The 72,089-nt window shown below is 39.8% G+C and overlaps 2 protein-coding genes and 1 non-coding gene across 4 annotated transcripts; 1 reads left to right on the top strand and 2 right to left on the bottom strand.

Moving 5' to 3' along the window:
• Positions 1-14,433: 14,433 nt before the first annotated feature.
• BTG3 (BTG anti-proliferation factor 3) lies at positions 14,434-34,544 on the bottom strand. Of its 2 annotated transcripts, none has more exons than XM_052642461.1 (5): positions 34,409-34,544; positions 30,787-30,965; positions 26,068-26,205; positions 20,667-20,874; positions 14,434-15,219 (listed from the first exon to the last, which is right to left on the bottom strand). In XM_052642461.1, the coding sequence occupies exons 2-5, from the start codon at positions 30,957-30,959 to the stop codon at positions 14,980-14,982; spliced, it is 759 nt and encodes a 252-aa protein (XP_052498421.1). In that variant the 5' UTR covers positions 30,960-30,965; positions 34,409-34,544; the 3' UTR covers positions 14,434-14,979. The 2 variants fall into 2 exon arrangements, with proteins under 2 accessions (XP_052498421.1, XP_052498413.1); XM_052642453.1 differs by having other exon boundaries at positions 34,338-34,423.
• Positions 26,886-26,958, bottom strand: TRNAK-UUU (transfer RNA lysine (anticodon UUU)). Its single transcript has one exon. It is a non-coding gene; the product is annotated as a tRNA-Lys (tRNA).
• Positions 31,808-34,053, top strand: LOC128052179 (basic salivary proline-rich protein 2-like). The gene is made up of 4 exons (XM_052644648.1): positions 31,808-31,813; positions 33,175-33,289; positions 33,415-33,742; positions 33,834-34,053. The coding sequence occupies exons 1-4, from the start codon at positions 31,808-31,810 to the stop codon at positions 34,051-34,053; spliced, it is 669 nt and encodes a 222-aa protein (XP_052500608.1).
• Positions 34,545-72,089: the final 37,545 nt, after the last annotated feature.

Here is a 72,089-nt window from a genome sequence, read left to right as displayed (position 1 = left end):
TCATTTATGATTAATTCTGTGTATAGTTGTATTAGTTTGCTGGGGCTGCCATAACAAAGTACCACAAATTGGGTGACTTAAAAAACATAAAGTTACTGTCTCACAGTTCTGGAGGCTAAAGATCTGAGAGCAAGGTTATGGTAGGATTGGTTCCTTTGCCAAAAAAATTTGAAGTCTAGTTAGTGGATTTACAATATTGATTTCAGGCGTACAGCACTGTGCTTCAATATTTTTTTAATAGATTATACTCCATTCAAAGTTATTATAAAACAATGGCTATATATACATGTGCTGGATGATAAGTACTTGTAAGCTTATTTTATACATAATAGTTGGTATCTCTCAATCCCATACTCCTCTCCTCCCCCTCTCTGCTGATAACCACAAGTTCTATATTTGTGAGTCTTTTTGTTTTGCATATATATATTCACTTGTATTAGTTTTTTATTCCATGTGCAAGTGATATCATACAGTATTGATCTTTCTCTGACTTAATTCACCAAGTATAATATTCTCCAGGTCCACCCACATTGCTGCAAATGGCAGAATTTCATTCTTGTTAATGGATGAGCAGTATTCCATTATATATATATATATGTGAGATTATATATATATAAAAATTATGAAATTGTATATATATGGATATAGATATATATGGTGGTGGTTTAGTTATGTCCCACTCTTTGCGACCGCATAGACTGTAGCCCACCAGGCTCCTCTCTCCGTGGGATTTCCCAGACAAGAATACTGGAGCAGGTTGCCATTTCCTTCTCCACATCTTAATCAATCATCTGTTGATGGGCACTTGGGTTGCTTCCATGTCTTGGCTATTGTAATAGTGCTGTTATGAACATTAGAGTACACTTATCTTTTCAAATTTGTGTTTTCATTTTGTTTGACTGTATACTCAGGGATGGAATTGTTGGATCACACGGCAATTCTATTTTTAGTTTTTGAAGAACTTCCATACTATTTTTCATAGTCAGTCAGTTCAGTCACTCTGTCGTGTATGATTCTTTGCAACCCCGTGGACTGCAGCATGCCAGGCTTCCCTGTCCATCACAAAGTCCCAGAGCTTGCTTAAACTCATGTCCATCAAGTCGGTGATGCCATCCAATCATCTCATCCTCTTTCATCCCCTTCTCCTCCTGCCTTCAGTTTCCCAGCATCAGGGTCTTTTCCAATGGGTTGATTCTTTGCATAAGGTGGCCAAAGTATTGGAGCTGCAGCTTCAGCATCAGTCCTTGCAATGAATATTCAAGGTTGATTTCCTTTAGAATTGCCTGATCTCCTTGCAGTGCAAGGGACTCTCAAGAGTCTTCTCCAACACCACAATTCAAAAGCATCAATTCTTCAGAGCTCAACTTTCTTTATAGTCCATCTCTCACTTCCATACACGACTACTGGAAAAACCATAGCTTTGCCTATACGGACCTTTGTTGGCAAAGTAAGGTCTTTGCTTTTTAATATGCTGTCTAGGTTTGCCACAGCTTTTTCTTCCAAGGAGCAAGCGTTTTTAATTTCTTGGCTGCAGTCACCATCTGCAATGATTTTGTAGCCCAGGAAAATAAAGTCTGTCAGTGTTTCCATTGTTTCTCCATCTATTTGCCACGAAATGATGGGACCGGATGCCGTGATCTTCATTTTTTGAATGTTGAGTTTTCAGCTAGCTTTTTCACTCCTCTTTCACTTTCATCAAGAGGCTCTTTAGTTCCTCTTTGCTTTCTGCCATATTGCATATCTGAGATTATTGATATTTCTCCCAGCAGTCTTAATTCCAGCTTGAGCTTCATCAAGCCTGGCATTTCATATGATGTACTCTGCATGTAAGTTAAATAAGCAAGGTGACAATATACAGCCTTTTCCATGGTAGCTAAATATTTTCATTAGTAGCTGTATCAATTTACATTCCCATCAACAGTATACAAGGGTTCCGTCTTCACATCCTCACCAACATTGATTTGTAAGACTTTTCAGTGATAGCCATTCTGACAGGTGTGAGGTAATGTTTTGATTTGCATTTTTGATCATTAGTGATGACCATCATATCATGTGTACCTTTTGGCCATTCATATGTTTTTGAAAAAGTATCTCTTCAGGTTTTCTGCCCCTTTTTAAAAAAATTATTTTTAATTGAAAAATAATTATTTTACAAAATTTTTGTTGGCTTCTGCCAAACATCAACATGAATCAACCATAAGTATATGTATGTCCCCTCCCTCTTGAACCTCCTTCCCATCTCCCTCCCCACCCCTCCCCTCTAGGTTGTTAGCCCCTGTCTGGGTTCCCTTAGTCATGCACCAAATTCCCATTGTCTGCCCATTTTTTAATCAGTTTGTTTGTCTTTGATATTGAGTTGCATGAACATTTTATATACTTTGGATATTAAACCTTTACCCATCTTATTGTTTGCACATTTCTCTCTTTTAGTAAGATGTCTTTTTGTTTTGTCGACAGTTTCCTTTGCTGTGCAAGAGCTTTTCAATTTAATTAGGTCCCGTTTGTTCATTTCTGCTTTTGTTTCCTTTGTGTTAGGAGACAGACCCAACAAAATATTACAATTTGTTTCCAAGAGTATTCTCCCTGTGCTTTCTTTTAGGAGTTTAATGGTTTCTGGTCTATATTTAGGTCTCTAATTCATTTTTCGTTTAGTTTCTGTATGGTATGAGAATATGTTCTAATTTCATTCTTTTACATGTAGCAGTCCAGTTTTCCCACTTACTGGAAGTCCACTTATTGAAGAGACTGTCTTTTCTCCATTGTGTGTTCTTGCTGCCTTTGTCATAGACTAATTGGCCATAGGTGTGTGGGCTTATTCTGGGCATTCTGTCCTGTTCCATTTATCTGTTTCTGTGCCAGTACCATATTGTTCTGATTATCATAGCTTTGTAGTATAGTCTGAAGTCAGTGAGCATGCATGATTTCTTCAGCTTTGTTCTTTACTCTCAAGGTTGCTTTGGCTATTGGGGATCTTTTGTGGTTCCAAATAAGTCATAGGATTTTTGTTCTAGTTCTGTAAAAAATGTCATGTGTGAAATTATCCTTCAATTGAAAACTATAAAATTTTTTTTAAATGTCATGGGTATTTTGATAGGAATTGCATTGCATTGATAGATTGCCTTGGGTAATATGGACATTTTAACAATATTTTTCCAATCCATGAACATGGAATTTCTTTTCATTTAGTTGTGTTTTCTGTTTCTTTCATCATTGTCTTATAGTTTCAGAGTATAGGTCTTTCATCACCTTGGTTAAGTTTATTTCCAGGTAATTTATTCTTTTTGATACAGTTGTAAATGGGATTCTTTTTCTTAAATTCTCTTTGTGATAATTCATTGTTAGAGTATAGAAAAACAACACAATTCTGTACATTAATCTTGCATCCTAAAACTTTGGTGAGTTTATTTCTTAGTTCTAATAGCTTTCTTGGTGGAGGAGGTTGGTTCCTTCTGATTGTTGCGAGGGAAGTCCTCTCTCCATGGCTTGTAGATGGCTGTCTTCTCTCTGGGTCACTTCAGGTCACCGTCCCTCTGTGTGTCTATCACTGTGTCCTAGTTTTCCCTTTTTATAAGGACACCACTCCTATTGGATGAAGACCCAACCCTAATGACCTTATTTGAACTAATCGTACCTTCAACAACCCTATTTTCAAATAAGGTAACATTCTCAGGTACTGGAGATTAGAACTGCAGCATAGGAATTTAGGGGCACACAATTCTATCCATAACTGCAATGATGATTGGAAATTGTGAAGCAGAACTAATGAAATAGTGAAAGTTGGACAGAATACATTCCCAGAAAGTTTTCCTTTTTTTCTTAGTTGTTAGTGGTATGGTAAAAGAAATATCAGCACCTAAGTAACTATGCCAATATAGTTTTTTCATAGTTTTCAGTCTCCCCAGTTCTTAACCCAGGAGTATACTATCTTTATTTCAAAGATGGAATGACCATAATACACTATTAACCTCACATCTGCTTGTCAGCTGAAAGAGTCATTGATGAAATGATTATGGTTTGTCTTCTTATGAATCTTTCTGACAAGGTGAAACTATTTTTCCAGGGAAATCGATTTTTAAAGTTCTGTATTTCAAGTTGCTAATACAGTTTTTTGTGAAGTGAACAGCTTTTTTTTTTTAATGTTTCAGATAGATAGTGCACATGAGAGAGAGTGAAATGTAAATCACCTTCTCATTCACGTTTTTCAGTTTCTGTCCTCAGTTTCCTTCAAGAAACATAACAGAATTTTTTGTTAATTTTTTAAATAAGTAGTTCACTAATGGGGTATAAAATTTATAAGGTATAAGAGCATGTAGTGAGAAGTATGATCAGTTTCTTATTTATCCTTCTAGAAATACTTTACACTTACAGAGATACATGTCTGTACTTTTAATACTTATTTTAAAAAACTAATAGTAAATGGATTGGCCATAGGGGTATGAGGGGATATTGAGTGGGAAATGAAAACATTGAATCCTGTTTCTATTAGAAATCATTGTAATCTATGCAGGATGATAGTAGGCAGGTGAATCCTGAACCTGGATCTAAATAGAAAACTCAGGGCCAGAGATAGAATTGTGGCAGTCACAAGCATGAAGACAAGAATAGAGCATGACAGAGGATAATCAAGGTGGGGATTGGAGCCCTGACTCTTTGAGTGTTTGAAAGTTAAGCTAAGGAGTTCAGTTTTGAACATGTTGAAGGTTTGAGAAGTTTGTTATGTGTAATAATGAAGTGTTGGATGGATACATGGATATGTGGATCTAGAGTGTGAGGGGTGGGCTGAAAATGGAAGTCATGTGTGTGAAAACTTTGGAGGTTACTCAGGAAGTGATGTAGGGGACGATGAGTGACCAAACCAGGCACTTCACTTATGGAACCAGTAAGAAAATGAAGGGGGGGAAAGTGTATGTGTGTGAAAGGTTTGATGTTGTGGGAGTCCAATGCTGTCAGCCAGTGGAGAGCTAGTATTCCTGGAAACTTTGGAAGAGCTGTTTCAAACCAACTTTCTGTTCCTGTTGAGAAGGTTTTTCTGGTATTTTGAAGAGTTTCTGTTCCTCAATTTTGGATTTTTATTTTTTAGGGGATTGCTGCTTTAGTTGGAGAGAAAAGTACCCAGCAGGGATCCATTTATTGAACAGATTTTATTTTGTTATTACAAGCAGTCAGTGTAGGTGTGGGGTGGGGTGGGGCCTTCAGACAGGGTAACACTATAAAATGAGTTTGGAAGACAGCTTGCCTGGTTCTATCTGGGTAACCTTAGACAAAACATTTTACCTGTATTCTCCTTTTCCTTAACACTACAATGAGGATCATAGGAGCAACTTTGTGGAATTTTTCTGAGAATGATTAGTGCATCTGAGGTACTTAGGCTAGCACATCGGTGCTCTGTAAGCATTGGTTGCTGTCATCATGATGGTTACTGTGTTGTAATAGCAGTATTTGCCTCATATCTTATGGGATTGGGTGACTGTATCCCTTTCCCCAAGACCATTCTGTCTTTGCCTGTTATCTCACTGTAAATACATACAGCAAAAGATGTTTTGCTCAAGAAAATGTCTCAGTTTGGACAGCAAGATCTACCATTACCCTGCCTTTGACATGTATGAAGTCATGGTGATGTAGTACTTGGCATAAAGAAAGGAAATGTCTGTGTTCGCTTTTTCTGACAACTGTTCAATGAAAAGCAACACCAATATATTTACATATAATTAAATTTCCTTTATTTTTAGGTTATTCCTACAAGTCTAGAACATGCACCAGTACTACTATAACGCATGGCATTGTCCCATGTGTTACATAGGAATATTTACCAGTATGGAAAGTAGTGAAGAAGTGTCAGTTCCAAAACAGGTTTAACTCATTACACCTTCTAAATTTGATTTCATCTGACTTGAATAGTGGAATATTTTGAAAAACTCTTTCCGTATTAAGATAGCATTGTAACAACAGTAAATGAGTTGAAAAATAATTTCACCTAAATGATGTCACTACCAAAGACCTTTCTGTTCTATTTCTCTTCTAGTATATTTAATATCCCTATTATTTTTAAAGTGAACGTCCTCTATTTGATTTCTTTCTCCTACTTGATATTGTATCATATTTGTATATCTTACCTGTTGTTAAAAGTATTTATATATATATATATATATATATATATCCATTTTAATAGCTGCATGATGTTTAAGATGATCCTGTATAATTCATTTTTTTCCCCACTTTTGGACCTAGAAGTTGCTTCTGATTTTTTGGTTATATGTAATTTGATTTGCATTCCTAGGGTCTCCCCCATTCTTTGAGGTATTTCAGAGCACAAGTATTAAAACAGTGCGTTGTTAGGGCAAGTTAAGTTGTGGGATTTAAGTGAAAGTACTGTTTAGTTGTTTCTTATACAACTAAACTAGATTATTTCACAAGCTTCTTTTTGTGAATGCAAAGCACAATTTGAGGAACCTGGTAAGGGGAAAAAGTGAAGTTCTGGCCTTTTTAAGCCAAAGGCGTATATATATATACATTAAATCTGAAAGAAAAAAAAAGGGAGGTGGGGTGAAATCACTCAGGGGAGAGTTGTGTGGGATGAGAAGAGGACCTGAGCCAGCCCTCTGGAGCACAACAGGCTGAAACAGAAACCATTCTGGGAATGAAGTCATTCATAATGATGGACCAGTTCTGATGGAATGGTTGTCCCAACCCTTAGTTCTGTGGGTTGAAGCATGGATGAGAGCTGAGGAGGATCTAGGAACATAGTTAACATTCAAAACACACCCTACTCAGATTAAATCCTACCAAGTCCAAACAGTTCTTGTTTGTCTTCCCATGATATCCCCACCAGCTCTTGAGATGTCTGATTCATAAGATGCAATTTGAAAGCTATATTAGACTATTCTTTCAATATTCTTGGCCATGAAGGGAAGCAGGAAGGCAGAGGAAACAGTAACTAGAGTGGGGTAAAGGTTAGTTACTTTGTGAGGCTGCGGAAAAGGAGTCTGGAAAGAGGAAGGGGTCAAAACGGAATGTGGGTAGGATTGAGTTGACGAAATCAAAGAGAACGTCTTCTGAGGTTGAGGGGAAAAGTCAGTGAGGTTGGGAGCAGGTTTAATAGGATTGTGACTGTGGATGGAATATAATTAGATAGTCTCACTTTTCTCCAGGAAGTAAAGGTGAGGTCATACTCTGGGAGGGTTGGGGGTGGGTGGCTAGGTGGTAAGAGGACTGAGGAAAAAGATGAAATTAGAAAGTTTTGGTTGAAGAATGGAAGAGGGAGGAGGCTAACACACACAGAAAAGGGACCTCAGATCTGAGGGCGCAGATGTGGTTTCGGCCATGATGTGTTATGCCTAGCCTGTTTAGCATCTGGTACTAGAGCTGACTAAAATTAAGTATTCAGTGAAAGCGTGCTTGTATGATTTGTTTCAGCTCTGTTGCTTTTATAAAAAGAAATATCCTTTTCCATTCATTTACTACTTGCTCAGAGAGAACTGGAAGCATCTAACCTCAGGAAGACCTGAAGACGTGATTGTTGCTCAGTCACTAAGTTGTGTCCGACTCTTTGCAACCCCGTGGACTGCAGCACACCAGGCTTCCCTGCCCTTCACCAACTCCTGGAGGTTGCTCAAACTCATGTCCATCAAGTCAGTGATACCATCCAACCATCTCATCCTCTGTCTTCCCCCTGCTCTTGCCCTCAATCTTTCCCAGCATCAGAGTCTTTTCTAATGAGTTGGCTCTTTGCATCAGGTGGCCAAAATATTGGAGCTTTCAGCATAAGTCCTTCCAGTGAATTTTGACTGCTTTAGATAGAAATAATCTATCCGATATTTGAAGTGAGTAGATGACTCAAGGTTAATCTTAAAACACTTCAGTGCATTCCCTTGCTCAAAAGTTTTCCTGGACAACATCTAACTTAAAGTCCACACTCTGCCTACCTTTAAACTTTCACAGCTAGCTCTCCACTGCAGCATTTACTCTATGCTTATGCTTGCATATATGTACATGTATATTGTGTGTTCAGTCGCTCAGCTGTGTCCGACTCTTTCCGACCCCATGGACTGAAGCCTGCCAGGCTCCTCTGTCCCTGAAATTCTCCAGGCAAGAATACTGGAGTGTGTTGCCATTTCCTCCTCCAGGGGATCTTTCTGACCCAGGGATCAAACCCAGGTCTCCTGCACTGCAGGCTGATCTTTACCACTGAGTCACCAAGGAAGCCCCAATGTGTGTTTTTTTAAAATAATGTTTTATGCACACTTACTAATTTAACAAATCCTCTCAGACCATCCTACGTCTATTTATCTATTATCTATCATTTATATGTCTATCTAAAATAATCTTATTTTCAAAACTCTATAATGTTACTTCAGAGTGCTACACTGTAACTTACTTAACCAGTCTCCAATTGGCCACTTAAGTTGATCCCATTTTTTTTGATACAATGAGTAAAATTATAAGTAGTATTTGTGTATATATCAGTTTTCTTATGTGCAAATATATCTTTAAACTTCTAGAAGGGAGAGGTATGAGTAAAGTCTCTTCTGATAAGCTGTTATTATAATATCTTCTTTAATTAGTATAGCAGCTTATGCTTGCAACGGATAAGAGTGCTTTACTTATCTCCTTCCAGTTCCTCAACAATACTCTTAGCCAACATTTTTTATCTTTCCTGATCTCTGAGAAGAAAATTTTGTCATGGCTTAAAATTCTATTTCTGTGTAGTTAATTGAGCATCTTTTCCTGTTTCAAAGCCATTTGTGGTTTTGAGAACTATGTTCATATGCTTTGCCCATGTTTCTTTTATATCACAATTCTGCTTATTTGGTGTGTGTATTGTGTGTGTTAGTCACTCAGTCATGTCCGACTCTTTGCGACCCCATGGATTGTAGCCCACCAGGATCTTCTGTCCATGGGATTCTCCAGGCAAGAATACCGGAGTGGGTTGCCATTCCCTTCTCCAGGGGATCTTCCCAACCCAGGGATGGAACCCAGGTCTCCCACATTGCAGGCAGTTTCTTTACCGTCTGAGCTGGAGCTCTTAAATATTATAAAAAATAGCCCTTTGTGATATGAAATGCACTATTTTCCCCTTACCAGGTTACGCTGCTTCTTCCATTCTGCATGTGGTCTTACCTTTTTCTGACCTTGTAATCCCAATCTTCCTTCCTGCTACTGCTAAGTCACTTCAGTCGTGTCTGACTCTGTGCGACCCCATAGACGGCAGCCCACCATGCTCCGCCGTCCCTGGGATTCTCCAGGCAAGAACACTGGAGTGGGTTGCCATTTCCTTCTCCAATGCATGAAAGTGAAAAGGGAAAGTGAAGCTGCTCAGTCGTGTCCGACTCTTAGCAGCCCCAAGGACTGCAGCCTACCAGGCTCCTCCGTCCACGTGACCTTCCAGGCAAGCGTACTGGAGTGGGGTGCCATTGCCTTCTAATCTTCCTTCCTAAGCTCCCCTAATTTTTTCCTTCTTGAGATTGTACCTTCTGAGGAAACTGAGGGTCCCCCTTCTTCACCTGTCTCCTCTCTGTAAGCAGATGTCAACACTTCTCAAAGACAGATCATGTTTATATCTAAATGATCAATGCATAGTAGATTCTCAGTTAAACTTTGTTGATGGAGTAGGAAATGGCAACGCACTCCAGTATTCTTGCCTGGAAAATCCCAGGGAAGGAGGAACCTAGCGGGGTACAGACCATGGTATCACAAAGAGTTGGATACCACTGAGCAATTAAGCACATGCACTCAAACTTTGTTAATAATAATCGAAGCAGTTCTATGTTCATATCAATTATTGCCACAAGTGTACCCATCATTGTGTACTTCTTCATCATTTATCCTTGGTTTCTTCAAGTTTCTGGAGTTTTTGCCCAGAGCAGTTTTATGGAATCAGCACAAACTACTAATGGTGAAAATGAGTTATCTTGCACTTGAAAAAGATGTGCTGGTCATGTGTTAGGTCAACTGTCACGTTGGCTACTGGCACTGTGTTCTTTTTATGTTGCTAAGTAGGACATTTTTCCTCATGGCGTCCCAGAACTGTCAACAGTGAGAACATTTCTGGAGAACAGTAGAGTGACCTTGCAATTCTGAGAGAAGACTCTGATGGTGAAGATCCAGTAGTCCCCCCTTACCCCTGGGGCATACAGTCGAAGACCCCCCTTGGACACCTGGATCTGCAGATAATACTGAACCCTGTGTTTACTGTGTTTTTCCTACACATACATACCTGTTACTGTTTCATTTACAAATAGGCACAGTAAGATAAATAATAATACAGAACAATTATAACAATATGCTATAATAAAATTTATGTGAATGTAATCCCTCTCAAAAATCTTATTGTACAAATTTAAAGCCTTTTCCATTTAATTAAATACCTGCCCCTCTCAGTGGCTACAACTTGGCAGTTTGAAGTGTGACAGCAAAACCACCACAGATTTTTTTTTTTTCCTTTTCACAATTTACGGATGAAACATTTATTCTTCCTGTAGATGTCAACCTCAGCAGTTTTTTCTTATTAAGTAAAGTTTTACATTTTCACTTAAAGGAAGCACTTTATGACTTTTCTTGGGCATATTACAATTACCAGCATCGCTACACTTGCTAGAGCTATCATTAAATAACAAAGGGTTACCGGGACACGAATGTTCATCTGATGACTGAGAGGGTCGCTAAGTGACTAGCAGGTGGGGTACACAGGACAAAAGGATGCTTCATGTCCCTGGCAGGACGAACAGCGTGGTGCAATATTTCGTCACACTGCCCGAACAGTGTGCAGTTTAAAACTTATGAATTGTTTATTCATAACAGTAATATTAAATGGAAGAATGTTTGGACCATGGTTGACTGCAAGTAAGTGAAACCGTGGAAAGTGACACTATGCAGAGGACTACTGTGCCAATGATTTGAAACCTTTTGGACAATCAGCCCTCCATCATTCAGTCTCCACCAGCCTTTTGACATCCCAATAAGGGGGAAGATGATTAATATGTTCACAGAAACAAGAGAACACAAAGCAAGATAATTACATGAAAGGAAATGTAATCTCTGCCTTGCCAACTTAAAGATACAGTCTGTTACATCCAAGACACTGGGTAGTAGCCAACAGAACTTGATGAACACATGTTTCTTGTAGGTTTGATTTTTTGGTGTGTGATTTTGTAGCATTTTAATTTTCACATTATGGGCAAAAGATTTGTAATATAGTTAAGTGAAGAAAATTCACATAGCAGTTAAATTTGGTAAAAGCCAAACAACCCCCAAGATATCCTTGGGCTATGTTATCTAATTCAGTATCATTTTATGAGGGCTTCCCTGGTGGCTCAGTGGTAAAGAATCCACCTGACAATGCAGGAGACTCAGGTTTGATCTCTGGGTCAGGCAGATCCCCTGGAATAGGAAATGCCAACTTGCTCCAGTATTCTTGCCTGGAAAATTCCATGGACAGAGGAGCCTGGCGGGCTACAGTCCATGGGGTCACAAGGAATTGGATATGATTTAGCAACTAAGCACAAACATCATTTTATGAAAATATCAAGATTCAGAAAGGTCTGGATTTACCAAAGCAAACAGAAATGAAATTCAGGTCTCCTGATTCTATTTTTTTGGCTGTGTGGGCTTCTCTAATTGTGCACTGGTTTAGTTGTGACATGCATATGACATCTTAGTTCCCCAACTAGGGATCAAATCCTCTTCCCCTGAATTGCAAGGCAGATTCTCAACCACTGGACCACCAGGGAAGTCCTGATATTAGATGACTGACTATATATTGATACATTTTAAATATTTAAAATGTTTATTGGATAGATCATTTGTAATGGTTTTCCACCTAAACTTTTTGATTGGTAATCCTGATCATGCTAGGGAGGGTAATTTTACAGTAAATCTGCATGCCAAATCCCTTTTAATTTTTTCTGTCCAGATTTCACAGTGACTATTGAGCATCCACAAGTGGTCTTTTCAGAATTATTTACAAAATAATTTGATCTTACCAGCTATCAATATCTGATTTTAAATATGGTCTCTATTAGCAATATTAGGAAACATGAAAAAATCATATTTCAATTTAACTCAGGTGAAAAAATTTAAGTTTACCTTTGTCATGTTCCAGTCACTTTAGACAGTTTATAAATTTTAAATACTTTTATTTTTAATCAGTAAATTTTATTTCATGTCTTTATATGTGTTTGATGAATGATCAATAAGATTCAAAAATAATTTTTCATTGAATTTAGTGAAACAGTCCTATTTTTCTGTTGAAATTTTACAGCTTATTAACTCCGACTCGATGGACGTGAGTAAGTCTGAGTGAACTCTGGGAGATGGTGATGGACAGGGAGGCCTGGTGTGCTGCGATTCATGGGGTCGCAAAGAGTCGGACACGACTGAGCGACTGAACTGAACTGAACTTGATTCTTACCAAATTTATCATCTGTAGACTTTCTGTATGTAAATTAAACTGGCAGCTCTGAAACCAATTTGCTCATTTATTTCTGGACTTCAAAGGAATACCTCCCTCCCCTCAACCATCTCCAACAAAGGAAATATATATTTAAATAATGTGGCTAAGAAAAATTTCCTAAAGAGATCGGTAGCTTAATAGCTACTGATAAAGACTGGTTAAATCAATTAAGGTATATAAATATGAATACCATGAAAATATTAAAGATCATGTTTTAGGACAAAACAATAAGAAAATGTTCCACATTTTCAAATTGTGAGACCATAAAACGAGTATATTTCATAACAACAAAACAGAAGTTTATAAAGTAAAAGCTCCCTCTTTTAAATATCTCCATCCACTAAAATAGTAACTCAGCTACTAGATACAATAGTTTGCTAGATAAAATAGTTTACTCAGATGGAAATATTATAGTCATTTTGATCATCTCTTTCTTTGTGCTTTTAGGTACTTTTATTTTCCTAAAGGAACTATATATATATTTTTTAAATTAACAAAAATGATTCCAGTAAAGCAATGTATATAACTTTGGCATACTTCACATTATCCATTACAAGTAGCAATTTCTGTATGTAGATGTCTAGGAAAAACAGTGATTTAAACTATAACCACGAATACTTTTCCTTGGAGAAGGGAGATTATTTACAATTACAACCTTTAGTTTGGAAGTTGGAAAAAGAACATCTGATGCCCTCTTGTGGCCAATAATTTTGATAAAGTGATTTTTATTTTTCACTGAAATCCAGTCTAAACTAAGAATAATGCCATAGCTCAGTCAGTAAGGGGCTTCCCGGATAGCTCAGTTGGTAAACAATCCGCCTGCAATGCAGGAGACCCTGCCTGGTTCGATTCCTGGGTTGGGAAGATCCGTTGGAGAAGGGACAGGCTACCCACTCCAGTATTCCTGGGCTTCCCTTGTGGCTCAGCTGATAAAGAAACTGCCTGGGTTAGAAAATGCCCTGGAGAAGGGAAAAGGCTACCCACTCCAGTATTCTGGCCTAGAGAATTCCAGGGACTGTTTAGTCCATGGGGTTGCAAGAGTCAGTCACAACTGAGCAACTTTCACTTCATTTCGACCTGGGTTCAGCCCCTGGATTGGGAAGATACCCTGGAGAAGGAAATGTCAACCCATTCCAGTAGTCTTGTCTGGAGTATTCCATGGACTGAGGAGCCTGGTGGGCTACAGTCCCCGGTGTCGCCAAAGTTGGACACATCTCCACAGTTAAGTAGCACTACTGAAGAGCACAGTAACACTGAAACCAGAAGTCTCTGAGGTTTAAATTTTCTGTTGAGACTGCAGACATTTTGAATTCCACATACCCTGAGAGCTATGTATCTTTATGATTTGTGCACTTTTCTGGTAGTCTATACTCAATAGAATTTATCACCAGGCAACAGGAATATCTGGAACAGCCAAGGACATCCAGTGTTTATTAGCAAGTGGTGATTTTTCTGATTAAATAATTTAGGACTAGAAATTTAAAGATGTGGATAATGAGAAAGTGTAATGATCTTAGTTTTTTAAAATATACCTCTGGGGAAAGAATCCAATTATTTTTTTAATCCAAATTTTTTTTATCTTTTTGTTTTTGTAGTTCAAGTACACTTACGAGACTGATGACACTACAGCGGTATAAATTTGAAGGACCACTGAAGAATCTGAAGTACTGTACTATTTGACTTTATTTTAGACCACTAATAAAGACTTAAACATGCTGAAGAAAAAAAGCACAAGGCAGAGTTTAGAGCATCTACAAGAACATTTCTGCTTTATGCAATGGCACTAGGCATATAAGCCAGATGTCTTATCAACATTTGTACAGGCCAAATTCTAGGCTAAGAAAATCCTATATATAGTGACTCTGATGACTGAAAGATGTTTCACTATATTTATATTTTCAATTAGCTACTAACATATTTTAGACTTTTTATATGAATCACTTGCTACTATAGCCTTTGGAAAGTTATGGTTAATAAAAAATTTTTTAAAGAAAAATAGAAATTGCTACATTGCTTTTTCTTTGCTAAATATTTAATTAAACACACTGCAGTGAGATATCCCTTTCACTCTTCTCTGTTTGTACACAGAACAGAAGCACACATTGGCATGCCTCAAACTACTTTTTATTTGCAACTACATGATTTTATGCAATTCTTCTAAACAACATAAAATAGATTTCCATGTGTATAAATAACTTACATACTTTCCATAAATGCTCAAAGGTGCTAGAACAGATCATCCACTCCTACAGTATCCTCATAAGCAACAGAGCTGATGCACAATATATAAATACTCAAGTTTAATATTAAAAACTCAGGCACTTGACTAACTTTTATAAAGTTTCTCAAACTATATCAATATATCTAAAGTGCATATATATTTTTAAGAAAAGATTATTCTTAATAACTTCTCTATAAAAATAAGTTTGATGGTTTAGCCCATCTAACTTTACTACTTTAAGTATGAACTTTTAATGCGTAGTCAGGCTTATTCTACCTTCTCTCAACATGACACCAACAGACAAAAGCAGCTAGTGAGGTGCTAACATGTGAGGATTAATCCAATGATTGCGGTCACAATGCATTCCAGGAGGAGGTACCCATGTTACTGGAATCGGGCGATATGGTTTATTCTTCCGTCCCTGATTTGGATAACCAAATGGAATGGGAGGAGGGTAGTGACTTTGATTGCCATTCCCTCGATACATTATTGGCTTTTTTCTGGGCAACGGGTGCCACACTGGAAGAGGTGGGAATATCAATTCCGAAATCTGTAGGGAAAAGAAAATGGCAAATTAATAAAAAACAAACTCACTCACCCACAACCCAAAGAGTAGCTCTAGGGGACATTCCCTACAGTCAAGTCTAAATATGTTAAAAACTTCAAATATAGTATGTGATCAGTGTTTTTCAAATGAACGAAAATTAATAAACTCAAATACACCCCTCGAAAACCAGGTATTCTCTGGCTATATCAAGCAGAAAAGATGAAAACAGAATGAGTAGAGGCCTATAAGGACATAACATGTTTAAGACCGCTGGTGTCCCAAAGCTGGCTAAAGAGTCACCTATGAAGCTTTTAAACACAAAAATGTCATGCCCCAGTCCTGTTCTACTGAACAATCTTAACAAAATTTTAGGAAGAGAGGCCAGGTATTTTGATGACACTCTGCAGGTGATTCTAATGTAGCCAGTTTAGCATTTTGGAACAACAGTCTTAGATTATCCTGTAAGTCAAGTGGGACATCAAGTTCACATTATGCAAAATGTTTTCAGCAGTTTTGGACCTCTATGCTCAGAATACTGTGCCCTGTGACTATGAGTTTCAGAGTTCTCTGATTTCTAATCTGCTCTTAGCATAGGGATTAAAAAATTTATATTCTGTATATCAGCACTACATTTAGGATAGAAAATTCAAAAGGCACGAAGTTGTATATAGTGGGAAAAAAAGTCTCTCTTTATCTGATTACCAGCTGCCCTCTCAGAGGCAGCAAACACTGATCAATTTTTTGATTATCTTTAGAGATATTCTATGAATATACTTGTGTGTACATCTATATACACATTAAATATCCACAATTCTGCATACTGCTTCTACACTCAATAAATACGTATCAGAGACATTCATATCAATATATAATGACTTTTTTCATAAATCTACAGCTAGACAGTAATGCAACGACTATGCCATAACTAAATTAAGTGGTCTCTTGTTGATAGGACATTTCGGCTGCTTTCAGTCTTTTAAAAAAAACGATGCACAAAAACAAACAAAACAATGTGGCAGTGAATAACCTTAGCATGCACAGTTAATTCTTGATTACCTACAATAATGGGGAAATGAAAAAATTTATTAAGAGTTCCAACTAATAATTGACCTATACTATACCTAAACCAATAGCCAAGTGGAATGTTTTCGTTTCTTTCTACATTGGGGTCCTGGTAAGCTTTTAAAACTCAGAAAGTAGACACAATTCTGGAATAATGATTCCCACAAGCAACCACTGTTCAAACTTCTATCACAGACTGAGTTTTCCCTGTTTGTGAACATCATATAAATGGAAGGTATATATTCTTTTGTGTCTAGCAATATTCTTTTTTGGGGGCTGTAACACATGACTTTTGGGATCTTAGTTTCCCAACCAGGAATCAAACTTGTGCCCTTGGCAGTGAAAACAAGAGTCCTTAACCACTGGACCACCAAAGAATTCCCTGGCAAAATTCTTTTGCTCAACAGAATGTTTTTTAGGTCCTTCCGTACTGTGTCTATTATGAAATGTTTTATTGCTATTATCCTACTGTATGAATGAATATATGACTATCTTCCCCCATTCACTTGTTAATGGATATTTGTTTTTTTACTGTTATATAAAAAAAGCTGTTATAAACATTCTAGTAAGAGGCTTTGTAGATATGGTTCATTTCTCTTGTTAAATACTTAGGAATGGAACTGTTGGGTTATATGGCAGATGCATATTTAAGTGCCAAGCAGTTTTCAAAGTGGTTGTACCATTTTTTACACTTCAATCAACAGTTTATGAATCCAGCTTCTTCACATCCTTGTCAGCACTTGGTACTGTCAGATGTTTTAATTTTAGCCATTCTGAAAGTAGTGTTTCACTGTGGCTCAAATTTACAATTACCTGATAACAAATAAGATTGAGCACCTTTTTCATTTGCTTACTGGCCATTTATATAACTTCTTTTGTACAAGTGTTTTTTCACATCTTATACCCACTGTTGTTATTTGGATCATTTGTCTTTTATTGTTGATTTACAGGACTGATTTTTAAAGTATATTCTGAAAACAAGTCCTTTGACAAATATACGTATTGAGAATATTTTGTTCCAGCCTATACTTCTGCCTGTTCATTTTCTTTACAGCTTCTTTTGATGGGCAAAAAGTTTTAATTTTGATGAGGTCAAATTTATTAACATTTTTGGAAGAAATCTTTGCCTATCCTAAATAATAAAGGTATCTCCCTATGTTTTCTTCCAAGTGTCAGAGATTTAGCATTTATGTTTAGGCCTGTGACGCATTTAAAATTAGTTGTTTTTTTTTAATGTATGGTATAAGGTAGCAGTTAGGGTCACTTTTTAAAAAATAAATGGATTATCCAATCGTTTCAGTACCAGTTCTTATAGATTTTTCCCCACTGAATTCCTTTGGCACTTATTAAAAAAATTTTTGTACATAAGGAGTCTACTATCTGTTCCAATAATATATTTGTGTATTTTTAAACCATTATCACAGGGATTCCCTAGTGGTTCAGTGGTAAAGAATTCGCCTGCCAGTGTAGGAAAGACGGGTTGATTCTTGGGTAGGGAAGATGCCCTGGAGAAGGAAATCATAACCCACTCCACTATTCTTGCCTGGGAAATCCCATGGACAGTGGAGCCTGGTGGACTACAGTCCATGGGGTCACAAAAGAGTCAGACACGACTTGGCGACTAAACAACAAACTATTAACACACTGTCTTAATAAACATAACGACTTGATATTAATGTGAGATCTCTGACTTGATTCTCCTTTCTTTGAATTTTATCTAGAAAAAAGCCTTTTGGGATTTTGATAGCAAGGTGAATCTGTGGACCAGTTTGGGGAGAAATTATATAATCTTCATTCTTAGTGGAGAATTATCTTTGGAGGTTCCTTTCAGAAAACACAGACCCCTATCAGAGAACAAAAACCCCCAAGCTAGAAATTATTTTGTGTATACTTTGATAACCTCTTTTTTTTAGGTTCTTCTTGGTAAAGCCAGATTCAAGATGAAAAAAATAGGTAAAAAAGATCTTAAAGTGGACCATCTGCTCCAACTTTCTACACAATGACTGTTAAGAGCTGAACTATGCTTCTTCATTATGAAATATTTTATAAGTGAATGTAATGTCAAAAAGAACTGTTATATTTTAAAAGCACATAAAAGATACTTCCATTTCTATGCTTTTCTGTTAGAATTTTATCCCAGTAGTCTTTCAACAAGGGGGAAAACAAGTACAACTTAATTTTAAAAGAAAATCTAAAAATTAACTTGTCAATTTACTTGTAAAAATTAGTAGCAATAAGTTCAATTTGGGATTCATATTCTTGCTTTACTGAGTAACAACAAATAAAATTCTGAGATAAAATTACCACACATCTCAATGAATTGCAGGTAATTTAACAATGGTAATTTGTAGCCAGGACATGGAAGCAACCTAGATGGCCATCAGCAGATGAATGGATAAGAAAGCTGTAGTACATATACACAATGGAGTATTCCTCAGACATTAAAAAGAATACATTTGAATCAGTTCTAATGAGGTGGATGAAACTGGAGCCAATTATACAGAGTGAAGCCAGCCAGAAAGAAAAACACCAATACAGTATACTAACACATATATATGGAATTTAGAAAGATGGTAATGATAACCCTGTATGCGAGACAGCAAAAGAGACACAGATGTATAGAACAGACTTTTGGATTCTGTGGGAGAGGGAGAGGGTGGGATGATTTGGGAGAATGGCATTGAAACATGTATACTATCCTGTAAGGAAACGAATCGCCAGTCTAGGTTCGATACAGGATACAGGATGCTTGGGGCTGGTGCACTGGGATGACCCACAGGGATGATATGGGGAGGGTGGTGGGAGGGGGGTTCAGGATTAGGAACTCATGTATACCCGTGGCAGATTCATGTCAATGTATGGCCAAACCAATACAGTATTGTAAAGTTAAATAAATAATAAAAATTAAAAAAACAATGGTAATTTGTAGTACATAATGCATCACATAGAGGGAAAAAAAGTCCAAAATATTTATGTCAGTGGTCTTAAAATGATCCCTGAAATACAAATATTATGTTTACTTATCTATATAGGGACTCGCTTGGAAAGGATACAAAAATAACTGGTAATGAACACCTTCATGTAAGGGCACAAGACTGGTGGTTGGGGAAGAGGAGGACATGTCACTGTTGTACTCTGGCTTTCCAGGTGACGCTAGCGGTAAAGAATCTGTCTGCCAGTGTAGGAGACGTTAAGAGATGTAGGTACAATCCCTGGGTTGGGAAGAGTCCCTGAAAAAGGGCATGGCAACCCCTCCAATATTCTTGCCTGGAGAATCCCATGGACAGAGGAGCCTGGTGGGCTAGTGTTCATAGAGTTGCAGAGTTGGACACACTGAAGTGACTCAGCATGGACGCACATACTGTTTCAAGTTAATTTTTGTAAAGGTTCAGTCTCTAATACTCATGATACTCTTGATTTCTTATTCATTAAAGACTAAATTCTCATTTTAGGCCAAATCAAACCCTACCAGAAACCTGTTATGTTTAATTATATCTAATTAAGGCCAACTTAATAAAAATAGGTATATTTAAAAATAGACTCAAAATCAGAAAAAGTACATGTACAGAAGAAGGCTCAACTCAAAAGATTTTTCTTTTTTTACTTGAAAATATTTCCTGTTGAAAAGTACTATTGTTAAGAATTTTTCAAACTATAATACATTAACTGTATGTGGGGTATAAGTAATAAATAAGTGAACAAAGTACACACATGACTGCTGTGTGTTAGTTGCTCAGTTGTGTCCCACTCTTTGTGACCACACAGACCACAGCCTGCCAGGCTCCTCTGTCCATATAATTCTCTAGGCAAGAATACTGGAGTGGGTCGCCATTCCATTTTCCAGGGGATATTCCCAACCCAGGGATCGAATCCGGGTCTCCTGAATTGCAGGCAGATTCTTTACCAACTGAACCAGCAGGGAAGCTCTCATGCTTGCTATATAATTCTTTACATGTTAAGGCAAAGAAAGATACGGTTTGGGCTTGAATGAAAAATTAACTAAAGAAAAATTTATTGAGGTTTCTCTTTAACCACAGAGAGGGAGGAACATGAAAGTTAAACCTGAAGTTACAAATTGGAAGTGTTAAAGGCTACAAAAAAAAAAAGTGGCTGTTTCTGAAAGTACTAAGGATTTTAAAACATCAGGAATGTTTTATTTCCATGATTCTTCCTATTCTTTTTGAAATATATTTATCCTACTTATTGAATAGTAAAGCAGACCTTTGACAACATGATTCAAGATGCCTATTCTACTTCCCCTTAATGTGGAAAAGCAACAACTGTGATCTAAAATCTCAACTCAGAAACCCTGGGCAATATGAGGACTACCCAGGATGACCTTGGAAGCCCTGCTCAGGACCTTCAGTATAGAGCCACTTCATGGTTACCTGGTACACAGGGCTGGGGGTCGCAGCCACAGAATTCGGTTTCACTTCCACTTCCTTACATGTTTCTTCATCTGAAGAAGAGGATCCTGAATGATAATCAGAGGTAACCTTATCAAGGGCCCTGGTAACTTTCTTGGAAATCTCATCCTTGTTCTCATCCTCATTTTCAAAGCTGGCAACAATGAATGCATTATTTTTCTCTCCATACCTAAGAATAAAAAGATCCAAAAACTTAGAAACCCTGAAATTATATCAACAAAGCAACAAAGTCCATAAAAACAACTGAACAGGTCTGGACATGCCACCAGTCCTGGGCCAAGAAGGAACCCTCCCAGAACTTGATTCTACATATATAGTATGTTAACCCAGCTCCATGCCAACAGGCAGGCCACAGTTTTCCAGTCTATTAACGTACCAAAAAAGTGACCTCATTCATTCTTTTTTCCAATTTTCTTTTCTACTGCCCCAAGAGAAATTCATGGATTACATTTTTGTATGCACCACTGAAATTGGCCATACATTAATGTATTGGCCATTTACATTAATACAGTAAAACTTTCTAATGAATTTTTAATTGACCTCTATATTAAGATCATAGTAATTCAAGTCAAAAATCAACTAGATATTTCTTATGGGATTTACTTTTACTGCAATTAAATTAAAAAAGGGGCCTGTGTTTCCTGTATCTACACTGACAAAAATGAGAACTGAGGCAACTGTTGAGGTTAAAGAGAAAAAGAAAATATAGCTACTGTTGAGGAAAATAAAAGGATTTTTCTTGAATTACACTGCTGATTTCACAGAGATTCCTATGATAAATGTTCATTTCCTTTAAATTAAGCAGTGTTTTTTATTCTTCCAAAACATTTTTAAAGCCTTGATCTAAGAAAAACTGTCAGGATATCTAACTTTGGCTATTGGTTACTAGAAAAAAAAATTCTGCGATCAGGGGAAAATAGCATAACACATAGTAAAACTAGGAGTTTTCATTGAGAGGACAGAGAAGAAACCCACAAATCTAATAAATTAGACATCATAAACACTATGAAACAATTTCTAGGAAGTGTTAGGACAAAGGAAATGAACTGTTAAGCAGTCTTACACGGCATGTAATTAAAGTTCAACAAATGATTCCAAGCTTACAAAATATAAGAATGACTTCAATAGAAAAATAAGGTTAACTATGATGTCAATTAATTTCATTTCAAGATAACTCATCTCAAATTATTTCTGAATCAGGATATTTACAGTTAAGTAAAAGGCCTAATTACAACAAAGTCTATTGAAAGTTCCAATGGCAATCAAGTAGTCTCATAGGTGAGTTCTATTCCTTTCAGCTGTGCTATCTTCTATTCTCATGGGCTGAATGGGGCCATAAATACAATCTAAATATAGTATATAATTCCTTTTTCTATTCTTTTTCAGTCTATCTCATAAACCGCTATAGGATGGTGGAAAGAGCACAAGACATATTTTTGGTTCTGCTCTGCCATATACTAGGTGTACCCAGGTTCAAGTTATTCAGTCTCTCCAGGCCTTGTTTCTTATCTGTAGGATGAGGAAGCTGGAAGTAGTTGGATAGTGGTTTTCTTCAACTGGTGATTCTTCTTAGAAAATGCCTGAACAACTGGGTGAGTTCTTTACAACACAGAATTCATGAACTACAATTTCAACTCAGGCAAAACAGAAAGGCAAGAAATCTGAGAAAAAACCCTACCTCAGTAGAAACAGAAACCTAAACCAAGGGCAGACATCTAAATGACTGAAGGATCAGCTTTATTAACTCAGATTTCTTTGATACTTGAGCTCAGTTAGGTTTTGCCTTTTTCCCTTGGTAGTATTTTGGCATGAGGGCTCTCTTCAGGGTAAGTGAAGCAGCTTACTATATTACCGTAATATTAGAACATACAATTAATTCCTCAGAATTAGTAAGGGACAAGTTTTAAACTTTACAATTTAAAATTTACACACACTGCTGAAACATTAAGACCAACTGAGTTAATTTGAAAAATATCAATAGTATCTAATGCTCTTTATCTTCCAGGAAAAGAAAGGATTATAGAAATTACAAACAAGAAGTGTAGACTACTGAGTAGATAATAACATGCCAGCTATTTGCAGGATTTCTCCTTATGGGAAAGATCTGTTTTCTATTTAGTATAATCTGAAGTATTTCATGAAGTGATAACCTTTCTAACTATACAACGCTTTTGCATTCTTCCAATATCTATCCTGATGGAATAATTCTATGAAAAATGTTCTGAGTAGATTTCAAATGTTTTTTAAAACCATAGTCTTTAGTATACAATGATTTATTATTTTTAATGACTCAGATTATTTACTCAACTATGTAACTGCTATATCAATTTTAGTTTTCAGAATATTCCCAGTTTGGATTCAAAAGCACTAATAAATATCTCAATTTCCTTTATTAATTTATAGCAATCATCTCTACCCAATTACTAACACTTTATTTCCCCTGGGATTTCTATCATCACTTAATGAACATTCTGAAGATAATTTCTAGTAACTGTGAAGAAACTCACATCATAGTCAATTTGAGGCAAAATTTTGATCATACAGAAGGCAATGCAAGGATTTTCTTATACTAGCAAGATGAGAAAGCTCAGTAATTTTTCATTATCTGGTATTATCAAATAATGAAGTATTCACTTAAGTAAAACAGAATGTCCATGTAACTAAAGCTCTCATCTTCAGGTGTCAAGATATGGTTTAGGCATTTCAAATCAATATGTCCAAAATGTTCATGTAATTCGCCAACTTCTTAAACATCCTTGGATACAGAAACTTTCCCCTAATGATTTAAGACTGTTGTATCAAATATTTCTTATTTGACAGTGTGATAATATATTTGGTTCAACTCTTGCTTTTTTGTTCCCACTTCTATGTTAGACTATTACTTTTTTTTGTAGATTTATGACAACAGTATCCTGGGGGACTGGTTGCAGGACCATTCCCTCCCCTTCCTCTCCCAATGCCAAAATATATGGCTGCCCAAGTATTGTACCTTAAATAAAATGGCAAGGTATTTGCATACAACCTGCCCACATGCTCCCATACACTTTAAATTATCTCTAGATTACTTATCATATCTGCTGCTGCTGCTAAGTCGCTTCAGTCGTGTCTGACTCTGTGTGATCCCATAGATGGCAGCCCACCAGGCTCCCCCATCCCTGGGATTCTCCAGGCAAGAATACTGGAGTGGGTTGCCATTTCCTTCTCCAATGCATGAAAGTGAAAAGTGAAAGGGAAGTCGCTCAGTCATGTCCGACTGTTAGCGACCCCATGGACTGCAGCCCACCAGGCTCCTCCGTCCATGGGATTTTCCAGGCAAGAGTACTGGAGTGGGGTGCCATTGCCTTCTCTGCTTATCATATCTAATACAATGTAAATATTATACAAATACTTTGAATATTATGTAAATAGTTGCATAGCATGGCAAATTCAAGTTTTGCTGTTTAGAACTTATCTAATTTTTTGCCCTCAAATATTTTTGAACTAAAGTTGGTTGAATGCATGGATATGGAATCGTCAGATATGGAAAGTCAACTGTATTTTGAACAATCCCCCTTCAAATGTCATGTAAGTCTTTATGGGCTTAAAAAACTACACAACTAACTTAAAGAACTGTGCATGAAGTAAGAGTAAATCAGGATCAAAGTGTAGGCCTTGAAAAGTAAGTATTTCAATATAGTCAACTTTGTGATAGCTATTTCTTGTATACTGAAAAGTCTTCTGCAGGGATTCAGTGGACCAAGTCTACAAAACAAAGTCTGACCCTGGCCGGAGGTAAGTCCTTCCTTAGTCCCAGACTCTAAAAATTGTCTGACCTTCTAAGTACAAAAATCGCTGCTATTCCTTTTTATGAGAAACAAGTACTAGAGAATCTACGTGCCCCCAGCTTCCCAAAGCAATAAGCTTACATAAGACACCAGTTTATATCAAGCAGCTCTAGGGTGGTCCAGAAAATTGTTGCAGAACAACCATGTATTTATCCAGCATGTCTTCATCACCACTTTCATTGATGAAGATCAAGTCACAGCCTATGACCACCTTTAGAACATATTAGGGTTACATCAAAAGCACCTCTACTACAATCAATGGGTGAACTGTACCTCTAAACCAAAGAGAAAACCCTAAAGAAACAGCTGTAGGAAATCACTCGCAGGGAGTTCCATGCATCTGTTCATTCTGTTCCTCCTGCCTGCAAACACCCACTTTGTCATCTAGTCAACTACAACTCCTTCCCCACTCAGCTCAAGTACCACCTACTCAATAACATCAGTCCTCTGTATCCATGGGTTCTGCATCTGTGCATTCAGCCAACCACAGACCAAAAATATTTGGGGGGAAAAAAATCAGAAAGTTCGTAAAAGAAAAACTTGAACTTTTTCAATTTAAGGCAACTATTTACATAGCATTTACATTATATTAGGTAGTATAAGTAATCTAGAGATGATTTAAAGTAAATGGGAGGGTATACATAGGTTATATGCAAATACTGCACTATTTTATATAAGGGACTTGGGCATCTGAGGATCTTAGTTCTGGCTGTGCATGTGCGTGTGTGTGCGTGTGTGTGGTGAGGAGTGTCCTGGAACTAATCCTTCACTGATATACCAAGGGGTGACTACAGTCTTCCGTGAGGCAGTAACTTTCTCTTTTGTGCCACCAACCAGTGCATCTTGTACATATTTCTATTATAGCATAAATCTCACTCTGTTATCTGCTTATTCTTTCTTCTCCCTTATTACACTTTAAACTACCTGAAAGAATAATGTCACTTTCATTTCCACAACTAAGAATGCCTGGTCCACAATGAATGCTTTTAGAGTAAATGAAGTTCAATTTCATACCTAACACACCTACCTTTTACAATTCTGCTCATTAGGAGACAAGAAATAATTTCCATTATGAAAATAAAACCATGAAAATTTCACTCAGCCACTTAAAAGCCAAAAGCGGGGAGAGAGGCAACAGTGAAAACAAACAGCAACAGAGACCAACCAAAAGTAATTATCCAGTATTATTTGGGATTAACAACTTTCCTAGTTTGAAGACGGGAAAGACAAGGGCACCATCAATGGGAGATGGTAATAATTGACCTACAGGGAATCAAGGTATCTAAATTCTACAATAAACTTGGTAAATCTCTTCAAAAAAAAACTCTGCTCTATTATTTCTTAAGTTTCTTTAGTTGTAAAACAGGAGTGTAACCAGTCTTTTACTATCACCTCCAAGAAGAATAGTTTACAAAATTCACTTCTGAGAAAGCCAACCAACCAGCTCCTGGCCATTAAGATACGTGTACAGGCGGTACCTGAGAGAATTTCATAAAAATCAGTTCCAACATGGTCATCAGTTCAGTTGCCAAACTCACCTACAGCACACCTCACATGGGTCCACCCATAGAGTGAGTTCCTTTGGCAAGCCCAGGTCACTGTACAAGATGCAGCTGTTCTCACAGGCTTTCAGGACATCAGGATCAACTCTCTGAAACTTATTGACACGAATGCATCTACAAAAAAGTGGAGTAATGTTAATAGCTTTAAATAAAATTTAAATCAGAAACCTAGTTATATCTACGAGTATTTGCCAACATGAACTTAAAAAAATAAAACCCTGGTAAAGAACTCAGGAATACCTATCCTAAATAGATAACAAATCTGAACTAAAGGCAAAGAGGCTGCAGCAGCATCTACGCAGCCTGGTAGAAAGAAAAGGGCATCTGCAGGAGCACAGGGACATCAGTAGGACTGGCTCTACCTCATTTCAGATAGTAACTACTCAACCTCACATGTACTTCAATAAGCAAGGAGTATGTAAGTGCATGAAATTACTTAGAACTTTGAATGCAAAAAATTAGCCAAATTCCTATATAACAAAATCTCCAGCTAACAAAAAGACCTCAACTAATGTTTTAAACAACATTCATACATTTTTGTCACAAGTTTTGCTCTGTCGTTACTTTGCTTAAGAAGGGTATCCTTTGCCTTACCTGTAACTGTTCTCTAAATACCAAATTAATCAAGGACACAGAACCATTTATATCATGTATTAAGAGTAAAATATAATCCAAAAGTGTTACTGGCTTATTTAAGTTGTGTTACTCGAGGGTTTTCTTATTTAGTTAGCAAAAAGGTGAAAAAATTCTAAACCAATAAAGACTGTTCTAGCACAGAGTTTATAGGATCTTAGTTCCCTGACCAGGGATCAAACCTGGGCCCACAGCAGTAAAAGCACAGAGTCCTAACCACTGGACTACCAGGGAATTCTCATCTGTCCCATTTTTTCTTTTAACCTAAGAAGTACCAACCACGGCTACCTAACAGAATGCTCAAAGATGGCTCTCAGTATGAATGCAAAAATACCTGTTAAAGTAAGTATCCTGCTTGCATAGAGAAATTTTTAGTTACAATGAAAGTATTTACTGCCTACAGCTAAGAAATGAACCAAGAGAATCCAGGTTTTTGTACTAATCCTGATTTATAGGGTGAAAGTGTGAAACTAAAAGTATTAAGTCTCTCAGTCATGTCCAACTCTTTGTGATCCCCATGGACTGTAGCCCCCAGGTTCCTCTGTTCAAGAGATTCTTCAGGCAAAAATACTGGAGTGGGTAGCCATTCCCTTCTCCAGGGGGTCTTCCCATCCCAGGGATTGAACCTGGGTCTCCTGCATTGCAGGCAGATTCTTTACCATCCGAGCCACCAGAGAAGCCCACGATTTACTAAGGTGAGTTTAGATTAAATCATTTTACTTCTTTTTCAGACCCAAAGCTTTAAAATATAGAAAATATAAGTTAATTGACAAATATTGATAATACTACTAACTATAATACTGTTAACATCAAGAGAATAATGTGTTTATATTTAGTCAATTTCCATTTTCATTTAAAACAGTGAAAAAGTTCTCATTAGATAATAGCTAATATATATTTCTAAGTAATAATAATAATAACCCTTTTTGAAGGTTTACCATGCAATGGAGAGTTTTCTAAATACTTTGTATGTATGGCCATACCTCGGACATTGTGGATTGGTTAAAGACCAGAGCAATAAAGCGAGTATCACAATAAAGCCAGTCACAAATTTTTGATTTCTCAGTGTATATAAAAGTTATATTTATACTACACTGTAGTCTATTAAGTATGCAACAGCATTACATCTAAAACACAATATACATAGCTTTATGCTAAAAAATGCTAACCATCACCTGAGCCTTCATCAAGTCTCTGTAATAGTAACATCAAAGATCCCTTATTACAGATCACCAAAACAAATATAATAACGAAAAAGTATGAAATACTGTAAAGAATTACCAAAATGTGACAGAGACGCAAAGTGAGCAAATGCAATTGCAAATATGGCGCTGATAGACTTGCTCAATGCATGCTTGCACAAACCTTCAATTTATAAAAACCACAACATCTGTGATATGAAATAAAGCAAAGTACAATAAAACAAAGTATGTCTATATTAACTCTTTTAATTTTCACATTGATCCTGTGAGTTACATACTGTTTTCTCCATTGCAAGAAAGAAAGGAGGCAGAGTTTGAGTAACTTGCCCAACATTACCTGGCAAGAAAGTGGTGAATGCAGAGTTCAGATCCAGACCAGATGCCAAAGTTCATCTTATTAAACAACCCAATTAGGCCTATATTTATCATAACATCACCATTAACAATTTAGCAAATTCAGAGTAAAAATTAAAAACTAGTTTAAAACATGTAAGAAAATCTTTGTTCCTTTCTATGAGATGGTCTTATGTTATAGATTCTAATGTTGTGTAGGTTGATTGAAAAGTCCCATGTGCTCAGGATCAAAATCAGTTAAGGGTAAGGAGATAGATCTTACATGTATATACGTATGTGTTTTTTAACATACAGTGAAGATGTAGGCTCTAAGCTTAAAAAAAATATATGTAAATAAAAAGGCTTAGAGACTCTGCTTCAACAAAATCTGCATACCATACATATTTCTATGCTATTTTTTTTCACTCTAGATACTGTGACTACTCACCCATTAGCCACTCTTCAAAAACAAGATTTTAAAAGTTGCATAAAAATAGTCTATCATTTACTTGACAGTGTAGTGCTTTCCAATTTTTTTGCAATTATAAAGTGCAAGAAATATCCATATTCATACATATTTGTCTGCATTTCTGATTATGCTTCTAGAATAGATTTTAGGAGACTCAGTTTTCAAAGACTATGAATATTTTTACAGATCTCCGTAATGTTGCCAAATTGCCCTTATTTGTATATGTTGCAGAAAAACATACTAATTTATAAAAACTTTAGAAGAAAAAGAACACCTCCAACCTACTCTATGAAGAGTCTAATAACTTAGGTTAATTCTATAGTCTACTCATTTTTATAAAAGAAACAACCCACTATTAACTCTAATAGTTTTCTACTTCAAAGATGGCTTCAAAATGACTCAATAATGATAGTTCTGATTACATGCCAATTTAATCCTGTTTGGCTAACTTTTTTCCTCAAGTTTTTGAAATTAATGGAAATGAAATTGTACACTGATCTTTAAGCATTTACTTGACAGTGTCTCCTTTTTCAGTAACAGTACAGTGGCTTGGCACTACCAAAAGCCTTAGTCCAATGTCAACTGCATCAGTGTAAAAAGCCTCATGAGCTCTAATTCACAAAAGCTGTTCACTTTATCAGAAATGAAGATGTGCAGGAAAAAATTAAGAGAATCAAGTGAGAGGATAAAAAACAATAACTTGAATTACATCCACATTTCTACTTTCACTCACCATATCTTCCAGTATACTAGGAAACCTCTTTGGATAAAAATGAGAGAGAAATATATCAATTACTTGATTCTTTTCAACAGATCACATGCTTACCTTGCTTTTCACAAATGAGAACTAAACAAGTCATATTTTCACCTCCTTTGCACACTCTGTGAATAGTCATACACTTGACAAGAGCTCAGTGACTGAAAGAAAATTCTTTTTACTGTCAAGCGCTGATTTGTGGAGGAATCTTTAGGGGCAGCAATAGGCAAAAATAAAAGAATTTGTATTCATGACAGTCACAACTGTTCCACTTTTATTTTTTCAGTCACATCCACAAATGGGACACAGTTTGACAGCTGAGTTTAGTAGAACATTCTCAACTTAGGTTCCCAAATACTCACATAAATACTAAAGACAGAACATGCCAGGACATGTTTTACAGGAGTCTGCTCTTCTTTAAACTGTATATGGAACTTATAAACTGGAGTACAAAAGACAGCTGGGAGTGAGAATTGCCTTCACTCTCAGAGACAAGGCAGTGGTCAGACTGTGGTGTAACAGAAAGCTCCTAAGAATTCAGAGTGAGTTAGACCTGAATTTGAATTCCAGAGCTAGTATTTACCATTTGTGAATCATAGGTAAGTTACCTTCATCTATAAAATGGTTACACTGGCTTCTACTACAACGAATTATGCACAGTACAAATGAAATCATTCCTGTGTCAAGAACATGAGTGAGTGAAGTCGCTCAGTTGTATCCTACTCTTTGCGACCCCATGGACTGTAGCCTACCAGGCTTCTCTGTCCATGGGATTCTCCAGGCAAGAGTACGGGAGTGGGTTGCCATTTCCTTCTCCAGTGTCAAGAACATATCAGGTGTCTAATAATCTTATTTCTCATTTGCCAGAAAACTTTTAATATGTCGCATGTAATTTACTTTTACATACAAGGAACTCATTTCTCTCAACTCTTTTCATGCCCTTTTCTAAGTGATAGTTTTAGGGGTCCTCTACAATTGTGAAAATCCTCAACTACCTGTGACACACAAAGGAAAACACTCAGGAGTCACACTATGACCACAAGACTAATTCCCAGGAGTCTACAGATTGGCCTCTCAAGTCCTGGCAGTAGAAGTCCCAACAACAAATGCTTGTATTTTAAAGTGAACAAGGAAAAAATACATGAGCCACCCCTGAGCTGGGTATGATGCAGCTAAACTGTGAAAGACATGGACAGGACACCATCACTCCTCTGGCCTGGCACTTATTTGAGGAGCTGATGATCATCCTCTTCACTCAGTTCAATTCAAATGTCCAGTTCAATTCTAATGTCCAAGCCTACCTGTAGGCTTGTCCTTTTGATGGTTTTTCTGGATACCAGTGATTTTTATATTTTTCTTGAAGTATCAGGGTCAATTTCTCAGCAAACCTCTCAACTGCTTCTTTTTTCAATTTATCATGTTTTCGAACTAGTCTTGTGAAAAAGAAGACTACAGCAGCGATTTCGTTCTTCATTTTCTCCTGCAAAGATAAAATAGTTTTTCTCAAAAAACTGAAACATCAAAATTTGAAGATAAAGCTCTGTGAAACATACCTCCTTTAGAGCCCCCTTTCCTCCTCCCAATTTTATCTCGTGTTTCATTGGCTGATATCTGGAGCAGGAACAGTCACTAATTTATGCCATAAAGACCTTATTATTAAATACTGCTTAAGAATTTTATCACCTTTGTATGGAATTCACTAAAGAGAGCACACCAAGTTGTTCCTGTCAGCTAAAATAAAAATCAGAGATATTACTCAAAGAGAAGCACTACAATGATACCACTATATAGCTTTTATTACATGCATAAATATTTAAGTACAATAACTCAACTTTAAAATTCTAAGAAATAACTTGTACTTTAAACATAAAAAAAACTCCACTTTAAAATCCAGTATTGTAGAGCCAATACAGAAAACAGTTTAGCAGTTCCTAAAAAGGTCATATATATATGGCTACCATATGACCCAGCAATTCTACTCCTAGCTCTATACCCCAGGAAAATGAAGCCATATGTTCACACAAAAACTTGTCCACAAATGTCCACAGCAACATTATTCATAATAACCAAAAAGCAGAAACAAACTAAATGTGGAGCAACTGATATATGCATAAATAAAATGTGGAATATTATTAGGCAACAGAAATGACAAACTGATAGGTGCTATAACATGTATGAACCTTGAATACATTATGCTAAGGGAAAGATGCCAAAAGACCAAATACTGTATAACACTAATTATATGAAATGTCCAGAATAAGCAAATCTATATAAACAGGAAATAGGTTAGTGGCCTAGGGGTAGGAGAATGGGGAAGGAGTGATGTCAGTGAGTTTAAGATTGCCTTTTGAAATGATGAAAATGTCCCAAAATTGACTGTGGTGATGGCTGTACAACTTAGTGAATATACTAATACCAATGAACTGTACATATTAAATGTGCGGATTATACAGTGTGTGAACTATATTTCAACAAACCTGTCATACACGAAGAAAAAGATCCACCATCGAGCTTCTATAAGCATTCTTTCAGGACCAGAGACATATTTACCTTTAGGTAAATATGACCAAAAAACCCAGCTCTATCAAAGCATATTTAAGAAAGTGGAAATCTGGGGTCATTCATGGAAAATCAAACTAAAAGGAATAATTAGAGATTCAGCTGCATTTTGGAACTGCCTCAAGAAGGATTCTTTATAAATGTCAGATCTGATTTATCATTGATTAATCCATAAAAGCAAAAACCTTGTACTGGATATCTTGTACTGGGATTGTTTCAATGTATATTCTGTCTTTACCCAATGAGCTCATTCATTTGGCTGCTGTAACTTGGAGTTATCAGATGCTGCATTTACTAAGAAACACCACCTTTTCAGAACCAATTATTAAAGACATACAGCCCCTGCTATGTTTGGTGTAAAAACTGACTAACCTACCTATAGTTCTTTCAGATTTAAAAAGTAAAGCTGATTCTGTTAGCTTCCTTTTTCTTTTACCAAACTTCCTCTTAAAGTCTGTCTTCATGATTCCTTTCCTCCTTGTGCAAATTCAAACAAGGGATGTCAGTGTGAAATAAACTCTGTATGGTATTTGAGAAGTATGCTGGCAGCCATAGCTACCCTGATCCTAGATGGGAAGACACGCAAACCTCCCTCCTGGAACCCTAGAATGAGTTTCTTCTATGGCCAGCAGCACATAACCCCAGCCCTCTCCAACTGCTGTGCAGCCTCCTGTTGAAAAAAAACGTCAGCCATTTCCACGTATAAAGCTATATTTATACTCCACCACGTTATGATAGAAAAGAAAACCCACTGAAATTTAATATATGCTTTGGGATGAAACTTGCTGATGCAACTACATCAGCCTCCACCCCACCAAAAAAAATAAGGAATCACGCTAAAGAAATACACTCCATCCTCAACTAACTCATTTTCTTCATTCAATTTGCCAACTCTGCTCTACATATCTGAGTGTGGGGTTTTGTTTTCCTGTCCCGCTCCCCTCCCCCCTCCCCCCGCCCGCTCGGCCCTCTGTTTCACATCGGAAAATAAAAGGAAGAAAGGAAGGAAAGAACCACTTAGTGGTGGCTTTGGGTTGTAACACAAGATGAGTCATATGGATTTTTTTTTTTTTTTTTCACTTTTGAAGGAATAGTGCCTGAATTGCTGACAATTTAACCCACCCTCACAGGTCAGTATTCCAGGAGGATCCAAAGGGTACCCCCCAGAGGGGAGAGTTATAAAGTCAGGAAGCAGAACGCAGCAGGGCCCAGAAGACCCGAGGTACGCTAGGGAAGTTGTCTCGAGTAAGGGGCCGCAAACCCTCCACCCACACTCGGGGCGAAAAGCTCCCATTTTAAATCTCGCACGGTGACGTCATCCGGGGACGTAGTCACCGCGGCTGCTCCTCAAGTTCTACTTTGTTCCACAGTCTCCTCGGCTCCGGCGGCGGGCCGAGAACCCCAAGGAAAACCCAGCCCTGCCTGCCAGGAGTTTATAACTTTGTACTTTTTCCTCCCTTGTAACGAGAGGCGAGTGGCGCCCGTTTCTGGAAACAAGTATTTTTCCGGACAGACTTTCCCAAGGTTGAGGGAATCCCAGCGGCGGGGGGTGGGTGAGGAGCCCCGGACGAGCCCCGCGGCGCCACAAAGCGGGCTCCGGACCCCGAGAGGCAGGATTCCCGCGGCGCTGGGAGGTGGGCTTATCAAGCCCGGCAACCCGCGGCCCGGCACTGGCACGGGGCTCTTGAGGAGCGCTAGGTGAGGGGGCACCCCACGTATCCACCCACTCCTGGAAGAACCGCCCGCGAGCGCGTCCAACTTCTGCAATCGCGGTTTTTCCCGAGTTAAGGGGGCAGGGCCCAGAGCCCCGTTCCCTTCCTCCCCCGCGAACAGTCGCGCAGGGTCCGCCGCCCCCGAGCAGGTTCCAGACTTCGGAGGCCCGGGTTCGAGAACTCGACTGCCCTCAGGCGCGACCTCCCTCCATCCCCGAGACAGCAAGCCGGGTCTCCGGCTCCAGAAAACCCACGGCCGCGCGAGGAAGGCTGTCGCCCACCCCGAGCGGAAGGTAACGCGCTGTGGAAACGTGGCAGGAGCCTCTAGGCGGCGTCTCCGCCGTCGCGATGCCCCTGAGGGTCTCGCGGAAACCCTCGAGGACCGCCCCCTTCAGTCCCCAAACCTTCCTTCGCGCCGGGCCGGAGCCGATGCAAGCCTGTTCGACCCCGCACTCCTCGCGGTCCCCCCACGCACTGCCCGCCCGCGAGCCTTCGACGTGGCCTCCAGGGCGCCCGGACCACCCTCCTGCCGCTGCCCTCAGCCCCGCCATGTCCGCCTCCTCCTGGCCCAGTCCCCTCACCGCCGCCGCCTCCACTCTGGGGCCACAGATTCGGCGACCCCGACAGTCCCCGGGCCGGGAACCGAACGTACCGCCTTAGCGGACCGGCGCTCGGTGGTAATGAGCGCAGCAAGCCTCGTCAGGCTTGTGAGGCTCCCGCGTCGTCGGGCTGCCAAGCGCGCGCGGAGAGGGCGGGCTGGCTAGCGCGCGAGAGCTAGCGAACGCGGCCCAGAAGCGACGCGCGGGGGGCTCGCGGGCCGGAAGAGGGGCGGGGCGATGACCCGGGAAAGGGATGGCGCCGCTCAGGACTGGCTCGCGCTCCTAGGGGGAGGAGCCTGAGGCGGGGCCTCGCCTAGGCCACGCCCCCGGGGTCCCTGCCTCACGGTGCGGGCGGCGAAGCACCCTCGGTCGTATCACGCGCGCGGCAGACCTCCGGTCCGAAGACGAGGGCAACAACGCCATCGGCTTCTCCCTTCCGGAAAGAATGGCACGGAGGGTCTAGCGCCAGCCCGACCCACCTGCTGCAGCCCCTTCGGGGGTCGCGTGGGCCACTTCCCCTCTGCTGCTGGGGCCTCTGCTTCTCCCTCTCGTGTCCTTGTCGCTCTGCGCCCTGACACCCCGTGGCAGGGAGGGCGAGTTTTAGACCCTGCTCTGTAGAGGCCCAGCTCTCTAGTCCCCGGCCTTGGGGGGCGGTGGTGGGGGGTGCGAGTAGGGGGCGTTTACACAGATCAGACGAAAGGCAGACGTTGCTTTGATGGACAGAACCTCTTCATTGGTTTGATAATTAGGGGCACGTCAGCTGTGCAGCCTCCTGGTGACATTTCAGTTTGTTTCAAAGTCCTAGTTGGGCCCCTCCCTGAGCGGCGGGTAGCTCCCTGAGAGCAGGGACTGCCGCCTGCTGACCTTTATGTCCCAACCGGACACAAAAGAGGGTCTCCAGGGATATTAGCTGAATGAAACCTTGAGAGTCCAAGCTTTCTATTTCCCAGACACGTCCAGTCAAGGACTTCCACATGCCAAGTTTAATCTTTGAGCAAATACACATGTGAAAAATGTATATTAACTTTCTGGGGAAAAAAAAAAGAAACATCTTTCTAACGTTTCTTGTTGGCGTCATGGTATTCGTTTTTTGAAAGCACTTTAATACCTTAAACAGGACAGAAAAATACAAGATATTTCTACTTTTTTTCTTTTAACTGAAAGCTAGCTTTCACTGTTTCTAGACAAAGCACAATGCAAATTACTCAAGAACTTATTGTTTAAGTTATATGTTGACCAGATATTTGACTGCCTGCTAGGCCTGGGATCATGTTCTCAGCCCAGTTCCTATGACTATTTTAAGTTTGCATTACTGATGGTGAGTGTAGCCTATTTGCAATTCAAAATGCTAATTTTTAGCAGTAAAAAAAATATGCAATTCCCAAACCAGTACAATAAAACTGTGTGTGTGTGTGTGTTTGTATAAAGTATACTGTTCTAACTGAAGCTACTCACTGGTCAATTTAAAGAGGATACTTAAATTCACACCCTAGTCTATTCTAGGAGATATGAAGGTGTTTTCATTCTAATCTCTCAACTATCTGATTGAGGTTATTTTACTGTTGAATACTTTTCTCTCTACAATTTAATAAAATAGCTAGGCAGTGACAAACACTACTCAGAACTTGTCCAGAAATTTATATAGCTCAAGATTAGTATGTTGATGTTTTTTAATAAATCTGTGACTCATATGGTCCAGTCTTAGAGCACTGCTGCTGCTGCTGCTGCTGCTGCTGCTAAGTCACTTCAGTTGTGTCCGACTCTATATTCAAAACACACAGGAATACCTGAAACCCAATTTCAAAATCCAAAAAATTCTCATAGCCTTGAAACTGGGAAGCAGGTAATTAACAAACTATCTGAAACACTTCTCTCTCATCAACTGTTCTCACACAAAGTAACTGATTGTGTGCCTCTTTTTTAAAACACCCTACTCTTCTTCAGTCCTGGCTGTGTGCTTTAGATCTTTCTCCCTCAGCTCTTTCCTCTTAATTCAGAGTCACACAAGCCCAAAAGAATTGGTCTCAATGCAGGTCCCTACTCTAGGAGGCTGGAACAGGGGAGCAGAGCTGATACAAACAATTAGCCATTCATATGGGTTTTTTCCTTTCACAGTTGATTTCTTTTCTCAGTTCACTCTAAATGTTCACTAAATCATGTATTCATAGATGTAGTTTTCTTTTAGCACAAGCTGTTTCCTTTGAGAATGAGCCACCTAAATGAGCCTAGGGCAAGGGCTCTATAATCATACATATAAAGTCACAGAGATCATGACTCAACAATCACCAGAATTTCAAATCTGTTATTCCTTTGAGCTCAGAGAAATTCAGCATTGAAAGCACAACAGTCTCAGGTACCATCTTCTCAATCCACATTTCAAGTTTGGATCTGAATACAAAACTGTCCACTTTTAAAGTGGACAGAGAGAGTTCTGTTATATAACATTAGGGGAAAGTGTGCAGCCTTTGAGGGCCTTTGGAGGTCTACCAAGTGGGATTTAAGACTTTTTAATTCTAAAAACACTTCAACATATTACTTCAAAAATTTCCAGGACCTAACCACTTGGATGAATTAAAAGAAACTAAATCTGCTTTCTTTGCTTCAACTTCTTAAATATCCATAAACTGGCAGTAGTTTAAAACAACATAAGCATAAAGAAAATTTGTAATCTTCATTATTTTCCCCATTACATCATGCAATAAAACTGACTTCCAAGAGTCACAACACAAACTCTCTTGATGAATGAGGCAATGGAAACTGGGCAAACCAACATCTTATTTTAAGTTGCATTAACTCTTAAAACCCTCCTCTCTGTCCCAAATATGGCCTATCTTTTTTGGAAAAACAGGTTTTGATCAAGCTTCTCAGTTTATTAGAAGTTGGTTGTTGTGTTATTGTTTAGTTGCTTAATTTGTGTCCCACTCTTTTGAGAGCCCATGGACTGCAGCCCACCAGGCTCCTCTGTCCATGGGATACCCCAAGCAAGAATCCTGGATTCCTGCCATTTCCTTCTCCAGGGGATTTTCCCAACTCAGGGATCCAATGGATTGAACCTGTCTCCTGCATTGCAGGTGGATTCTTTACCACTGAGCCACCAGGGAAACCCATGGAAACTGCTTAGGATTTGTCAGTTCCTATGAATTGGCTTAAGAAAATCTGTGTGCTTAGTCATTCAGTCGTGTCCGACTCTCTGCGACCCCATCAACAGTAGCCCACCAGGTTTCTCTGTTCATGGGATTCTCCAGGCAAGAATACTGGAGTGGGTTGACATTTCCTTCTCCATAAGAAAATCTCTAGGACATAATATTTAGGTAGGCTGCATACTCTGGACTCAAATAGAGGTTCATACTGGAAACTTCTGGTACAGGATTTCCCTGCTTGCCAGGAGAGGTGCCAGTGTTGTTGGATTCCTTGCACAATACTCTCTTGTTCTTCACACCAGCAGAATTTACTATTAGTAAGTGGTGTATAAACTCCTGCTGCTGCTGCTGCTAAGTCGCTTCAGTCATGTCCGACTCTGTGCGACCCCATGGACGGCAGCCCACCAGGCTCCGCCGTCCCTGGGATTCTCCAGGCAAGAACACTGGAGCGGGTTGCCATTTCCCTCTCCAGTGCATGAAAATGAAAAGTGAAAGTGAAGTCGCTCAGTCGTGTCCGACTCTTAGTGACCCCATGGACTGCAGCCCACCAGGCTCCTCCATCCATAGGGTTTTCCAGGCAAGAGTACTTGAGTGGGGTGCCATTGCCTTCTCCATATAAATTCCTACCTCTATTCAATATAACATAAGTAAGAATATAGATGTATTCATTAAGCAAAACATTCAGAAATACTGTGAAAGAAAGAACTGTTTAGAAACACAATTGTATTAGTCAGGGTTTTCCAGAGAAACAGAACCAAGAGGATGCGTATATAGTGAAAGAGATTACTTTAAAGGAATTGGCTCATGTGATTGTGGGAGCTGGCAAGTCTGAAATCTGTAGGCCAGGCCAGCAGGAAACACAAAAGAGTCAGAGCTGCTGGCTTGCGTCCAGAGTCCATAGGAGGGATTTTTATGTTAACCTGTTGAGGAAGGAGTAATAATCCTTCTACTCTGGTGAAAGTGAAAGTGAAGTCGCTCAGTTGTGTCTGACTGTTTGCGACCCCATGGACTGTAGTGTACCAGGCTTCTCCCTCCATGGGATTTTCCAGGCAAGAGTACTGGCGTTGGTTGCCATTTCCTTCTCCAGGGGATCTTCCCAACCCAGGGATCGAACCCTGGTCTCCCGCATTCCAGGCAGACGCTTTAACCTCTGAGCCACCAGGGAAGCCTAGATCTCATTTATTTGCTCTTAAGGCCTTCAAATAATTGAGGCCCACCCATGTTATTGAGGGTAATCTTTTCTTGAACTCCTAATTATAAATGTTAACTAACATCTATAAAATACCATTAACAGCAATATCTAGGCTAGTGTTTGAGCAAACAACTGGGCACCACAGTCTGACCAAGTTGACACATAAAATTAACTATCACAGCTACCTTCATTCAATAGTATTTCCTCACTAGCTATAAAAATATAAATTCCCTTAGTGAACATTGTAAAGCTTGCTTTTAATAAGAAAGCGAATCCCCTAGTTTTTATTTTTCTTTGCTCTTTTCAGTCAGTTGTGTGGTGATGGGGATGGGTGGAGGTGAGGGAGAGAGGATTGGATGTTTGTCTTCAGGTGCTCGAGTCTGCTTAGTGACGTCACATATCTATGCTAGAGTACTGGGGACAGGACCGTGTGTCCATTCAAGAGGATCTAAAGATGAGCAAATGAGTTGCTCACAATCTAGTGGAAGACAGAGATGTAAACAATCCACCTGACATGTTAACATATGCAGAGTATATCATGAGAAAAGCTGGGCTGGAGGAAGCACAAGCTGGAACCAAGATTGCTGGGAGAAATATCAATAACCTCAGATATGCAGATGACACCACCCTTATGGCAGAAAGTGAAGAGGAACTAAAGGCCTCTTGATGAAAGTGAAAGAGGAGAGTGAAAAAGTTGGCTTAAAGCTCAACATTCAGAAAACTAAGATCATGGCATCTGGTCCCATCACTTCATGGCAAATGGATGGGGAAACAGTGGAAACAGTGGCTGACTTTATTTCTGCGAGCTCTAAAATCACTACAGATGGTGATTCCAGCCATGAAATTAAATGATGCTTACTCCTTGGAAGGAAAGTTATGACCAACCTAGACAGCATATTCAAAAGCAGAGACATTACCTTGCCAACTAAGGTCCGTCTAGTCAAGGCTATGATTTTTCCTGTGGTCATGTATGGATGTGAGAGTTGGACTGTGAAGAAAGCTGAGCACCGAAGAGTTGATGCGTTTGAACTGTGGTGTTGGAGAAGACTCTTGAGAGTCCCTTGGACTGCAAGGATATCCAACCAGTCCATCCTAAAGGAGATCAGTCGTGGGTGTTCATTGGAAGTCCTGATGTTGAAACTGAAACTCCAATACTTTGGCAACCTGATGTGAAGAGCTGACTCGTTTGAGAAGACCCTGATGCTAGAAAAGATTGAGGGCAGGAGGAGAAGGGGGTGACAGAGGATGAGATGGCTGGATGGCATCACTGTCTCAGTGGACATGGGTTTGGGTGGACTCCGGGAGCTGGTGATGGACAGGGAGGCCTGGTGTGCTGCAGTTTATGGGGTCACAAAGAGCTGGACACGACTGAGTGACTGAACTGGAACTGGACATGTTACAAGTTGTATTATGCTGCTGTTGCTGCTGCTGCTGCTGCTAAGTCGCTTCAGTCGTGTCCAACTCTGTGCGACCCCATAGACGGCAGCCCACCAGGCTCCCCCGTCCCTGGGATTCTCCAGGCAAGAACACTGGAGCGGGTTGCCGTTTCCCTCTCCAGTACATAAAAGTGAAAAGTTGAAAGTGAAGTCGCTCAGTCGTGTCTAACTCTCAGTGACCCCATGGTCTGCAGCCCACCAGGCTCCTCTGTCCATGGGATTTACCAGGCAAGAGTACTGAAATGGCTTGCCATTGCCTTCTCCGACAAGTTGTATTATAAAGTCCCACAAAAAGTATATAGGCAATAGTGATGTAGGTATATAAAAGGGTGTGGAAGTGATTGGGACCCTATCTGAAAGGAAGTTTCACAGACTTGGAAGGCAGCATTGCAAACCTTCCTTGCTACTTTTTCAGTTCAGGTGGGTGGAGGAGGAGAGACCATAAGCATAAAGAAATTGCTCCCAAGGCAGAGTCACTCCTCTGATGCAGCAACATCAGTTGCACCACAAAGATAGCTAGAATTAGTCAAATTCACGCAGCATTTCCTGACACTTGATGGCTTAATTAGGATGATTATGGGTGAACTTTTAAAATCTGCTTTGTCAGCAGATGATCCTAGAGATGTTACCATAAGGAGCATGTTCCCATCCCTCACCCAGCCCAGGAGAAGCTCCAAACATGGAGCTAAAGTTAGCACATTAATAGTTTGTGATGTGGTTGATGAAAATATTTTGTAATTGTGTTTACAGGAGTACTTTAGGTATTTTAGTACTTTAGATAATTGCAACAGGTCAGGTTTTTTTTCTGTTCAGTTCAGTTCAGTTCAGTCGCTCAGTCGTGTCCGACTCTGCGACCCCATGAATCGCAGCACGCCAGGCCTCCCTGCCCATCACCAACTCCCAGAGTTCACTCAGACTCACGTCCATCGAGTCAGTGAAGCCATCCAGCCATCTCATCCTCTGTCGTCCCCTTCTCCTCCTGCCCCCAATCCCTCCCAGCTTCTGAGTCTTTTCCAATGAGTCAACTCTTCGCATGAGGTGGCCAAAGTACTGGAGCTTCAGCTTTAGCATCATTCCTTCCAAAGAAATCCCAGGGCTGATCTCCTTCAGAATGGATTGGTTGGATCTCCTTGAAGTCCAAGGGATTCTCAAGAGTCTTCTCCAACACCACAGTTCAAAAGCATCAGTTCTTCGGTGCTCAGCCTTCTTCACAGTCCAACTCTCTCATCCATACATGACCACAGGAAAAACCATAGCCTTGACTAGACGGACCTTAGTTGGCAAAGTAATGTCTCTGCTTTTGAATATACTATCTAGGTTGGTCATAACTTTTCTTCCAAGGAGTAAGCGTCATTTAATTTCATGGCTGCAGTCACCATCTGCAGTGATTTTGGAGCCCCCAAAAATAAAGTCTGACACTGTTTCCACTCTTTCCCTATCTATTTTCCATGAAGTGATGAGACCGGATGCTATGATCTTTGTTTTCTGAATGTTGAGCATTAAGCCAACTTTTTCACTCTCCTCTTTCACTTTCATCAAGAGGCCTTTTAGTTCCTCTTCACTTTCTGCCATAAGGGTGGTGTCATCTGCATATCTGAGGCTATTGATATTTCTCCTAGCAGTCTTGATTCCAGCTTGTGTTTCTTCCAATCCTGCGTTTCTCATGATGTACTCTGCATATAAGTTTTTTTTCTGTTAGGTTGTTGCAAAAGTAACTGCAGTATGCATTGTTGAACTTTGCCATTTGATATTGGAATATATTCTTAAATGTGGTTATGTTTTATATCATTTTAATGCTCATTTCTCACTTTATTTTTATTTTTTTTGCTAATGACAATACTTGATGCTTATTTTATATTTATTTTAGACTATAGAAATGATGTTATACAAAAAGCAAATTCAAGTGATTTATTTTATTCAGGTTCAAAATGTGTCATAAAATAGCAGAGACAACTTGCAACAGCCATTTGGTCCAGGAACTGCTAATGAATGAACAGTGCAGTGGGGTTCAAGAAGTTTGCAAAGGAGATCAGAGCCTTGAAGATGAGGAATGCAATGGCTGGCCACAGGAATTTGACAACTATGAATTGAGAGGGATCCTCTTACAACTACCTTAAAAGTTGCTGAAGAACTCAGTGTCAACCATTCTATGGTCATTTGGTTTTTGAAGCAAATTGAAAAGGTGAAAAAGCTCGATAAGTGGGTATCTCATGAGCTGACTCCAAATTTAAAAAAAAATTGTCCATTTGAAGTGTTATCTTCTCTTATTCTCTGCAACAACAATGAACCATTTCTCAATTGGATTGTGATACGTGATGGAAAGTGGGCTGTATACGACAACTGGCAATGACCAGCTCAATGGTTGGACAGAGAAGAAGCTCCAAAGCACTTCCCAAAACCAAACTTGTCCCCAAAAAAAGGTCATGGTCACTGTTCGGTGGTCTGCTGCCTGTGCAATCCACTCTAACTTTCTGAATCCCAGCAAAACCATTACATCTGAGAAGTATCCTCAGCAAATCGATGAGTTGCACCAAAAACTGGAGCTGGCATTGGTCAAGAAAAGGCCCAGTTCTCCACAACAATGCCTGATCGCACGTGGCACAACCAATGCTTCAAAAGCTGAATGAGTTGGGCTATGAAGTTTTGCCTCATCCACCATATTCACCTGACCTTGTGCCAACAACTACCACTTCTTCAAGCATCCTGACAACCTTTTGCAGGGAAAGTGCTTCCACAACCAGCAGGAGGCAGAAAATGTTTTCCAAGAATTCATTGAATCCCGAAGCATGAATTTTTATGCTACAGGAATGAACAAACTTATTTCTCATTGGCAAAAATGTGTTGATTGTAATGGTTCTATTTTGAGCCTAGTTATAAAGATTTAAAATTCATGGTCCAAAACCACAATTACTTTTTCCCCAAACTAATATCTTGTAGGAAGATTGCAACAACTCTTTGTGATACAAAAAGTTTTATGTGTAGGACATACACATATGTATTTACACACAGATATGTATTTGTATATTTGTAATACTTAGATATCTATATAACATATATGTATAAATAAAAGCTTTGTCTCTGAGAGAGAGAATAAGACAGAAAATGAGAGAGTCATGATACAAAGAGAAAGATTTATAACAGAGTTGAGGTGTTTTTTTTTTAAAGTGTTTTTATACTAGCCTAGTATGAAGGCTAGCCTAGCTGAAGCTGAAGCTCGAATACTTTGGCCACCTGGTGCAAAAAGTCAACTCATTAGAAAAGACACCAATGCTGGGAAAGACTGAAAGCAGGAGGAAAAGGGGACCACAGAGGACAAGATGGTTGGATAGCATCACCGACTCAATGGACATGAGTCTGGGCAAACTCAGGGAGATGGTGAAGGACAGGGAAGGCTGGTGTGTTACAGTTCATGAGATTGCAAAGAGTTGGACATGACTGAGCAACTGAACAACAAAATACTAGCCTAAGGGCTTTCCAGGGGGCTCAGTGATAAAGAATCTGTCTGCCAAGCAAAAGACGCAGGTTTGATCCCTGTGTCAAAAAGATCCCCCAGAGAAGGAAATGGCAACGCACTCTAGTATTCTTGCCTGGAAAATCCAATGGACAGAGGAGCCTGGCAGGCTACTGTCCATGGAGTTGCAAAGGGTCAGATATGATTTAGTGACTGCTGCTGCTGCTGCTAAGTTACTTCAGTCGTGTCCGACTCTGTGTGACCCCATAGACGGCAGCCCACCAGGCTCCCCGGTCCCTGGGATTCTCCAGGCAAGACTTAGTGACTAAACAACAACAAATACCAGCCTAAAGTGCTCACAAATACTTTTTTTTTTTTTTCAGAAGGAAAGTTGGTGAAAGTAAACTAGCTATGACCCATATCATGACTAACAACTGACACACAACGGTGGCAGTATGTGTGGAAGAAAACAAAGAGTAGGACAAAGCTGCTGGGTTGGTAATTTTCTGTTTTTGTTTTTTTGCAGACATGTAAACACTGAATTCTCATAGTGCTGAGGTACCAAAAATGAATTGAAAAACAATACCCCTCACCAGATGTTTAGCATGTTATATAAAAACGGACTTAATTCTAGGATGTTAAAATGCCTCAGAGCAATGGGGTAATATAATTTACTAGGTTTTTGATATGGGTGTGTAGCTTATGTTGATTTCACTGGGCTTTTTCAACTCTTTGTTCTGTGTTTAACTTAGAAGACCTAACTAAAATTAAGTGATGACTGTGTATTTGGGGTTTTCTGTGATAATATGGGTTTTATTCAATTTTCCTATTTTTTAAGACAGGGAATTCGTAAAACATGTAACTAAATATTTTAAAAATATTTTAGTTTCGGGGGTTATTCTTATATTTGTATTTATAAATTTAAAAATAGGAGAGGGTTTTAAAAAAGGGGCTTCCCTGGTGGCTCAGATGGTAAAGGATCTGCCTGCAATGCTGGAGACCTGGATTCAGTCCCTGGGTCAGGAAGATCCCCTGGAGAAGGGAATGGCAATCCACTCCAGTATTCTGGCCTGGAGAATCCCATGGACAGAGGAGCCTGGCAGGCCCCAGTCTGTGGGGTCACAAAGAGTCAGATACATTACTGAGCGACTTTCACTTTGACTTTCTCAGCCAGGAAGTACCATTCTTCTCTCTTTGTACTCTTTTCCATGGCATTTGAACTCAGCATCTTAAGACTTTGGACACTGTTGATGAGAGAGAACTTCCTAATGAATAGTTCCAGCTCCAGATAGTCTCTGAACTCTAGACTTTTGCATCTAACAGTTCAATGAACATCTCCACTTGGAGTCTGATTGGCCTTTCATACATATGTTCCAGGATGAACTCTTCTCTGCCCCTGGTCCCCAATCCCCCTTAGACTCGCTCCTCCTGCATTGTTAGTCATCTCAGTACTACACTTCTACCCTTGCCTCAGGCCAGTGGTTTTGGAATCAACAATGACTCCTCTCTCGAAAGCATGCCGTAGGCCACGTGTGCCTGCATGCATGCTTGGTCATGTCTGACTCTTTGTGACCCTTTGGACTCCTCTGTCCACCAGACTCCTCTGTCCATGGGATTTTTCAGACTAGAATACTAGAGTGGGTTGCCATTTCTATGAGCCAATCTTCTTGACTCATCCTTTGATTTTCTACTCTTTTTGAGCCCACTCAGATGGCAATTATATATACTTCAGTGTAATGTACCCAGACTCTGAAGTCTTCTCTCTCTTACAGTTTCCCCAGGTTTATATGGTTGTGTCAACTACTACAGCATCCATCTAACTGGATTCTTATACAGGATAGTTCAAAGTGATCCTTTCACAACGTAAGTTTGATTATGTTATGCCTGCCCCAGTCCCCCTTTGACTCCTTATTTCACCCACAGTAAAAGACAAAGGGCTTACTACAATGGTCTACAAGGCCCGCAGGAGCTACCCTCATGTTTGCTTGTTTCATCTCCTATTATGTTCCCCCTTATTTCTTTTTCTTTTTTTTGAACTACGTAATTCTTCTTTTAAAAAAATTATTTATTTTGGTTTGCTAGGTCTTTTGTTGTGTTTGGGCTTTCTCTAGTTGCAGTGAGCGAGGACTCCTCAGTGTTCTCATTTTGGTGGCTTCTCTTGTTGTGGAGCACAAACTCTAGGTGCACCGGCTTCAGTAGTTGCAGCACAGGGGCTCATTAGCTGTGACCTGAGGATCGTAGAGTGTGTGGGCTCAGGTAGTCGTGGCGCAGGGCCTTAGCAGCTCCACAGCATGTGGGATCTCCCTGGACCAGGGATCGATCCTGTGTGCTCTGCATTAGCAGGTGGATTCCCATCCACTATACCACCAGGGAATTCTTCCCCCATCATTTCAATCCATTGTTGTGGTCTACAAGTTTTCAATTGCTGCTTATGGCCCCAAAGGGGGGTGGGGGGGCATGCTTCCCAGGTGGCTCAGTGGTAAAATACATACTTGTGTGGGACTCACCTGGATAAACCAGGATAATCTATTTTAGGATCTCACACTTTAATTCCATCTGCAGTGTTCCTTTGCCATATAATATAGCAAATTCACCCCAGTGGCTCAGTAGTAAAGAATCTGCCTGCTGTGCAGCAGATGCAGTTTCGATCCCTGGGTCAGGAAGATCCCCTGGAAAAGGAAGGGCAACCCATTCCAGTATTATTGCTTGGGAAATTCCATGGACAGAGGAGCCTGGCAAGTGACAGTCCATAGGGTCACAAAGAATGGGACACAACTTAGCGAGTGAACAACAACAACATAGCAGATTTACAGGTTCTGGGAGTTAAGACTTGGACCTCTTTGGGGAACTATCATTCTGTTTACAGAGTGCCTCTTGGATAAGCATGCTTCCATCTCATGGCTCATACGTGCTGTCCTGTTACCTGGAACAGTCCTCCTCAGATAATTACACAACACATTCTATCACTTTGTCCAGGTCTCTCAGTGAAAGATCTGTTATCACCATATCCTATCAGCTTCTCTGATCAGCCTTTAAAAGAAACCTCTCCTTACTCGTTTTTTCTCTTTAACCTGCTTTTTTTATTTTTTCCTTTCTCTCACCGGTACCTGACAAAAGACTATAACCATTAACTTCTCTGTTTTCTCCCTCACTCGGCCACGTCCTTTGAGATCAGGGACTTTGATTTATTTACCATTGGATTCCCACTTCCTACAGCAGTTCCTGGCACTTGGTAAAATGTTCAATACATATTTGTTGTATTAATGAAAATCACTAAACAGACCCAGAGACCACTCCATTAATCATCTCTGAGAAAAATTAGTCAAGTAACTCTGAATTGGCCTACTAATAGAATAATGTAAAAAAAAATCTTATTCATGAGAATATCATTAGTTTGTCAAATGCCTTGCTGAAATCATTAGTGGCAACTTCCCTAGCATCTCCCCATCTATCATAAAAGGAAACAAGGAGCTTGGTATTTGTGTTCTTGGTGTACCTGAACTAGCTCAAAAATTTTATTCTCTTCCATTTCTAAGAGCTGACAAGCTTTTTAATAATCTGTTCTAAAATCTTGAAAGAGCTCAAGTCTGTAGTTTTCAGAATTCCTTTTTTTCCTTCTTTCAAAATCAGAATACCTCTCATTTGAAAATTCTTTAAAAAATGTTTTTATTTTATTTATTTTTGGCTGCACTATGTCTTCATTGTGGCACAAGGGGCTCTTTGTTGCTGTGTGCAGACTATTTCTTGTGGTACACTGGCTTCTCGTTGTGGTAGCTTCTCTTGTTGTGGAGCACAGACTCTAGGCCCGTACTCAGTAAGTCACAACTAAGTTGCAGAGTCAGTTGCCTCGTGCAAATAGGATCCTAATTCCTGGGCCAGGGATCGAACCTGTGCCCTGTGCATTATCAGGCAGATTCTTAAGCACTGAATCACCAGGGAAGTCCCTCGTTTGCAAATTCTTGATACTTGTCTTAAATATTCCCTCAAGATGATTGACAGTGTACTCTCAATCTATCAATGACTCTATAATTAGAGATATGAATCCCTTTAATATTACCATTTCTTCTTTTGCTTAACCTCCAACCATCCCACCCCCCTCCTCTGTTATGTTTCTTTTGTTTATTCTTATTAACGTTGCTTTGCTTGGAGCAAAGAATCAGCACAAAATGAAACTTTAAGGTTTTGCTGTCTGTCACCAGCTGCAGCTGAGCAAAGATCTGAACATTTTCTCTGGACTTAGCTAAACAGCTGCTTGAGAAGTTCTGACACATTCTGACAGTTAACCTTCCCCTCACCACTGTTGAGGGTTGCAGTGACTATCTTTTTTACTTGTAGCTGATCCACCAGACAGCACCTGGTGCAATCTCTTTGGTTTCCTATGGATTTTCTTCTTTCCTTTCCTCTTGGGTAATATTTTTAATAATATGGGCATAATATTTTGGTTTCCCCTTCTTCCTGAGCCATTTCCTGGTTTAGATCTGTGTCACCACAAGTATACCTACCCTTCTGAATTAAAACAGATTTAAAAAAAAATTTTTTTTGAAACCAAGCACAAGCAAAATGTGCTGTATGCAATGGAGCGATTATTTTGTCAAGGTGTGCTCCCTGGACTACCTGCATTAGGATCATGGGATAGGGAGTGGGGCTGCTTATTACAATATAGATTATCAATTGTGTGTGCGCTCAGTCATGTCTGACTCTTTGTGACCCTACGAACTATAACCCAGGCTCCTGGGCTCCTCTGTCCAAGGGACTTTCCAGGCAGGAATACTGGAGTGGGTTGCCATTCCCTCCTCCAGGGGATCTTCCCAACCCAGGAACTGGACCTGAATCTCCTACATTGGCAGGCAGATTATTTATCCCCAAGCCACCTGGGAAGCCAGAATTGGAAAGAGATGGATGGCAGGCTTGGTAATCAGCATTTTAAACAAGTTTCTGAGGTTATATTCTTCAGAGTTTGAGAACTTTATTTGTCAAAGATATGCAGGGGCATAAATTCTTGCTATTAAGGAGGTAATGCTATATTTAAGATGAGGTGTAAAAATAATATATGTCAAATGAATGGCCTAGAGAGTAAGTGCATTCACTTGAGTCAGCAAATCCAGCTGTCAAGGATGGGGTGGGGGTGGTCAGGTTGGCTTCATGAAAGAGGCATTTATTACTCTTAAGAGATACTCAAGAATTGTTTGTTGAATTAATGACCGATCTGTCCCGAAAGGTGAAGAAACCATAACTTTTCTTTAATGGTGAACGAATTCAGGATCCTCATGTTGTATATCATTTTTATGCAGATAAGGAAACTGAGTTCCAGAGAAGTTATTTGACAATCGCCCCATGTCACACAACATGGTAGTATTGGAAAAGACTGAAATGGAGGTTTTCTAATTCCAGAATTTGGACTGGGATAAGAGTAAGGGGAAGGCATTCTGAGAGCTGGAGTAAATTTAGTTCAGTGTGTAGAGAGGAAGGGCAGAGGCTTTGATTGAGAGTTTAATAATGACAGACAAGCCTGAGAAGGTAGATTGGAATCAGATGGTGAGCAACTTTGAATAGTAGAATAATGGATGTATCAATAGATACTGGATACCTGCTGAAAATTTTAGGATGAGGTAAAAGCAATTTGTTAGGAAGATTTACCTATAATTGCTACAAAGATGAGAAGGATGAAAGGCCAGGGTGACACAGTGAGAAGGAGCCAGATTCATGGTCCGTGATGAGAAAATTCAGACCCAGTTTGATAGAAAATGGATGTGACCAAATTTAAAGAATGAACCAATAAGACATGGAAACTAGTTAAAATCTGGTCTACTTCAGTAGTTTCCTTCTTTTTCTAGTTGACTAACTTTTCAGTTGCAGTTTCTAAGAAGCTAGGGATTCACTTTTTGTCATTCCAATATAGGGCCCAACTTTTTTATTTTAAATAAATAAATAGTCAAATCTAAGTCTTACACTTAGGAGACAATAAAAGCACTGTTTTGAAATACCAATTCAGGGAATTCCCTGGCTGTCCAGTGGTTGGGATTCCATGCTTTCACTGATGAGGGTCCAGGTTCAGTCCCTGGTGGGAGAACCAGGATCCTGCAGGTAGCATGGCATGGCCGAAAAAAGAAAGAAAAAGGAAAAAACATGCCAGGTCATTCAGCAAACCTTTAAAAGAAGCATCTCTTTGTTCGGCACTGTACCAGTCTGGGAGCTTAGAAATACATGATTTATGGTCTCTGTATTAGAGTTCTCCACAGGATCAGAACCAATAGGGGGTGTGTGTGTGTGTGTGTGTGTGTAAATAAAGATTTATTTTAAGGAACTGGCTCATGCAATTATGGAGACAGAGAGGTCCCAAGATCTTTGGAATGAGTCAGCAAGCTGGAGCCCCAACTGTATTTCTAGTTCCATGGTTAGCGGACTGGAGACCCAATAAGTCTCCAAATATTCAATTTGAGTCTAAAGGCAGAAAAAAACTGATGTTGTTGTTTAAAAGCAGGAATCCTCTGTAACTTAGGGGAGGGTCAAAATTTTTGTTCCATTCTGGTCTTGAACTGATTGAATAAACCTCACCCACATTGTGGAAGACAATCTGGTTTGCTCAGTCTACTGATTTAAATGTTAATCTCATTCAAAAACACCCTCACAGAAATACCCAGAATAACATTTAATCAAATCATCGGTCATTTGGTGGCCCCGTCACGTGGCCACATAAAGTTAGCCATCACGACTGCTGTCTTCAAGGAGGTTACACTTTTTTGGGGGAGAAGACAGACAAGTAAATAATAATAACACACCATCTTAATGCTCCAATGTATGTACTTTAAAAGTACTATGACAACAAAGGGAGGAGGATGAATTTTGCCTATAGAGAAAGAGAAATCAATGAAGTTATACGACAAATAGGAAAACACCTGGACAGACCATTTGTTCATGGATATCAGGCTCTCTGAGCACAGCAGTATTAACCCACAATACTCCAAATTGTCCCAGGTGGGAAATAAATACACTTTTGAAGTTTAGATGTAGCCAGGAGATTGTAAGAGCTAGATTCCAGGAAGAAATCAAGGCAACCACAAAACGTATTGAGCTAGTTCTTAAAAGGAGAAAAAATGCCAATGAAAATTTCTAAGATGCAGGATTAGTGAGAAGTTCTAAAAACAGGAATATGTTATTTTTTACATTTAAATTAAAAAATTGCATGAAATTTAAACACATACAAAAGAGACTACCACAGCAAAGTTCCCTATCCATCAAGATTATAACAGTTATAAAGATTGTCCCATACTCAATCTGTTTTCTCTCTCTGCTGAATATTTGAAAACAAATCTCAGAAATGCCATCATTTCAATTACATATACTTCAATAAAAGCGTCTCTAAAAATATGGACATTTTATAAACCTTAGCAATTTTTAAAAAGACAATGCAATTTTGACACCTAACAAATTAATAATAATTCTTTAATATCATTTGAATATTGTCAAACATCCAGTTCATATTAAAATGTTCTATTGTCTCCAACATTACATTTGAATGCACTGACTCATGAATCTTTTTTATTTAGAGAGAACCCACTTTTTTTTTCTTTTTCTTTGTTTCTCATGCTATTGTCATATTGAAGAAATTCAGTCTGTTGTCATTTAAAATATCCCACATGCTGAGTTTGTTCTAATATTTATTTATAATTTATTCACTATATTGTTCTTCAATATAATCCTCTATCTTTTGCTCTGTATGTGTGTTAGTCGCTCAGTCATGTCTAAATCTTTGCGACCCCACGGACTGTAACCCGCCAGGCTTCTCTATTTATGAGATTCTCCAGGCAAGAACACTGGAGTGGATTGCCATTCCCTTCTCTAGAGGATTTTCCCAACCCAGGGATCGAATCCTGGTCTCCTGCATTGCAGGCAGACCCTTTACTGTTTAAGCTACAGGGAAATCTTTTGCACTGCACCTTCAGGCATTTCTAGCCCCCACTCTGCTTTAAGTCAGAGGTTCTTATGGGAGCAGTAGACTTGGAGAGTTGCTTTCCAAAGGAGGATAGTGGATCATGGAAAAGGGAACGGCTGAGTAGAAAGTGAAATGGCAAAAAGACAAAGGAGGGGCTTTCCTGGTGGTCCAGTGGCTAAGACTCTATTCTCCCAGTGCAGGGGGCCTGAGTACGATCCTTGCTCAGGGAACTAGATCCCGCATGCCACAATTAACAGTTCACATGCAACAACTAAAACATCCAGAATCCCACAACTAGGTCCCGGCACACCCAAATAAGTTATAAATAAATAGGGATAAATATCAAAATAGAAAGAAGACAAAGGAAGCAGAAATGGAAAGAGAGATGATGAAGAGAAACATAAAGCGTTGCCACAGCCCCCCTACACCTACCAAAGAAAGTAAATGAAATTTGAAGCAATGGAGACATCAAGTATAGATATTAAGATAATTATAAAAAGATCACTATTACACAAGGAGTAAATGATGTAAATGATGTAAATCTGAATAGTAAAATGTGTTAAGTCTACTAAATAGATTACTGTTACTGTTACATTGGGATTGTGGGTTCTTTGGCTGAAATATACAGCTAACAATTTTTTCTTAAGGAAAGATTATGACACTTATTGTAGAATAATGTAGAATTCAGTGGTAAATGGTTTAGTATAGCTTTACAGTTTGTAGCTTTTATAGTCTTAGACTATAAAATAAAAGAGTTAGACTGAAAATATCTTGCTCTTACCCAGTTTCATCACCCCGCTGCTTTCCACACTCTTGCTTTTTGTTGGCCAGCACACTCCTTCATTTTAAGCCAAGTATTTGAAAGTGTCATGTAAAAGTTCTCCTGCAGCCAGGCAGCAGCTGACTTTATTTTTACTCAAGTGTGAGATAGCACTCACAGATGTCAGCTTGTATTCTTTTTTAATGAAATAACCTTTGTGAATTCCAAATACACTAAAACACTGCCAGAATTATTTAGAAACTTAGTGTACAGTGATCAATGCAGACTCCAGCAACACCTCAAATATATCAAATATCCATTCTCATAGAGACCAGGTGAGATCAACATGACAGGAGTAACAATTTTAGCTTTTTTATAAAAATTCACTCACTATTATTTTCATTTTATACATTTCTCTATGTTGCTTCCATCTAAGATAGAGTGAAGCCGAAGACATTTATTTGTTCTGCCTATTAAGATGACAGTGATATTTCACACTATTTAAAAAACATCTGAATTTGAAACTTTTCAACAGGAAGAAGCAAACATGTTTGAGAATTTGTGTATAAATAACTATTTACTTATTTATTTCCAGTTTCATTACCACATAGTAAGAGATTCAGAATGGACCATTTGAAGTTGACAAAATTCACACATCTCTTCAAAGGTGAAGGGTTTTGCAGTCTGTAGGTTAAAATTGGGGCCTGAGTTTAAAAGTCTATGAAATACAAAGTTTAAGGGTTCAGAAGGAAATCTAAGAAAATACAACACAAGTTAAGAGCCTTAGGAAAGATCAAGGATGGGGAGAAATATAAAAACAACAGATAAGGAAAGCAAACAGAATAACAGAGTTGCATATTGGTGTGGAGGCTCAGCTAAAAGGAGATTAAGACACACTGGTCAAGGTTTCCCAAGGGTGATATTTAGGAGACACAAGCCAAGTTGGCAACTTCATTGGTCGTTAGTAGTTTCACTTCTATTTAAAACTAAAGGAAGAGTCTTGGATCAAAGCCCATGCCAGGAGGTATGAAGGGTTTGAAGGAGGGAGTTTAGATTCTAGTTAGAGCTATGGTTAAGATGGTCCCAAGGTTTAAGTCTAATTCTTTAAAACTGTGCTAAGGTAAATGTATACCATGAGACCACATCTGGAATTTTCCTTAACTATATGAAGTTTGTATCTCAGAATAGCCTCACACATAGTAGTAAAGATTAGCAATTTGAGACTTCCCTGGTGGTCCAGTACCTGTCTCCGCATTCCCAATGTAGGGGCCTGAGTTCGATCCTTGGTCAGGGAACTAGAGACCACATGCAGTATCTAAGACACCTCGCAGCCACAATAAATAAATGCGTATATATATATATATATATTTAAGATTAGTAGGGCTTTTGGACCAGAAGTTCTCTTCTAGGATAAAGTGAACAGAACAGGAAGGAACATTTCTAAAGGTCATGAACCCAGGAGTATGATCTTCAGAAGAGAGATTTCACTTCTCTTAAAATCTACATGGACTTCTCTGGTGGCTCAGATGGTAAAGAATCCGCCTTCAGCATAGTAGACCTGGGTTCAGTCTCTGGGTGGGAAAGATCCCCAGGAGAAGGGAATGGCAACCCACTTCAGTATTCTTGTCTGGAGAATTCCACGGACAGAGGAGCCTGATGGATTATTGTCCATGAGGTCACAAAGAGCCGGATACGACTGAGCAACTAAGCACAAAACTTTATGTAATGGTGGAGCCCTATATGGGACCTGGCATCTGGGAACTGCCTAGGGCAGAATAAGATAGGGGGTACCTCGTTGTAACACAGCAAAAGACAAAGTATTTTTTAAGACTGAAAAAGTTTGCTCATGTTGCATATCTTTTAAAAAATTATGAGTTTTTATTAATACAGTAAAAAGAGAGAACCTAAATAGGGCTCTTTTCAAACTAAGATCCAAATAGGCACAGTAACTCTTCCAGTAAGTCAAAGATCAGAAATACCAGAGGGAAGGACTAGTGGCTAAGACCAGTCCACTGGCTAAGACTCTGAACTCCCAATGCAGGGGGCCTGGGTTCGATCCCTGGTCAGGGAACTAGATCCCACAGGCCACAACTAAGAATTTGCATGCAGCCACTAAAAGATCCTGTGTGTCCCAATTAAGACCAAGCGTAGCCAAATAAGTAAATATTTTTTAAAATATCAGAGGAAGCTTTTCAGATATAGCTAGAGAAAAGTCAGTTGGTGAATTGAACTACTTATTGTTATTTAGAATCTTGAAATTTTTTGGTTCACTTATGTATCCTCCAATACTCTAGTTTTCTCTAGAAATCAGTAAAGAGAAATAACAGTGGTGTTTCAGGCATGTAATGTGTCAAAGATGGAGGACTATAGAAAGAAGACAAAATGTTACCCATAATCAATGATGACAACATGCTAAATGTCTCCTTTACTATTTCTGGGTGGTGAAAGGGAAAACCATTTCATAGCTTCTGATTCCTTGAACACAACCACAGCGATCTCCAGAGTAATATTCTACAATAAAAATATGTAAATTACAAGGAATTGGAGCCTATGGAGACGATATGAATGGAAATTAACTCAAAAACACAGAAAGGCTTAAGTAGAAATTTTAGCATAGATCTGGAAAAAGGCTCTTAGAAATTATTTCCTTTAGTAGCTTCCTTTATGGAAAACTTTTTATTTTGTATTGAAGTACAGGTGAGGAACAGTATTGTGTTAGTTTCAAGTGTACAGCAAAGCAATTCAGTTACACATACATCTGTTCTTTTTCAAATTCCTTTCCCATTTTGGTTATTAAAGAGTATAAGCAGAATTCCCTGTGCTATATATTAGGTCCTTGTTGGTTATGCGTTTTAAGTATAGCAGTGTGCACATGTCAATCCCAAACTACCAAGCTATTCCTCATTCCCCACCTTTCCCCTCTGGTAGCCATAAGTTCTTTCTCTAAGTCTGTGAGTCTATTTTGTAAATAAACTTGTTTGTATCATTTTTTTAAAGAGTCCACACATAAGCAATATCATGTGATATTTATCTTTGTCTGACTTACTTCATTTAGTATGGTAGTCTCCAGGTCCATCCATGTTACTCCAAATGCAATTATTTCTTTCTTTTTCATGGAGTAACCTCCGTTTGAAAATATCAAGACTCTGATCCAGAGGAGTAAAGTGACCTGCCCAAGGTTGGATAAGTGATAAACTCAGTATTAAAATTTCAGGTCAGCAGATTCCCAGATTAGTGCATTTTCTGGAGCTTCTGAAAACTGATATTATTACTCTTTGCTGCATTAAAGCATAATTAATAAGCATCAAATATTTATAAAATGTCTTCTGTGTCATAGTAAATTTTATTTATCAGTAAGTTTACTCCTGATTTAATTTATTTAGTAAATTAGATTTTTCTCTCTGCTCATCATATACTTCACTTACCACACACTTCCACCCCATCCCATTCCCCTCACCTGGCTGAAGGATGGAGTTATTTGTAAATAAAATGACTTGTTTCTTCCTTTCCAGTCTGTTTGTTTTTATTCCTTTATGATCTTAGAGCCTTCAGTGCAATGGTGGGAGTGGACATATTTGCCTTGTTACCCATCTTAGGAGGGATATGTTCAGTCTTTCACCGTTCGTATAACACTAGCTATAGGATTTTCATATATGCCTCTTATAAGGTTGAGGAAGTTCTGTTCTGTTTTTCTGAAGTAATATGCAGACTGCAATAGTAATTGCCAGGTTGGCACAATTTTGAGTAATTAAAACATTATATCTCAATTATGTTTTTTAACTTTGATGTACATCATCTTTTCAATAGGATTTTCATCAGTAATAAGAGCTGAGTCAGTTGCGGCTCCTTTCTTGCCTTGGACAGAAAACTCAACGTTGGCTGAAGTGAAAAGGAGAGGGTATTTGATCACGTGACCGAAAGGCACTGGGACTTTCAGTGTCCCTAGGTCCAGTTTCTCTTGCCCAGGCTCTCTGCTCTTCTCTCTGACACAATTCTTAGATATCTTCTCTTCTTATGATGTTAAAAGTGCTGTAGGACTCTTTGTGATCCTATGGACTACAGCCTGCCAGGCTCCTCTGTCCATGGGGATTCTCCAGGCAAGAATACTGAAGTGGGTTGCCATGCCCTTCTCCAGGGAATCTTCCTGAGTCAGGAATCTTATCAGGGTCTCCTGCATTGCAGATGGATTCTTTACCAGCTGAGCTACCAGGGAAGCCCAACAGCACTTACATTCCCACTTTCAATCTTCACAACTGCCAAAGAGAAAGGTTCTATAGTTTTCCCCACTTTATAGATGAGGAACCTTAAAGATTTTGAGAGGTTTAGTAATTTGCCCAAATACAGACAGTAAATGGCAGAACCAGGAATCCAACTAGGCTGACTACAGAGCTGGTAGGCTTTATTACTATGTTAAACTTATTTCAGTTCAGTTTAGTTCAGTCGCTCAGTCATGTCCGACTCTCTGCGACCCCATGAATCGCAGCACGCCAGGCCTCCCTGTCCATCACCAACTCCTGGAGTTCACTCAGACTCATGTCCATCGAGTCCGTGATGCCATCCAGCCATCTCATCCTCGGTCGTCCCCTTCTCCTCCTGCCCCCAATCCCTCCCAGCATCAGAGTCTTTTCCAATGAGTCAACTCTTCTCATGAGGTGGCCAAAGTACTGGAGCTTCAGCTTTAGCATCATTCCTTCCAAAGAAATCCCAGGGCTGATCTCCTTCAGAATGGACTGGTTGGATCTCCTTGCAGTCCAAGGGACTCTCAAGAGTCTTCTCCAACACCACTGTTCGAGAGCATCAATTCTTCGGCGCTCTGCTAAGGGCTTCTCTAGTGACTCAGATGGTGAAGAACCTGCCTGCAATGCGGGAGATGCAAGAGATGCGGTTTCAATTATGGGTCAGGAAGATCCCCTGGAGAAGGGAATGGCTGCCTACTCCAATATTCTTCCCTGGAAAATTCCATGGACAAGGAATTCTTCCTGGGAGGCTACAGTCCAGGGGGTCACTATACAGTCAGTTAACTGAGCAAGTTTCACTTTCAATTATTATTTATTAATTTTTTTCAAAGAGTGCATGATGACTCTCAACCTAAATGAAATTATAACAAATTAGTAAAATAAGCATAAGTAAAGGTTTCTTCTACTGATTAAAATTAGAATACTAATAAACCAAAGATATAAATGATACTTTTAGTCTCCAAAATTTGCTTTATGCTCTTGTTCTTCCAAAGGCTGGCCCTTGGTAATAAATTCTTTGAATAAAGTATACCCCAAGATGTTCTTTGAAATGATTTTATCAAATGTCTCATAAACCATAGATGGTTCCTTGCTATGGACTGAATGTTTATGTTTTCTCCAAATCAGATGTTGAAGCCTGAAGCCCCAGTGTTATGGAATTTGGACGTGGGGCCTTTGGGAGGTAATTAGGTCATAAGGATAGGGCCCTTATGAATGAGATTAGTGCCCTTAGAACGATAGACCTGAGAAGGGTCATTGCTTTCTCTCTCTGCCGTGTAAGAACATGACCATCTACAAACCAGAAAGTGGGCTCTCACCAGACTCCAAATCTATCGGCATTGATCTTGGACGTCTCAAGAAATAAATTTCTCTTGTTTACAATCAAACAAACAACAAAGAAGGGGGCTAAGCAGCCCCAAGACCTTATATTTTCTCAGCCTTTAGGGCTCTAGAATAGAGTAACTGACTCTGTCCAGAAGTTTCATCAAAAGTCTTACTATATTCTCAGCCTGATTTGGGTTGCTTGCCCATTTTAGAATGAATTGGCCTAGCCTGAGGAATATGATGAGCTGATTGGTTCTGGACCATGTAGAGTGTACCACCTGGAGTTGGGGTGGGGCCAGCATCAACAAAACTGTGTGGTCTGAGATTGGCAGAGGTATTTCCCTGAAGAGAAACAGGGATGTGGTTAACAAACTTGGAATGGATTATGAATAGCCAGAATCAGTAATAGTCCACTGTATTAATATTTATTCAGCATACAATATGTGCATAGTACTTTAAACTCCTCCTCAAAGCAACCCTTAGCGATGATTGTTATTCCAACTTTCCAAATAAGGAGACTGATGTGCAGAGGTGTCACAAAGATCCAAATTCATATGGTCAAATTGTCCCTCTTCAAAGACTGAGCAATTAAGTCCTCTGCCTGACTGCTTCTCAGTTAACTCACTGCCAAGAAATAAAAGAGCACAAGGCAAATCTAGCCAGAGAACCCACAAAAGGAGAGAAGTATTTTTATAAAACATACTTAAGGGAGATACATTATGACTATAGGAAATATTTTAATAGTTTTTCTTTTTAATACACTTTATTTTTTATTTTTTAAACACTATTTTTTAGAGCAGTTTTAAGTTCACAGAAAAATTGATGGGAAAGTACACAGATTCCCCATATACTCTCAGCCTCCCTAGTATCAACATCCCCCCCAAAAGTGGTACATCTGTGGCAATCAATGAACCTACAATGACACGTTATCACCCAAAGTTCCTGGCTTACAGTAGGGTTCACTTGCGGTTTTGGCAAGTGTACCCATCATTACACTATTATACATGATGGTTTCAGTGCCCTAAAATTCCTAGGCAGAGCACATTTCTGGGACTGGTTCCAAGACCAATACCAAAATTTGCAGATGCTCAAGTCCATGATATAAAATGCTATAACTATTTGCATATAATACTTTACTTTTCCCTATTCTTTAAATCATCTCTGCTGCTGCTGCTAAGTCACTTCAGTCGTGTCCGACTCTGTGTGACTCCATAGATGGCAGCCCACCAGGCTCCCCCGACCCTGGGATTCTCCAGGCAAGAACGCTGGAGTGAGTTGCCATTTCCTTCTCCAATGCATGAAAGTGAAAAGTGAAAGTGAAGTCACTCAGTCGTATCCAAATCACCTCTAGATTACTTATAATACCTAATACAATGAACATGATATGTAAATACTTTCTGGCACAGCAATCTCAAGTTTTGCTTTTGGGAATTTTTTGGCATTTTTTTCAAATTTTTTTTAATCCATGATTGGTTGAATCCACAAATGTGGAACCCATGGTTATGGAGGGCTAGTTTAACTGTTCAAAAGACAATATCAGTTCAGTTCAGTCTCTCAGTCACGTGTGACTCTTTGCGACCCCAGGGACTGCAGCACACCAGGCTTCCCTGTCCTTTACCATCTCCCTGACCTTGCTCAAACTCGTGTCCATTGAGTCAGTGATGCCATCCAACCATCTCATCCTCTGTTGTCCCCTTCTCCTCCCACCTTCAATCTTTCCCAGCATCAGGGTCTTTTCAAATGAGTCAGCTCTTCACATCAGGAGGTCAAAGTATTGGAGTTTCAGCTTCAGCATCAGTCCTTGCAATGAATATTCAGGACTGATTTCCTTTAGGATGGACTGGCTTGATCTCCTTGCAGTCCAAGGGACTCTCAAGGGTCTTCTCCAACACAGCAGTTCCAAAGCATCAGTTCTTTGGTGCTCAGCCTTCTTTATGGTCCAACTCTCACATCCATACATGACTACTGGAAAAACCATAGCTTTGACTGTACGGACCTTTGTTAGCAAAGTAATGTCTCTGCTTTTTAATATACTGTCTAGGTTTGTCATAGTTTTTCTTCCAAGGAGCAAGCATCTTTTAATTTCATGGCTGCAGTCACCATCTGCAGTGATTTTGGAGCCCAAGAAAAGAAAGTCTCTCATTGTTTCTGTTGTTTCCCCATCTGTTTGCCATGAGGTGATGGGACCGGATGCCATTATTTTCATTTTCTGAATGTTGAGTTTTAAGCCCATTTTTTTCACTCTTCTCTTTCACTTTCTTCAAGAGGCTTTTTAGTTCTTCTTTGCTTTCTGCCATAAGGGCAGTGTTATCTGCATATCTGAGGTTATTGATATTTCTCCTGGCAATCTTGATTTCAGCTTGAGCTTCATCCAGTATGGCGTTTCACATAGGGTACTCTGCCTATAAGTTAAATAATCAGGGTGACAATTGACAATATACAGCCTTGATGTACTCCTTTCTCAATTTGGAAACAGTCCATTGTTCTATGTCCAGTTCTAGCTATTGCTTCTTGACCTGTATACAGGTTTCTCAGGAGGCAACTATGATGGTCTGGTATTCCCATCTCTTGAATTTTCCAGTTTGTTGAGATCCACATGGTCAAAGACTTTAGTGTAGTCATTGAAACAGAAGTAGATGTTTTTCTGGAATTCTCTTGCTTTTCCTATGATCCAACAGATGTTGGCAATTTGATCTCTGGTTCCTTTGCCTTTTCTAAATCCAGCTTGAATATCTGGAAGTTCATAGTTCACATATTGTTGAAGCCTAGCTTGGAGAACTTTAGGCATCACTTTGCTAGTGTGTGAGATGAGTGCAATTGTGCGGTAGTATGAACATTCTTTGGCATTGCATTTTTTTGGGATTGGAATGTAAACTGATCTTTTCCACCTCATTAGAGGGCCTTTAAATAGGTAATTAGCTAAGACAGTATGTTATGGACCCTTCTGAGTTAGTCCCCAAGAAGGTCCTTCTGCCAGGTGTCGGGGGTTCTAGCCAGTAGAAAAAATTTGGCTCAAAAGCAAAGAAAAGCTTTGCTCTCTGATTAGAAAATGGAGAGGTGGAAGCCTGCTCTAGAGTAAACAAGCTTCTTGTTTGCTTTATAGGGATCAGTGGGTAGGGCTTGCTTTATAGGGATCCCTGTCAGCTGGGAGGGGAGGGGGCGGAGTTCTCTCAAAGCAGGCATAGCTGTGCTGCTCTAGCTCTGGATTCCAGTGCTGGGCTCAGCTAACAGCACTGCTGTCATCTTGAATTGCTGTGTTGTGTGTGGCTTCTGCACACAGTATGAGGTGTTGGTGCAGCTGTTTCTCACCAAGAACTCTGGTCTGAAGGGTCACATGCAAGGCCTCTGCATATGACACTGTATGAGCAAGCTCCAAGACTAGCACCAAGGAAGAAAAAGGTTAGACCGTTTTATTACCTAGATTCTATTTTCATTTCCTGGAAACTGTTAATGGATTTCACTGGTGGTAGTTATATATCAACATTTATTTTTTTACTCATTTATTTTTATTTGTCCCTGTAAATGAAGCTTCATAGCTGCAGAAAACTTATCAGTTTGGTCATTGCTGTATCTCTGCATCTAGTCCTGTGCCTGGTGTTTCATCATAACCGGAAGAGCTGGGTACTATTATCCTTCTCACTTCACTGATAGGAATTGAAGTCCAAGGCCCATAGCTGGTAAACGACACAGTCAGGCCTGGAACCCAAGGGCTTAGACTCCAGAAGCGATGCTCTGATTTATTGTGCTCTAAATGATTTGGTAAAAGAGGAGAAGCATGCACTAATTTGGCCTGTTGCATGTGATAGGGAAGGACTTTGTTAGTGGTAAGGCCTTTTGAGTAGGGCCTTGAGTGTTGGGGACCACTTTCTAGGATGGTGATGAGAAGAAGGATATTGCAGGTGGTGGAGAAAATGACCAGGGTTCTTAGTCTTTCTCAATCAATAGAAATTGACTGGAGGCCAAACAAGAAATTCAGGCAAGGCTTTACTGGGGCCCCTGCTGCAGCAGGTGGGAGCAGGAACAAACAAGGAGTTCCCTTGCTTACTCGCCCACTGAAGGGGCCAAGCTGATTCCTTACATGGGGTGAGGGTAGGGGTGTGTCCAGGGTTCAGGCTGGAGGAGTAGCTCAGCTGGTTTGCCCTTCCCTCTGGTGGTGTCAAGGGGCTTCCCTGACTCAGATGATAAAGAATATACCTGCAATGTGGGAGACCTGGGTTCAGTCCCGGGGTTGGGAAGATTCCCCTGGAGAAGGAAGTGACTACCCACTCCAGTATTCTTGCCTGGAGAATCCCATGGACAGAAGAGCCTGGCAGGCTACAGTCCATGGGATCCCAAAGAGTCAGACACGACTGAGCAACTTTGACTTTCACTTCACTGGTGGTGTTGAGTGCAGGGGGCAGGCACAGTAACTTTCTTTTGCTCCTGACATTCAGTTTTTGTTCCAGGCTCTTTAGAAGTGGCAGTTGGGTTTTTTGGTCTCTTTGTATCTTTTGTACAGAAAATGCACCAACTGGACATGCATGCAGTTATTTTTAGTCCCATACAGTTTCTTTAAATTTTGTTGCTGAAGGAGAGGTGTGTCCAGATGCAAGCACTGCAGCATTGCAACAAAGGGTGCCCGGTTCCAACCTGTCTCAGTGGGAAGAGTGTGAACAAAATCAGGATCAGGAAAGCACCTGAACATTCTGCGAATAGGAGTAATTGTAGAATAGGGTTGGCGGGGGGGGAGTTAGAAAGGTGGGAAAGGTGGGTTGCATCATTCTGTAGAGGGTTAGAAGACATCAGTGTTATTTCATTTTGTTTGTTAAGAGGAGGCGCTATCTGTGTTTCAGGAAGAGACAGCTGCACAGGATAAGTGTAAGAAGGCAGTTGTTGATTTTGAACAAATCACATAAATACTTAGAATCCTATTTTACTTATTTGTAAAATGGAAATATAAATACCTTGTTCATAGTTTTTCATTTTTATTTTTCTTGAGAGGGTTAAATAGGATTATCTTATGGAATTACCCTGTAAACTTTAGTTTATACAGTACACAAAGGTTAGTGAAGATTTTCATCATATGGTCCCTGACTGAAGAAAGTGTAGAAGTTAGCAGGTGGGCAATAGTAGAGATCTGAGTGAAAAATGACCAGTCTATAAGTTGATAAGATAATTAGATACTATTGTCTAACAAGATTAAGTTTAAATGAGTTTCTGTTTGTAAAGCTTTTAGAAGAATACCTGGCTCATAACTCACCATAAGTGATTATTTTTCTATCATTCTATGTTTTTTAAGTAATAGGAAGGCAAAAGATGTTTAAGGGATGGAACCAATTACGATTATATGCTTTATTGTGTGAAGGTCTGTTGCAGAGAAAATGGAATCAGAAATAACAGCAATAAAAAATTATAACCTCAGGTGCCTAGGAGAGTGTTCATTAATTGTTATAAGGAATAAAGAACAGAGGAGAGATGAAGACTTCCTTTGAACATAGTACATTGTTCACTAACAATTTATAGTGGATGTTCAAAAGCTCTGAAAATGGGGGCATGGTGTAAAGGATGGAATGAACTCATGGTCAGAGGAGTAAATTGGGGGATTTTTGTTTAGAATGGTTACTTGGACCTTGGGATCATATCAAGAATAGAGTGAACAAAGGTTAGAGAGAAAGGCCAAGGGCAGAAACGTAGAGCAATGCTTCTGAAGCTTTACCGTGTATACGAATCACCTGGGCATGTTATTGAACTACAGACTCTGCCTCGGTAGGTCTACAGTGGGGCCTGAGATGCTGTTCATCTGACAAGCTCCCAGGATGCAGCGGTATTGCTAGTCCATGGGCACAGCCTGAGGTACTGAGATGAGGTCAGAAAATTGAGAGCCAGAAGAGAGAAGCAGAGAGAAAGAAAGAGAGAGACAGGGAGCAAAAATAAAATTATTGAGAATGCAATTCTGTAATGCAATGTAAAAAGGGGGAAAGAATGTTTCAAAGTAAGAGAGTGCTCCTTAGTGCAAGGACAATAAATGAGGCTTAATTTTGACAAGTAATCCAGCATGTGTAAATAAGAGCATAGCTTCAGCAGGTAAATGTTGGAAGTCACATTACAGGGAAGAGGTAGAAACACTAAGAGTGATTTTAAACCATCTAATAGAAATCAATAACCTCAGATATGCAGATGACACCACCATTATGGCAGAAAGTGAAGAGGAACTAAAAGGCCTCTTGATGAAAGTGAAAGAAGAGAGTGAAAAAGTTGGCTTAAAGCTCAACATTCAGAAAATGAAGATCATGATGGAGAAACAGTGGAAACAGTGTCAGACTTTATTTTTTGGGGCTCCAAAATCACTGCAGATGGTGACTGCAGCCATGAAATTAAATGACGCTTACTCCTTGGAAGAAAAGTTATGACCAACCTAGATAGTATATTCAAAAGCAGAGACATTACTTTGCCAACTAAGGTCCGTCTAGTCAAGGCTATGGTTTTTCCTGTGGTCATGTATGGATGTGAGAGTTGGACTGTGAAGAAGGCTGACACTTGAGAGTCCCTTGGACTGAAAGGAAATCCAACCAGTCCATTCTGAAGGAGATCAGCCCTGGGATTTCTTTGGAAGGAATGATGCTAAAGCTGAAACCCCAGTACTTTGGCCACCTCATGGGAAGAGTTGACTCATTGGAAAAGACTCTGATGCTGGGAGGGATTGGGGGCAGGAGAAGAAGGGGGCGACAGAGGATGAGGTGGCTGGATGGCTTCACGGACTCGATGGACGTGAGTCTGAGTGAACTCTGGGAGTTGGTGATGGACAGGGAGGCCTGGCGTGCTGCGATTCATGGGGTCGCAAAGAGTCGGACACGACTGAGCAACTGAACTGAACTGAATTGAATAGAAAAGTTAAACAGAGAAAGAAAAATTGGAGTGTGATAGTAGCTTTAATACAACTGTAATTGTAAGGGCAGCATTGCTTTAAAGATGAGGAAAACTCCTAAGTAGGCTTAGAGGAAAGAGGCAGTAGAGCAGAAATGCTTGACTAGAGAAAGAGGGAGACAGAATATGTATGAGAGGGAAAGAAAGGGGAGGGGGAAGAGGTTAAATCTAATCACAGGCAAAAGTTAGACATGAAAAGAGAACAGACGAAAACACAGAGACAGTTTGAGGCAGAGGAGAGACTAGGGGAATAGATAACATTAATATCAGATGGTTTAATCTATGAGGGGATACAGAGCTAAGGCAAGTGAAAAGATTTGGAGCAGCCTCTGTGGCTGGCCTGACAAGGGACAAAAAGAGGGGAGTAAGGATGGCAAAGCAAAATGAGCACACACTGAGGTTAGATCGCATGAATGTGTAGTGTGGGCCAACGGGCACCATTCATCAACGTTCTTAAGCAATGCACGGCAACAGCACACCATGGCACAGAAGTAGAGGTGTGGGCTTCCGCAGGTGGTGGGAGCTGGACATGTGGGTCCATGTGAAGAATGTGTTCATTCTGGTCACATTTTGGTATTTTTAATTTTTGCCTTGAGGTTAGGTAAACAGCCAAGTGAAGCTGAGAGAGGACGGGATCATGAGTCAAAGCAACCTGAGGCATGCGGGATGAGTACTAGACTCAGAGCCAGGAGACTGGGTTTCCTACCTTGCCTTCACTTTCCAGATAGCAGACCTTGAATAATCTCCCTTAGTTTTTTATCTTTACAAAGGTGTTGAAGTAAATTAGCACTCTATCTTGGCTATACATACAATTGCCTGGGGAAGTTTAAGAGATCCTATCTTATCTGTTGTTGTTTGTTTGTTTTTAAAGCATATCCAGTAACTTTTCCTCCTAGCTCTGTTAAGACAGAGCTGCTTCCCTGGTGGTTCAGCTGGTAAAGAATCTGCGTTCAATATGGGAGATCTGGGTTTGATCCCTGGGTTGGGAAGATCCCCTGGAGAAGGAAACGGCTACCCACTCCAGTATTGTGGCCTGGAGAATTCCATGGACTGTATAGTCCATGGGGTCGCAAAGAGTGGCATGACTGAGTGACTTTAACTTCACTCTTAAGATATGATTGACATGTAGCCTGTGTAAGTTTAAGGTATATAAAGGATGATTTGATAAACATATATATTGTGTAATGATTACCATGTTTGTTAATAAGATTAGTGAATATATCTGTCATCTCACATAGCTACTTTTTTTTTTTTTGTATGTGGTAAGAACTGACTTATTGGAAAAGACTTTGATGCTGGGAGGGATTGGGGGCAGGAGGAGAAGGGGACGACAGAGGATGAGATGGCTGGATGGTATCACTAACTTGATGGACGTGAGTCTGAGTGAACTCCGGGACTTGGTGATGGACAGGGAGGCCTGGCGTGCTGCGGTTCATGGGGTTGCAAAGAGTCGGACACAACTGAGTGACTGAACTGAACTGAACTGAAAAACTGTTAAGTTCTCTTAGCAACTTGTATGTATACAATGCGGTATTGTTAACCGTAGTCGCCATGCTGGACATTAGATTCCCAGGACTTACTTATCCTATAACTGGACGTTTGTGTCTTTGACCAGCTTCACCTGTTTGCACCCCCAACCTCCACCCCTGGCAACCACCAGTCTCCTCTGTTTCTAGGAGTTTTGTTTTTTAAATTCCACCTTTAAGTTCAGTTATAGGGGGTGATTGGAATGTTGGAAAAATAGGTCAGAAGGTGAAATGTCAGGTTGATGATGCAGCTGAGGGAAAGGCCCCCATGTGGGTGGTCATTGCTACTTAGGGTTGAGTTTTGTACCTGCACAGAAACCATTGTTTACTGAATTTCTATCAGGGACACTGTGTAGAGAGCCTGTTGAAAAAATGCCAGAGCCTGATAGTTGAGAGCACATGGGTTCCAGCCATTGCCAGTCGCAGCACTTATAGACTGGGTCACCAGCTAACACTTTTGGGTCACTTGGGACTCTTGCCCAAACTGACATTGATGAAATCATAGAACCTTGTGAACTGCTAATTTCTTTCATACCTCTCATGACTGTTGCCCTCAGATCTAGAATTTGGGCACATCAGGCATTGCTTTCTAATTTTCTTTTCCTTTATGCTCTGTGTGTTTTTTTTTTTCCTCTGAGTCATCTCATCGTCTCATCCCCCTGATGACCTCTCTCACAACCCTTTCTCTTGCTCTCCTGAAATCTTATTCCATTTCCACAAAATCCTCAGTCTCTTCTCAGAACTCGCTGTGTTCTTGTCCTAATGTAAACTTGGCTTTTCCTTGATGTCATCACCTCTCAGGCAGCTTTCCCTAAAGATGCTAGCCATTTTCTCTTCATTTGCATCTCTGAAATAGTGGGTGATATTGACCTAGACCCAAGGTTTGTAACTTTCAAACCTCAACTCCCTAATCATATCCAAAAAGCCCCCTCTCTCTGAGTTATCTGATATGATGCACAACACTAACCCCCGCTACCCTGCCTCAAGTCATCAGGTCAATTCCATGATTCATGAGGACTGTACAAGTGGCTACTCATCAAAAAGTGACAAATGAAAATTATCTTCTCCCCATGTCTTTCAGTATCCCAGTACCCCTCTCTGGGAGCAATTATTATCACCAAATTTTGAATACTCTTCCAGAAATATTTTATGAAAAATAATCATATGTATATATATGAATATACATGCATATTTATAAATTACTTGTTTTTAGAAATAGGCAATGGTAAGATATTATATTCACTGTTCTAAAACCTTTCTTTTTTTGCTTAACAAAATATTTTATGTTTATTTTTCATTGAAGTATAGTTGATTTACAGTATTAGTTTCAGGTAAATGACAAAGTGATTCAATATTTTTGTAGACAATACTCCATTTAAAATTAATAAAATAATTACTATATTCCCTTTTCAATATATTCTCATTGCTTATCAATTATTTTTTGTAACTTTAACCTTTTTATTTTGTATTGGGTTGTAGCTGATTAACAATGATGTGGTAGTTTCAAGTGAACAATGAAGGGATTTGGCCATACATATACATGTATCCATTCTACCCCAAACCCCTCCCACCCAGGCTACCACATAACATTGAGCAGAGTTCCATGTGCTGTTCAGTAGATCCATTTTAAATATAGCAGTGTGTTCATGACCTCCCCCAAATCCCTGATTCTCCATTCCCTCCAGCAACCATGAGTTCATTTTCTGTCTGTCCATGGACTGTAGCCTACCAGGCTTCTCTGTCCATGGGGTTTTCCAGGCAAGAATACTGGAGTGGGTTGCCATTCCCTGCTTCAAGAGATCGTCCCCACCCAGGGATGGAACCCAGGTCTCACACACTGCAGGTAGACGCTTTACCCTCTGATCCACCAGAGAAGCCCCAATTTTTTTTTTTTAATACATAGTATAGTAGTTTTTAATCTCTTAGTCTCATACCCCTACTTGCTCCTCTCCTACGCTCGTTTCCTATACTACCTTTCTTCCACCTTTCACTACAGTATCCCAGAGCTTCTCATTGTCTGTGAGACCCTTTTCCATTTCTGGAAACATAGAACTCTCACATCCCACTCCCTCATCACAATCTTCTATTCTTCTAGGTCTTTGCTCTCTTAGTTTGACTATAAATTTATGCTAGTTTAGTCAAGATCTCTGATTTATTGACTGAAATAAACATGCACAATTATATCTGAAATTTAAAAAAAAGAGATACAAATGAAATTATTTACAAAACATAAAGAGACCCGCCAAAATATAAAACAAACTTATGTGTACCAAAGGGGAAAGCAGTGGAAGAGCAATAAATTAGGAGATTGTGGTTAATATATACATGTTACTATATAAAAAATAGATAATCAACAGCTCAGTTCAGTTCAGTCACTCAGTCGTGTCCAACTCTTTGTGATACCATGGATTAGCATGCCAAGCCTCCCTGTCCATCACCAACTCCTGGAGTTTACTCAAACTCATGTCCATTGAGTCAGTGATGCCATCCAGCTATCTCACCCTCTGTCGTCCCCTTCTCCTCCCGCCTTCCATCTTTCCCAGCATCAGGGTCCTTTCCAATGAGTCAGTTCTTCCCTTCAGGTGGCCAAAGTATTGGAGTTTCAGCTTCAGCATCAGTCCTTCCAATGAATATTCAGGACTGACTTCCTTTAGGATGGACTGATTGGATAACCTTGCTGTCCAAGGGACTCTCAAGAGTCTTCTCCAACACCACAGTTCAAAAGCATCAATTCTTTAGTACTCAGCTTTCTTTATGGTCCAACTCTCACATCCATACTTGACCACTGGAAAAACCATAGCCTTGACTAGACGGACCTTTGTTGGCAAAGTAATGTCTCTGCTTTTTAATAAGCTCTCTAGATTGATCATAACTTTTCTACTAAGGAGCAAGCGTCTTTTAATTTCATGGCTGCAATCACCATCTGCAGTGATTTTGGAGCCCCCCAAAATAAAGTCTGACACTGTTTCCACTGTTTCCCCATCTATTTGCCATGAAGTGATGGGACCAGATGCCATGATCTTAGTTTTCTGAATGTTGAGCTTTAAGCCAACTTTTTCACTCTCCTCTTTCACTTTCATCAAGAGGCTCTTTAGTTCTTCTTCACTTTCTGCCATAAGGGTGGTGTCATCTGCATATCTCAGGTTATTGATATTTCTCCCGGCAATCTTGACTCCAGCTTGTGCTTCTTCCAGCCCAGCATTTTTCATGATGTACTCTGCATATAAGTTAAATAAATAGGGTGACAATATACTGCCTTGACGTACTCCTTTCCCAATTTGGAACCAGTCTCTTATTCCATGACCACTTCTAACTGTTGCTTCCTGACCTGCATACAGATTTCTGAGGAGGCAGGTCAGGTGGTCTGGTATTCCCATCTCTTAAAGAATTTTCCACAGTTTGTTGTGATCCACACAGTCAAAGGCTTTGGCATAGTCAATAAAGAAGAAGTAGATGTTCTTCTGGAACTCTCTTGCTTTTTCGATGATCCAATGGATGTTGGCAACTTGATCTCTGGATCCTCTGCCTTTTCTAAATCCAGCTTGAACATCTGGAATTTTATAGTTCACGTACTGTTGAAGCCTGGCTTGGAAAATTTTGAGAATTCCTTTGCTAGCGTATGAGATGAGTGCAATTGTGCCGTCATTTGAGGATTCTTTGGCATTGCCTTTCTTTGGGATTGGAATGAAAATTGACCTTTTCCAGTCATGTGGCCACTGCTGAATTTTCCAAATATGCTGGCATATTGAGTGCAGCACTTTCACAGCATCATCTTTTAGGATTCAAAATAGCTCAACTGGAATTCCATCGCCTCCACTAATTTTGTTCATAGTGATGCTTCCTAAAGCTCACTTGACTTTGCATTCCAGGATGTCTGGCTCTAGCTGAGTGATCACACCATCGTGACTGTCTGGGTCATGAATATCTTTTTTGTATAGTTCATCTGTGTATTCTTGCCACCTCTTCTTAATATCTTCTGCTTCTCTTAGGTTCATACCATTTCTGCCCTTTATTGTGCTCTTCTTTGGATGAAATGTTCCCGTGGTATCTCTAATTTTCTTGAAGAGAGCTCTAGTCTTTCCCATTCTATTGTTTTCCTCTATTTCTTTGCATTGATCACTGAGGAAGGCTTTCTTATCTCTGCTTGCTATTCTTTGGTACTCTGCATTCAAATGGGTATATCTTGCCTTTTCTCCTTTGCCTTTCATTTCTCTTCTTTTCACAGCTATTTGTAAGGCCTCCTCAGACAGCCATTCTGCCTTTTTGCATTTCTTTTTCTTGGGGACTGTCTTAATCACTTCCTCCTGTACAATGTCACCAACTTCTGTCCATAGTTCTTCAGGCAGTCTATCAAATCTAATCCCTTGAATATATTTGTCAGTGCCACTGTATAGTCATAAGGGATATGATTTAGGTCATACCTGAGTGATCTAGTGGTTTTCCGTACTTTCTTCAATTTAAGTCTGAATTTGGCAATAATGAGTTCATGATCTGAGCCACAGTTAGCTCCAGGTCTTGTTTTTGCTGAGTGTTTAGAGCTTCTCCATCTTTGGCTGCAGAGAATATAATCAATCTGACTTTAGTATTGACCATCTGGTGATGTCCATGTGTAGAGTCTTCTCTTGTGTTGTTGGAAGAGGGTTTTTGCTATGACCATCACGTTCTTTTGGCAAAATTCTGTTAGCCTTTTCCCTGCTTTATTCTGTACTTAAAGGGCAAATTTGCCTGTTACTCCAGGTATTTCTTGACTTCCTACTTTTGCGTTCCAGTCCCGTATAATGGAAAGGACTTCTTTTTTGGGTATTAGTTCTAGAAGGTCTTATAGGTTTTCACAGAATCATTCAACTTCAGCTTCTTCTGCATTACTGTGGATTACTGTGATATTGAATGGTTTGCCTTGGAAATGAACAGAGATCATTCTGTCATTTTTGAGATTGCATCCAAGTACTGCATTTCAGACTCTTTTGTTGACTATGATGGCTACTCTATTTCTTCTAAGGGATTCTTGCCCACAGTAGTAGATATAATGGTCATCTGAGTTAAATTCACCCATTCCAGTCCATTTTAGTTTGCTGATTCCTAAACTGTCAGTGTTCACTCTTGCCATCTCCTGTTTGACCACTTCATTCTGGGTTCCTATGCAATATTGCTCTTTACAGCATCGGACTTTACTTCCATCACCAGTCACCCCCACAACTGGGTGTTGATTTTGCTTTGGCTCTGTCTCTTCATTTTTTCTGGAGTTATTTCTCCACTGATCTCCCTTAGCATATTGGGCACCTACCGACCTGGGGAGTTGATCTTTCTGTGTCCTATCTTTTTGCCTTTCCATACTGTTCTTGGGGTTCTCAAGGCAAGAGTACTGAAGTGGTTTGCCATTCTCTTCTCCAGTGGACCACATTCTGTCAGAACTCTCCACCATGACCCATCTTTCTTGGATGGCCCCACATGGCATGGCTCATAGTTTCATTGAGTTAGACAAGGCTGGGTCCATGTGATCAGATTGGTTAGTTTTCTGTGATGTGGTTTTCAATCTGTCTGCCCTCTGAAGGAGAAGGATAAGAGGCTTATGGAAGCTTCCTGATGGGAGAGACTGACTGAGGGGCAAACTTGGTCTTGTTCTGATGGGTGGGGCTATTCTCATTAAATCTTTAATCCAATTTGCTGCTGATGGGTTGGGCTGTGTTCCCTCCCAGTTGTTTGACTGAGGCGAAACTATGGTAGAGGTAATGAAGATAATGGTGACCTCCTTCAAAAGGTCCCATGCAGGCACTGCTACACTCAGTGCCCCCAACCCAGATCCAGCAGGCCACCGCTGACTCACGCCTCCAC

Source organism: Budorcas taxicolor, chromosome 1, assembly GCF_023091745.1.
Source record: "Budorcas taxicolor isolate Tak-1 chromosome 1, Takin1.1, whole genome shotgun sequence".
Taxonomy (NCBI): Eukaryota; Metazoa; Chordata; class Mammalia; order Artiodactyla; family Bovidae; genus Budorcas; species Budorcas taxicolor.
This window is presented reverse-complemented; position numbering and strand designations above follow the sequence as displayed.

Coding starts and splice junctions, on each gene's coding strand:
- BTG3 (XM_052642461.1), bottom strand. CDS start 30,959: ATGAAGAACGAAATCGCTGCTGTAGTCTTCTTTTTCACAAGACTAGTT. Junction 26,206..30,786: donor TCAAAAGGACAAGCCTACAG/GTAGGCTTGGAC, acceptor ACTTTTTTGTAG/ATGCATTCGTGTCAATAAGT. Junction 15,220..20,666: donor CCCCCAGCCCTGTGTACCAG/GTAACCATGAAG, acceptor TTTTCCCTACAG/ATTTCGGAATTGATATTCCC.
- LOC128052179 (XM_052644648.1), top strand. Junction 33,290..33,414: donor CGCTAGGGAAGTTGTCTCGA/GTAAGGGGCCGC, acceptor TTTGTTCCACAG/TCTCCTCGGCTCCGGCGGCG. Junction 33,743..33,833: donor GGGCTCTTGAGGAGCGCTAG/GTGAGGGGGCAC, acceptor TCCCGAGTTAAG/GGGGCAGGGCCCAGAGCCCC.